Source organism: Chiloscyllium plagiosum, unplaced genomic scaffold (assembly GCF_037043375.1).
Source record: "Chiloscyllium plagiosum isolate Xiang-an unplaced genomic scaffold, Cpla_swu_hap1 HiC_scaffold_44, whole genome shotgun sequence".
Lineage (NCBI taxonomy): Eukaryota > Metazoa > Chordata > Chondrichthyes > Orectolobiformes > Hemiscylliidae > Chiloscyllium > Chiloscyllium plagiosum.
The window spans coordinates 15,931,758-16,003,846 of NW_028270182.1; the positions used below are offsets into that span (position 1 = coordinate 15,931,758).

The 72,089-nt window shown below is 43.4% G+C and overlaps 1 protein-coding gene across 1 annotated transcript; it reads left to right on the forward strand.

Moving 5' to 3' along the window:
* The first annotated feature begins 30,880 nt into the window (after positions 1-30,880).
* Positions 30,881-34,725, forward strand: LOC148137317 (putative G protein-coupled receptor 139). Its single transcript, XM_087982868.1, has 2 exons — positions 30,881-31,007; positions 33,848-34,725. Exons 1-2 carry the CDS (start codon positions 30,881-30,883, stop codon positions 34,723-34,725), a joined length of 1,005 nt encoding a protein of 334 aa, XP_087838994.1.
* Positions 34,726-72,089: the final 37,364 nt, after the last annotated feature.

Here is a 72,089-nt window from a genome sequence, read left to right on the forward strand (position 1 = left end):
CCAGGCAAATTGAAACAGTTCTTCAGAAGGGCATTAGGATCTTTCAGTGTATAAATAGAGTTATAACGTATAAATGAAGCGATGTGACATTTCTACAAATCATTGAGTCATACAGTCATACATCATGAAGCAGAACATTCAGTCCAATTGATTCACACCAACCAGATATCCCACTTTGACCTAATCCTACTTGCCAGCGTTTGGCCCATATCCCTCTATTCATATACCCATGCAGATACCTTTTAAATGTTGTAATTGTATTAATCTCCACCACAACCTCTGGAAACTAGTCCTATACATGCACCACTCTCGACATGACAATGTTACCCCTCAAGTCCTTTTAAATCTTACACTTCTCACCTTAAACCTATACTCTATAGTTTTGGACCCACCCACTGCAGGGAAAAAAAAAGATTGGCTATTCACCCTATGCATGCACCTCATGATTTTATACACTTCCATAAGGTCATGCCTTACCCTCCAATACTGCCGGGAAAATAGCCCCTGACTATTCAGACTCTTCCAATAACTCAAACTCCCCAGTCCTGGCAAAATCCTTGTAAATCTTTTCTGCAACTTCTTGAATTTAACAACATCTTTTCTGTAGAAGAGTGACCAGAATCGTACATAATCGATGAAAAGTGGCCTTATCAATGCCCTGTCCAGCTGTAACCTTCTATCCCAGCTCCTGAACTCAATGTCCTGACCAGTGAAGATCAGCAGGCCAAATACCTTCTTCACCAATTTGTCCACCTGCCACTCCAGTTTCAAAGGAACTGCACCCCTTGGTCTTTTATTTCGACAAGAACCTTGCCATTAACTGTATATGTCCTCCCCTGGTTTGCCTGAGCAAAATGCAACATCTCAGATTTATCTCAATTAAATTCCATCTACAACACTCAGCACATCTGAATAATAAACATATTAAGTAAATGGTGAAGTCGTAGAGCTCTACGATACAGAGAAATGTGGGTGTCCAAATCACAGAAGATTAGGAAAAGCAAGTAATCAGGAAGGCGAATAGAGTACTGTGCTTTATTATGAGGTGAGTTGAATGCAAGAGTAGGAAGATTGTGATTCAGTGACACAGGATGTTGGTAAGACCATGTATGGAGTGGTACGTACAAGGCAGGACTGAAGTAAGTGTGAGGAAACACTTTGGATATAACGATCACATTTCTAATAGTTCCAAAATATTTACTGGAAAAACATAAGCCTTCCATAAAAGTTAAAGTTTGCAATTGGAATAAGGCAAATTTTAATGGTATGAGACAAGAACTTTCAAAGTTTGATTGGAGTTGACTGTTAGCAGGTAAAAAGATGTTTGACATGTGGGAGGTGTGCAAAAGTGTGATGATGAGAGTTCAGGGCCATGTAGTTGCTGTTAGAGTGAAGGGTCAGGCTAGTAAGATTGGGGAACAATCGATAAATAAATATATTGAGGTTCTAGTTTTGAATAAAAGAGAATCTTATTTTCAATATAGACAACTTGGTTCAATTGAACCTCTTAATCATTACAAAGAGCGTAGGGGCATTTTCAGAGAGAAATCAGGAAGGCAAAGAGGGGACATGAGATAACATTAAGATTAAGAACAATCCAAAGAGATTCCACAAATACATTAAGAGCAAAAGGGTATCTAAAGAGAGGGAGAGAGAAAGAGAGAGAGAGAGAGAAGGGCCTGATAGAGGTTAATGAGGTCATTATTGTGTCCAACTCCAGGAGATGGGGGAGACACTCGATTAATATTTCACGTCAGAAAGAAATGGACCCTAAAGAATGCAGAGAAATAAACTTTGACATTTTAAAAACAGTTCACATTACAGAAGAGGAAGTTTGGGAAGTCTTAGAGAAGATAAAGATGGATAAATCTCTGGGATGTGATCAACTGTATCCCAGAATGCTGTGGGAAGTAAGGGAGGAAATTACAAAACCCTGTGCAGAAATACTTGCATCATCTATAACTACAGGTGAGATGCCTGATGACTGGAGGGTGCTTAATGTTGCACCATTGTTTAAAAATGGTTGTAAGGAGAAACCGGAGAACCATAGACCTGTGAGTCTGAATTCAGTTGTGGGTAAATTGTTGGAGGTTGTAGGAGCGACCTCGGTCTCTTAGACAGGAAGACTCTGAAGGTATCAGGAATTCAGCAGGAACAGCAGTTTATTCAAGCGATAATCGATTTCAACAAGGAGAGGATTTCAAGATCATTGCGCAGAGCAATGGAGCTCACTCTGTCAAACACCCACACAATACTATTTTTATACTTTCTTACATCAAAATTATATAAGTCTCCAAATGAACTGCTATTGTGCAGTTGATCATGTAAAACGCATAAATCAATCAACTGGGCAATGATTACATCAAGTCTATAAATTGATTGTTGAGGCAGTTTATTACATCAGGTCTGTAAATTAGCCAAATCAAATTTATAATTTAATTAACTGGGCATTGTGATGACATTAGATCAATGTGTGTTACATATCTACTTGTTGGATTCACTTATGTAGTCAGTTGCTTATCTTGTAACCTTTGGACCCTGAATATTCTGTGATCTGTGAAGGTTCTGCCCTGCTTACTCTTATCAGACAGCAATTAACAATGCCTCCGTGGTCTAGCTGATGTATCTTTATGATGCAGGGTGTCAATTGCCTTTTTTTATATAATTTTTTAATAGAATGACTTCAGTGTGGAAACAGGCCATTTGGCCCAAGTCCACACCGACCCTCCGAAGAGTATCCCACCCAGACCAATTATCCTATTCCAGTACTCTACATTTTCTCGACTAATGCACCTAACCTACACATCCCTGTAACACTGGGCAATTTAGCATGGCCAATTCAACTACCCAGCACATCTTTGGGCTATGAGAGGAAATCGGAGCACCCAGAGGAAATCCACTCAGACACAGGGAGAATTTTTACCAATCTACTCACAAGCACTCTATACTTACAACATAAGCATTCCATTCATCATAAAATTGTGGTCTCTCTACCCTCCTCCATATCACCCAAAGCTATGAATATATTATAATACTAACCCTCCTCCAGAACCATCTACTGGGACTTGAATAGGTTGCAGGACATCAAACACGTTTTCTCCATCAGCACATAACTATTAGGTACAAATTTAACAGGGTCTCTGTCCCCTTTAAGAAAGGTACTGCTAAAATAGCACTTCTGTGAAATTTAATAAATGAATGAGTGAACCAGCAATAGTGAGGGAAATCTCCATACCCAGCTATGGTCATCAATTTACTACCCCCTCTGCTTTTATTAAGTGTATATGTAGTTTCTGATTTGGTTAAATCATATAAGCCTGATATTCTTTCCAGTATTCTGTCCCTAAAAGGACCCATTCCCCTTATTCAACTACTACAGAGCTGATTACAAAAGATAGGATTGATGAACATTTAGAGAGGCAAAAATTGATTAGGGATACTCAGCATGGTTTTGTGTGAGGAAAATAGTGTCTCACAAACCTGACTGAGTCTTTTGAGGAAGTTACCAAAAAGGTTGATGATGGCAGAGCAGTAGATCTTATTTAGTTGGACTTTATTAAAGCCTTTGACAGGGTTCCGCATGATAGACTAATTGGTAAAGTTAGGTCACGGGGATTTGGGGTGAGCTTGCCAGTTGGATGCATAATTGGATCAATGGAAGGAGACAGAGAGTAATAATGGAGGCTTGGTTTTCGGCCTGGGGCCTGCTACCAGCAAGTGTTCCACAGGGATCAGTTCTGGGTCCTCTTTCATTTGCCGTTTATATGGTGATGATGCTACTTACATTGTCCTTGGTTTGTTTTCGGAGGGTTCGTAAACCAAGAGACCCGGGAAGTTTAGGTTCAAAAGGTTTTAGGGCCAATTTGATTCTAGCAAACAGATACTGCCTCAGGAAGAAGGCTTTTTAACATAAAACACTTTTCTAAAGGAAGGGGAATGGCCAGTTCTCCCAGCTGAGCTTCCCACTGGTTTGGCTTGGTTTTAGCAAGCACTCAGTTCTTTGAGGTTGCTGTTCAAAGAAACAGCTACATGAAAGGAGGTGTTCCATGCTGAATCTATCTACCATCTCTCCAACATCTCTCCTGTAAGACTCTGTGTTTGATTTCAGCTTTTGTGCCAAGGGGATTGTTACAAGCATTTGGAACAGCATCATTAAGTTGGGATAATAAGTTGGGTTTTCAGACAGGTCAAGTTATTTAATAATCTGTTCTCTTTTGTTTGTGTTTCATTCGGTAATCTTGTAAATAAATTGTTTTGTTTAAAACTAAGTGGTTTGACCAGTTGCATCCCTCCTGGAAAATACACAATGCATCTGCTTAAAACAGTTAGCAATTTTAGGGTTTGGGCCACTTCCTTGAAATGTATTGAGAGGGTCTCACTTGGTCCATAAAAGACTGGGGTCTCTTTGTGGGATTTGCTGTACAGTTTCAAATTAGGATTAGGATTGTTGGAACTGAAGGCAGCGAGTGGTAGGCGGTAGTGTCTTTTATTCTAGGTGATGAAATTAGTTTGTTGAAACAGTGCTTAGGATGTCAATGGCTCTTTCAGTCACCAAGAGCTTTCTGGTCGTGTAAGAAGTGAATTTGTGGGTTTTACAAAATGTGATTAAGGCCAAACTGCTGGAATTGGCAGACAAGCTAAGTTGGAGATGCCTGTTCTGTGAGGAAAGGAGAAATAATTACAGCGGTAGCTCAGTATTTAAATTTGCTGCCAATGTCATCAGAACCTTCAGGAGTGACTAAAATTCAATTGAAAATGAAGCAGCTTTTTTGAGGGGGACTGGCCTGGTCTAAAACACTATTCCTTTTCTTGAACAAGGGAATAACATTTGCCACCCTCCAATCATCTGGTACTGCTCCAGTGGGTAGTGAGGATGCAAAGATCATTGCCAAAGGCACAGTAATCTCTTCCTTCGCTTTCCATTGTATCTTTGACTATATCCCGTCTGGCCCAGGGGACTTCTCTATCCTCATGTTTTCCAAACTTTCTCGCACATCCTCCTTCATAACATCAACCTGTTTGAGCATATCAGCCTGATTCACACTGGCCTCACAAACAACAAAATCCCACTCACTAATGAATACTGAAGCAAAGTATTCATTCAGAACCTCACCTACCTCCTCGGACTCCAGCCAAAAGATCCCCCCACGATCCCTGATCAGCCCTATCATCACTCTGGCCATCCTATTGTTCCTCACATAAGTGTAGAACGCTTTTGGTTTTCCTTAATCCTGTCCACCAAGGCTTTTGCACGACCCCTTCTAGCTCTCCTAAGTCCATTCTTCAGTTCTTTCCTGGCTACCTTGTTAGCCTCTAGTGCCCGGTCTGATCCTTGGTTCTTCAAACTTAAGTAAGCTTTCTTCTTCGTCTTGACTAGATGCTCCACATCTCTTTATTATCCAAGGTTTGTTCACCCCAACACCCCTTCCTTGCCTCAGTGGAACAAACTATCTAGCACTCGGAGAAAGTGCTCGCTAAACAACCGCCACATTTCTATCATGAGTTTCCCTAAGAACATCTGTTACCCATTTTATGCTCCAAATTTCCTGCCTCATAGCATTGTAATTTCACCCCCCTCAATTAAATGCTTTCCCATACTGCCTACTCCTATCCCTTTTCCTGAGTAGAGTAAAGTTCAGGGAGTTGTGATCACTAACACTGAAATGCTCTCACATCGAGAGATCTGACACCTGCTCTGGCTCGTTGCCAAGCACCAAATCCAACATGGCCTTCCTTCTAGTCGGCTATCTACGTATTGATTCAGGAATCCTTCCTGGACACACCTGACAAAATCTGCTCCATCCAAACTATTTGCATTAAGGAGGTTCTAATCATTATTAGGGATAGGTCAGGGAGAACTAGCCATTTGGATACAGAACTGGCTCAAAGGTAGAAGACAGAGGATGGTGGTGGAGGGTTGTTTTTCTGTCTGGAGGCCTGTGACCAGTGGAGTGCCACAAGGATCGGTTCTGGGCCCTCAACGTTTTGTCATTTACATAAATGATTTGGATGTGAGCATAAGAGGTACAGTTAGTAAGTTTGCAGATGATACCAAAATTGGAGGTGTAGTGGACAGCGAAGAGGGTTACCTCAGATTACAAAAGGATCTGGACCAGATGGGCCAATGAGCTGAGAAGTGGCAGATGGAGTTTAATTCAGATAAATGCGAGGTGCTGCATTTTGGGAAAGCAAATCTTAGCAGGACTTATACACTTAATGGTAAGATTATAGGGAGTGTTGCTGAACAAAGAGACCTTGGAGTGCAGATTCATAGCTCCTTGAAAGTGGAGTCGCAGGTAGATAGGATAGTGAAGAAGGCATTTGGTATGCTTTCCTTTATTGGTTAGAGTATTGATGACAGGAGTTCGGAGGTCATGTTGCGAACTGTACAGGACATTGGTTAGGCCACTGTTGGAATATTGCGTGCAATTCTGGTTTCCTTCCTATCGGAAAGATGTTGTAAAACTTGAAAGGGTTCAGAAAAGATTTACAAGGCTGTTGCCAGGGTTGGAGGATCTGAGATACAGGGAGAGACTGAACAGGCTGGGGCTGTTTAAGGTACTGTGACTGTAGCTTCTGGACTAGAATCTCTGACACTTATTCCTGGAGCTCTCCTACAGCTGGGTTGAAGCAAACTCATTTTCAAGTTTCATCTCAACATATCCTATCTGCGACTATCATTAATTCTTTACACGAAGGTAATCTGCTTTCTCCCCTTCTCAGGAGCAATGCTCTATACTGTATAATCAGATCCACGCAAGGGCTTCACTGAAGTGTCCAATTCAAAACAAAATTGAATAAAAGTTTCTCCCTCTAAGCTTTGGGGTGTTTGCATTAAGCTTGAAAACAAACTCACCTTCTAAAGTTTGAGCAACTTTAATACACAATGGCCTAACTTGCTAAGTCACGAAACATTCCAACGTAAAACCAAACACAATCGTCTGTCCTGGTAACTCTCAAAAACTGTTTGAAAAGGAAGCAACTTGTCTACAGAAACAGTTACAAGTTAATCATTAAGCTTTGACAGACAAACGTTCCATATGTAATTATTTCAAATTCAAATTTTAAAATAAATCGGGCAGGTTATAACACAACTGCCTATGTTTTATGCAAATTTCTGATGCAAACACCTTCAGGCAGTGAATTCTGGACTCCCACCACCCTCTGAGTAAAGACATTTCTCCTCACATTTCCTTTTAGTTACCTACTTCTTCATTTAAATCTATGACAACTGGTTATTGACCCCTCCAGTAACAGAAAAAAGTGCCTTGCTATCCATCATATCTATGCCATTCATAACCTTAGACACGTCTCTACCATCACTACTTCAGGAAAAACAACCCAAGCCTGCCCAATCTTACCCCACAGTTCAGACCCTCCAGCCCATGCAGCATTGTTATTAATCTCCTCTGCATCCTCTCTAGTGTAAACACATCCTTTCGATAATGTGTACTCTGTTCATCAGCTAATAAAGATGAATATCCAACATGCATCTTAACCACCTGTCTTTTTTGCACTGTATCTGCAGATAAGAGCACCAAGTCCCTCTGACCTACAGTACTCTCCTGGGTCCTACCATTCATCGTGTAATCTCTTACCTTACTCGCCCTCCACAAGTGTATTGCCTCACACCTTTCTGGGTTGAATTCCTTTTGCCATTGCTCTATCCAGCTGACCAGTCCATTGGTATCCTCCTTCAGTTTATGGCTACCCTCAGCATTATTTACCAACTTAATATTTACCACCTTACCAGTTTTCATGTCCTCTGTGAATTTCTTCATCAAACATTAGATTAGATTAGATTCCCCACAGTGTGGAAACAGGCCCTTTGGCCCAACAAGTTCACACTGACCCTCCGAAGAGCAACCCACCCAGACCCATTCCCCTACACTTACCCCTTACCTAACACTACGGGCAATTTAGCATGGCCAATTCACCCTAACCTGCACATTTTTGGACTGTGGGAGGAAACCGGAGCACCCGGAGGAAACCCACGCAGACACGGGGAGAATGTGCAAACTCCACACAGACAGTTGCCCGAGGCGGGAATTGTCCGACATAAGTTAATAAAGTCCAACATAAGTTATGACATTCAAACATGTACACGTTTGACATGAAGAATAGAAGGACAGAATATTATTTAAATGAAGAGAGAAATGTGAAGTACTGGGGGATCTGGATGTCCTGAATCACAAATAAAGTTATTACTTAGATACAGCTAATGATTAGGAAGGCAAGTTGCATGTTTTAAGTGCAATGGAATATATGAGTTGAGATGTTTGACTGCAGCTTATTAACATTGTTGAGGCCATATCTGAAATACTGTGCACAATTTCCATCTTTGGATTGAAGGAAGGATGAATATAGATTATAAACAGCTTGGAGAAAGTTAACCCAAGGGATACCTGGGAGAGGGATGGGTGTATTTCTATCAGGAAATGTCAGACAGGTTGGCCTGTATTGATTAGAGTTTAGGAGAATGAGAGGGGGGGCTCATGAAACAAATATATCCAAACGTGACCTTGGCTGGGCAGCTTTCGAAATGCCGTAGGATAGAATGGAACTGACAGTAGCAGTTTTAAAATAAGGTGTCACCCACTTCATAAAGGAGGGATGAGAAAATGCTTTCACTCAGAGGATCATTAATATTTGGAATATTTGATTGCTGTTAATGAAGAGGTTGATAGATTCTTGACCAGCAACTGAGTTAAGGAGTAGGAGACATTCTGGAAACACAGAAAATAGGAGCAGGAGGAGCCCATTCGGCTCCTCTGTCATTTAATATGTTCACGGATGTTAATTAACAATGTGGAGTTGAGACAGCGAGTTGATCAGCCTTAGTATGAATGAATGGCGGAGCAGGCTAGAGGGGCTGAAAGGCCTCATTCATATATTTACATGTTGGTCACCAAGACAAGGCTATCCAATTATTTCGATCCATGAAGTCGCCCAAGCAAGTGAAACGGATTTTTAAGAAGGTATATAGGATATGTGCTATCATCGACTGTGGTGTTGAGTGTAAGAGCAAGGAGGTAATGCTGGAGCTGTACAGAACATGGGTCAGGTCACAGATGGAGTACTGTGTGTAGTTCTGATCGCTGCATTACAATAAGGATCTGATCGCATGAGAAGGGATACAGAGGAGGCTCATCAGGATCTTACGTGGGATGGAGAAATTGGGAATGAAGACTAGATGGATTAGATTCCCGACAGTGTGGAAACAAGGCCCTTCAGGGCAAACAGTCCACACAACCTCCGAAGAGTAACCTACCCAAATCCATTTCCCTCTGACTGATGCACCCAACACTACGTCTGAGGGTGGAATCAAACCTGGGACCCTGGTGCTGTGAGGCAGCAGTGCTAACCACTGTGCCACCATGGATTGTCTTATTTGCAACAGAGAAAACAGAGGGATATGATTGAGGTGTATGATATTCTGAGGGGGATGGTTAGCGTGAACAGAGTCCGTCTGCTCCCTTTGGTTGAGGGTTGAGTTATGAAAAGAAATAGCTTGATGGAGTTATGGATCAGACTAAAAATATTAAGAAGATAGCCTCGACTTTAACTATTTTTATTTTAAGACTAGTGCCAGGAATTGCATTCCAGATGAAATTCATTTGTTCAAACTTTTAGACTTGAAACAAAGCAGCCTTTTTCACAAACTATAATTAAATACAAAAGAAGAAAGAAGGAATTTGGATAATAACTCGATTGAAAAACATACCAGAACAATAGATTTTTGAATGACTAAATGGGAACTGTTTCATTACAGTAACATCCGATCAACACACCCTTGGCAAAGGAAAATTCAGTAAAATAGATTGCCTCACATGCAATTCTCCAGTCGAGGAGAGAAAATATCAACAAAAAAAAAAGAAAATATCAGAGAGAGAGAGAGAGTAGCAGGAAAAGGTGCACTGCAGCTTCCAAACCTAGTTTCAAGAACTCAGCAACTGCTACTGAAAAAACTAAAACTCAAACTCCTAGCTCTGTGGGAGTGTGACCACACTCATTCAGGCTGCTTCTATTGTTCCAACTTTTAAAAAATACCCAAGGCCTCACAAACTGTTTACTTTAATAGATTTAAATGGACAACTCCGTGCATCTGTCTTAAAACCTCACTTCATATAAAAAAAAAACCAGGACAAAATACACCACCTAAACAACACCAATAAGTTGGGATAGTCTGTTGGGTTGTCAGATAGGGTAAGTTAGTCGGTATTCCGTTTGCTGTTCTCTGTGTTATGAAGATGAAGAGGTACTTCATAACATTTGAGTTTGAATCAGTAATCTTGTCAATAAATTCTGTTTTGTTTCAAGCCAAGTAGTCTGACCAGCTGGTTCACTCCTGGAATATCCGTGGTTCACTTGCTTAAAATCAAATAGCAATGTTAGTGTCTGGGCTACCTTCTTGAAATGTTTTGAGTGGGTCTGGCCTGGTCCATAACACCCTACACGTTCACTACAGCAGCCCATTTCAGTACCTTTTCTCCCCATCACTGAACGCCTCCATCTTCCTTCATCAAAGCCACAAAAATGCAATGGCAATTTCATTTTCTCATCTTGTCATGTGTATATTTTTCGAATTGAATGGCTGCAGTAATAATCTCTGTATGAACAGTCTAGAAGATTTGTCCTTGAGTTGCTCTAAAACCTTTACGGTGTTATGATGAATATATACAAATATCTCAGACATCCCTTGGTATATTTATTGAAATGTTTTAACATCAAGCTCAAGGTTTTCTTCTCAATCACAGAATATTTCTATTGATGTTTATTCAATTTTCTGGAAAATATCCAACAGGTATTTCTATCCTCTCATCACCTTACATAGAACGTACAGCATAGAACTGTACAGCACAGTACAGGCACTTCGGCACTTGATGTTGTGCTGGCCTTTTATCCGACTCTAAGATCAGGTTAACCTACATACCCTTCATTGTGTTAATTTCCATGTGCCTATCCAAGAGTTGCTTAAATGTCTCTAATGTATCTGACTCTATTACCACTGCCGGTAGTGCATTCCACGCATCCACCGTTCTCTGAGTAAAGAACCAACATCTGACGTCACCCTAAACCTTCCTCCAATTACCTTAAAATTATGCCCCCTTATGGTAGGAATATATGCCCTGGGAAAATGTCTCTGGCTATCCACTGTATCGATGCCCCTCATTGGCTTGTACACCTCTATCAAGTCACCTCTCATCCTTCTTCACTCCAATGAAAAAAGTCCTAGCTCCCTCAAGCTTTCTTCATAACACTTGCCCTCCAGTTCAGAGAGCATCTTGGTAAGTCCTCTCTGCACCCTCTCTAAAGCTTCCATCCTTTCCTATAATGAGGTGACCAGAACGCAATACAATATTCCAAATGTGGTCTAACCAGGGCTCTATAGATCTTTTGTCTCTTAAACTCAGTCCACCTGCGAAAAGATGCCAAAAACCATACGGCTTCTTAACAACCCTATCAACTTGGGTGGGAACTTTGAGGGATCTATGGACATGGAATCCAAGATCCATCTGTTCCTCCACACTGCTAAGTATCCTGCCTTTAACCCTGTAATCTGCATTCAAATTTGACTTTTCTAGGTTGAACTCCATCTGCCACTACTCAGCCCAGTTCTGCATCCTCTCAATGCCCCGTTGCAACCTACAACAGCCCTCCACACCATCCACAACTCCTACCAACCTTCACGTCATTGGCAAACTTACTAACCCACCCATCCACTTCCTCATCCAAATCATGGGAGGGAGCAGGTCATTAATTTCAGGTAAGGAGTAAGAGGCTGAGAGGAGATTTGTGGCCAATTATTTTTCACTCAGCGTGTGGAAAGAGTTTGGGACTCCCTGCTTGAAATGGTGGTTGTGTCACAAACTCTTTCACTACATAAGATACATTGGGTGGACTCTTAATTTGCAGTTGTAGCATCCATACATTTGGACCAGGAGTCTCCAGGTACAAACCACTGCAGATTTGAATCATCTGAGCAGGATGATGTTTTAAAAAGTTCCATATGAAGTATTTAGATATTCACTTGATGCGCCATTGCCTTCAGGACTAAAAGCTGGTAAATGCAGAGCAGTCGGGTCTTTGGGGATGGTATGCACACAATGGGCTGGATGCCTCCTTCTGTGCTGTGCTGTTAATGTCTGTGAGTCCATTACATCACATGAACGATCTCCTTTCGATTTTGGTTCAATGATTATTCCTTGTCTTCATTTCTCTCTTCAGCTGATTTGCAAAGCAAAATGTCTGTCCTTTTGTGGTTTTAGAATGACATGATAACTCAGTATATAATATCCTTTGCTCTGTAGAAATGTGTCTGAGTGCAGGCGAGTACCTGAGTGTGATTGTTCAATGACACTGATTAACACCAATCCCCAATTGTCCATGATTAAAACAGGACGGACTTCCCAGGATAATATGAATGATGAATCAAAGGGGAGGAAATTTCAGATTCAGATGAGGAGAAATGTCTTGACTCAGAGATTATTGAATCTGTGGAATTCTCTGTCCCAAAAGGCAGTGAAGGTTAGAACACTGAATGTCTCCATGAATGAGTTAGCTAAATTCCTGAGGGTTAAAGGCATCAAACAATTTGGGAACAACGAGGGGGACTCAGTTGGACGAACAGGTTGAATGGTGGAGTAGGCTTGAATGGCAGAATGGTCTCCACCTGCACATACTTTCTAATGTTTTGATGTTCATTCCAAGCTCACAGTTAATTAGTTCAAATTTCCAAGATTGCCTGCATGAAATTTGTCTAACAATAAGTTCAGGCCCAAACTGCTCAACCTTTGATCCTGAGATAAATCTCTTCACTTCAGCACTCAGCCAAGTGAGCCTTCTCTCAACTGCCTCCAATCCAACATTGGGCCTCATTCATGATGGTGAGCACTGCAGTCAATATTCTTGGTGCAGACTTCCTGTGCTCTGTACAGTGGTAGCAATCCATCCCTAATTTCCCATGCCATGGCCTTCACAACAAAGGCCAGCAGCTCATTCGCCAAACTGATTACTTAGAACATAGAACATAGAGCAACACAGGACAGTACAGGCTATTCGGCCCTCAATGTTGCACCAACCTGGAAACCGATCTGAAGCTAATCGAATCTACACTATTCCATTCTCATCCATATATTTATTCAATAATCATTTAAATGTCCTTACAGTTGGCGAGTCTATTACTATTGCAGGCAGGGCATTCCACGCCCCTACTACTCTCTGAAGAACCAACCTCTGACATCTGTCCTATAGCTATCAACCCTCACTTTAAAGCTATGTCCCCTTGTGCCACGCATCACGATATGAAGAAAAAGGCTGTCACTGTCCACCCTATCAAATCCTCTAATCATCATGTATTCCTCTATTAAGTCACCTCTCAACCTACTTCTCTTAAAGTCCCTCAGCTTTTCCTCATAAGACCTTCCCTCCATACCAGGCAACACCTTGGTAAGTCTCCTCTGAACCCTTTCCAAAGCTTCCACTTCCTTCCTATAATGTGGTGACCAGAACTGCATACAATACTCCAAGAGCGGCTGCACCAGAATTTTTAAAAGCTGCAGCATGATCACACAGTTCCAAAACTCAATCCATCTACCAATAAAAGCTAACACACCGTATGTCTTCTTCACAACCCTATCAACCTGGGTGGAAACTTTCAGGGATCTGTAAACATGGACACGGAGATCGCTGCTCATCCACATTACCAAGGATCTTACCAATAGCCCAGTACTTTGTATTCTTGTTACTCCTTCCAAAGTCTAACACCTCGCACTTTTCCCTATTCAACTTTGTTTGCCACCTCTCAGCACAGCTCTGCAGCTTATCTATGTCCCTCTGTAACCTGAAACATCCTTCTGCACTATTCACAACTCCACCGACCTTACAGGCATCAGAAAATTTACTAATCCATCCTTCTAATCATTGATCTTGGTCATTTATAATGGCCCCAAAACAGATCCTTGTGGTACACCACTAGTAAGTGAACTCCAGGATGAACATTTCCCATCAACCACCACCTTTCAATTAGATAATTTCTGAACCAAACTGCTAAATCACCCTCAAACTCGTGCCTCCGTACTGCTGCAATAGCCTACCATGGGGAACCTTATCAAATATTTTACTAAACTCCTTACACATCACATCAACCACTTTACCCTCATCCACCTGTCTGATCACCTTCTCAAAGAACTCAATAAAGTTTATGAGGCACGACCTACCCTTCAAAAAACATGGCATATTCACCGACCTTTTGTGATACACAAATGAGATTGACCAGATCCCTCCGTGCTGCAGTTTTTCGTCCTCTCTCAGTTCAATAATACTGGGGATCTGCTGTATTTATTGTCAAAGTAGACAGCGTCACATTTCCCCTTGTTGTACCCAAAACTGTTGCCCACTAACATTAACATAGATTGTAAAAAACTGGGATCCCAGTTCCGATCTGTAACATCATTATATGTAGTTACAGTTCTGTCCCCTGAACATGAGAGCTATTCAGTTCTGTTCTCTGTTAGGTATCCAGCCCTGTATATATGTGAAGAGATGGTCGTCAAATCCACTTGTGCTTATCTTGTCTACTGGAGATTCTTGGATAATCAATGTGTACCAGTAAATACTTATATGTCAAAATATTAAAATTAACATTAATGTGGGATTTTATTTGTAAGTGTATTTGTTTATAACTCAGGCAGTCCTAAACTGAAATGAAGGATCAAGGGGATCCAGGGTTACAGGGAGAAAGCAGGAGAATGGGAGCGAGGCACCTCCCAGCCATGACTGAATGGTGGAGCAGATTCGAAGGCAGAATGGCATAATTTCTACTTCAATATCTTATGGTCTCATCGTCTAAACTGGGGACCCCTGGAGTAATCTTTTGTGTGTAACTTATGGAACAGCATTTGGAAATCCAAACACATTACATCTATCAGTTTAAAAACAGAAAGTTCTGAAGAAACTCAGCAGATCTGGCAGCATTTGTGGAGAGGGAAGCAGAGTTAACATTTTGAGACCAATGTGAGTTTTCTTAAGAACACTTGCTGCTTTCCATTTCTGCATTTACTGTCTTACATCCTCAAAGAATGCAAATGCATTTATCAAGTGCTCCGTCGTGGGAACATCACAATGAGTGCTCACATCCTTTTCATTCTCTCAGGGATGTGGGTATCGGGCCAGCCAGCATTCGTTGCCTATCCCTAGTTGAACCGTAAGAAGGTGGTGGTGAGCTGCCTTCTTAAAAACCACTGCAGTCCATGTGCTGTGGTAGATTCACAGGGTCTATCAGGAAGGAGTTCCCTAATTTGGACCCAGTGACAGTGAAGGAGTAGTGATTTATTCCAAGTCTGGATGGGGAGTGGCTTGGAGGGGAACTTGTAATGGGACAGTGTTCCCATTGATATGCTGCCCTTGTACTTCTGTATGGAAGTGGTCCTGGGTTTAAAAGATTCAGTCTAAGGTTCCTCGGTGCATTTCTGCTGTACATCTTGTAAATAGGTTACCCTGCTACTACTGGGTGTCGGTACTTGTGAGATTGAATGATTATCGATGTGGTGCCAGTCAAGTGGGCTTCTTTGTCCTGAATGGCGTTGAGCTTCTTGAATGTATTTGGAGAGGAACTCATGCATGCAAGTGGGGAATGTTCCATCACATTCTTTAGATGTACCTTGTAGATGATGGGCAGGCTTTGGGGAGCCAGGAGCTGAGTTTGTTGCTGTTGTATTCCCAGCTCTGACCTGGCCTTGGAGTCACTGTGTTGACGTGGTTCAGTTCAGTTCATTTTCTGTTCAATGGTAACCTTCAGGATGTTGATAGTGGAGGACTCAGTGATGGATACACTATTCAACGCTGAAGGGTTAGATTCTCTCTTGTCAGAGATGGTCATTGCCTGGCATTTGTTACTTTTCAGCTCAAACCTGGGTAATGTCCAGGTCTTGCTGCATTTGGACATGGACCGCCTCAGTGTCTGAGGAATTGTGAATGGTTCTCAATATTGTGCTGTAATTTATGTTAGTGAAATACTTAGAGTCATAGAGTCATAGAGATGTACAGCATGCAAATTGACCCTTCGGTCCAACCTGTCCATGCCAACCAAATATCCCAACCCAATCTAGTCCCACCTGCCAGCACCCGGCCCATATCCCTCCAAACCCTTCCTATTCATATATCCATCCAAATACCTCTTAAATGTTGCAATTGTACCAGCCTCCACCACATCCTCTGGCAGCTCATTCCATACACGTACCACCCTCTGCGTGAAAAAGTTGCCCCTTAGGTCTCTTTTATATCTTTCCCCTCTCACCCTAAACCTATGCCCTCTAGTCTGGACTCCCTGACCCCAGGGAAAAGATTTTGCCTAATTATCCTATCCATGCCCCTCATAATTTTTGTAAACCTCTATAAGGTCACCCCTCAGCCTCCGACGCTCCAGGGAAAACAGCCCCAGCCTGTTCAGCCTCTCCCTGTAGCTCAGATCCTCAAACCCTGGCAACATCCTTGTATGTCTTTTCTGAACCCTTTCAAGTTTCGCAACATCTTTGGCCTAACCAATGTCCTGTATAGCCGCAACATGACCTCTCCACAAAGATCGGTGTTGGGCCCTCTACTTTTTGTCATTTACATAAATTATTTGGATGCGAGCATAAGAGGTACAGTTAGTAAGTTTGCAGATGACACCAAAATTGGAGGTGTAGTGGACAGCGAAGAGGGTTACCTCAGATGGAATCTGGACCAGATGGGCCAATGGGTTGAGAAGTGGCAGATGGAGTTTAATTCAGATAAATGCGAGGTACTTCATTTTGGGAAAGTGATTCTTAGCAGGACTTATACACTTAATGGTCATATCCTAGGGAGTGTTGCTGAACAAAGAGACCTTGGAGTGCAGGTTTAAACCTCCTTGAAAGTGGAGTCGCTAGATCAAGTTTTGCACCTTCTCTAGTAGGTACATCCACATACTGAATCAGAAAATTGCCTTGTACACACTTAAGAAATTCCTCTCCATCTAAACCTTTAACACTATGGCAGTCCCAGTCGGTGTTTGGAAAGTTAAAATCCCCTTCCACAACTACCCTATTATTCTTATAGATAGCTGAGATCTCCTTACAAGTTTGTTTCTCAATTTCCCTCTGACTACTGGGGGGGTCTATAATACAATCCCAATAATGTGATCATCCCGTTTTTATTTCTCAGTTCCACTCAAATAACTTCCCTGGATGTATATCCAGGAATATCCTCCCTCAGCACAGCTGTCATGCTATCCCTTATCAAAAATGCCACTCCCCCTCTTCTCTTGCATCTCTTTCTATCCTTCCTGTAGCATTTGCCCATCCCTGAACCATGTTTCTGTAATTGCTATGATATCCCAGTCCCATGATCCTAAGCATGCCCTGAGTGCATCTGCCTTCCCTGTTAGGCCCCTTGCATTGAAATAAATGCAGTTAAATTTATTAGTCCTACCTTGTCCCTGCCTGCCTTGACTGTTTGACTCACTTCTGTTCTCAGCTGTACCCATCTCAGATCGATCTCTTTCCTCACTATCTCTTTGGATCCCACCCCCACCCCCACCCCTACCTTACTAATTTAAATCCTCCCAAGCAGTTGTAGCAAATTTCCTTGCCAATATATCAGTCACCTTCCAATTTAAGTGCAATCCATCCTTCTTCCCCAAAAGAGATTCCAATGATCCAAAAATGTGAATCCTTCTCCCATACACCAGCTCCTCAGCCATGAATTCATCTGCTCGATCCTCCGATTCCTGCCCTCACTAGCTCGTAGCACTGGGAGTAATCCAGATATTACTACCCTTGAGGACCTCCTTTTTAAATTTCTGCCTAACTCTCTGTAATCTCCCTTCAGAATCTCAAAGTTTTCCCTTCCTATGTCGTTCTGACGCAAGAATATTGTTACATTCCTGTGGAAGAAAATTTGACACACTCTGCCTGGCAGCCATTTTGTCACATACCTGGTCTCTCAAGTGAAAGCACAGATTGCTGACGTACTATTTTGAAGAAGTGCTGTTGTAACTATTTTGTTAAAATAACCTTGCAACTGCCTAAGATTCCGTAATCCTCCCCAGAAGTCAGACTAATTCTGCTTTCATAATGATGTCTGGCTCATTCTGTGGCAATAACAGGGGTTGACCGTTGACGTCACCAGACTCTATGACTTCTGTGACTAACAGTCATCCCCCCACACCTAAAATGTGATATAACCTGTAACCTTTCATATTACTTTGGACTACTCCTGTCTCACTTTGTGAGGGACAACATACTCCCCATGGCCATATAATAAAGACTTTTGGTACTCAAGGTCCAACTCCAGAAAATTTCTTCAACAACTCCAGATACCTTCTAATGAAGTAATGTTGGCAGTTTAATTTCACAGCTAAAAAGTGTGGCACTAGAAAAGCGCAGCAAGTCAGGAAGTATCTGAGGAGCAAGAGAGTCAATGTTTCAGGCATAAACTTTTCATCAGGAATGTCAGACTTGGGGAAGGGAGCTAAGAGATAAATAGGAGGGGGATGAAGTCGTTGGGGCTGAGGTGAAGTAGCTTGGAAGGTGATAGGTAGATACAGGTGTGGGGAGATGTTGACAGGTCGGAGTGGAGTGTGGAGTGGATTGGTAGGAAGCAAGATAGACATGTGCGAAATTTCAAAAGGGTGGTGCCGCGTTGGAGGGTTGGATCTGGGATGAGGTGGGGGAGAGGACATGAGGAAACTGGTGAAGTCGACATTGATGCCATGTGATTGGAGGATCCCAAGGCGGAAGATGAGGCCTTCTTCCTCCAGGCGTCGAGTTCCTTGGATTTGACTATGGAGAGGCCTAGGGCTCGCATGTCCTTGGTGGAGTGGGAGGCAGAATTGAAGTGTTCAGCCACGGGGCATGGAGTTGTTTGATACGTGGGTCCCAGAGATGTTCCCTGAAATGTTCCTCATGTTGGCGTCCTGACTCCCCACATAGAGAGCAATGGACACAGTAGATGAGGTGTTTGGATGTGCAGGAAAATCTCTGCCAGGTGTGAAAGGATCTTCTACCGCCAGATCCTAGCCACCTTACAAGGTTCACGTCTTGGCTGAAAATGTGTTGCTGGAAAAGCGCAGCAGGTCAGGCAGCATCCAAGGAGCAGGAGAATCGACGTTTCGGGCATGAGCCCTTTTTCAGGAAGTAGGGCTCATGCCCGAAACGTCGATTCTCCTGCTCCTTGGATGCTGCCTGACCTGCTGCGCTTTTCCAGCAACACATTTTCAGCTCTGATCTCCAGCATCTGCAGTCCTCACTTTCTCCTAGAAAATTCACGTCTTTAAAGATACAGGGCTGTGAATGTCTGACTTACAAATGGTCATACTTATGAGCACGGTTTTATGCAGGGCTGTAACTTTTAAGATGCCACATACGAACATCTCCTGTGCTTGTGAACGGTTCCTTTATATTGTACTGCATTGTGTTCTGAATTGCACAGAGATTGACTTGTGAACACATTCGCACCCCCTGGTGCCTGTCATGTCTGTGTTTTCAATATTGGAATTGAGTGAGGACCTACATTAGAAGTAGGAGTAGGCCATTCAGCCCCTCCAATCTGCTGGACCATTCAATAAAATCTGCTTGTAACTTCAATGCACATTTCTGCTGACCCACAACAACTGGTAGAACTGAAAGAATATTAAGATTATAATTTCTTTATAGTGTCATTGGTCACGGCTCGACAGCAGTCTCTCACATAACCTGAGCTAATATTAACAAAGTACTAGTCCTCCCCAGTCACAATTATTGCTGGTCTATTTGTCAGTTGCTATTGCAGGATCCCACAGTCACTATGTTGTCACTGTTAATCTTCACCTACCCTCACCATTTTAATTCAGTCTCTGTCTTAATTCATTTGGGTCTCTTTTATTATCTTTAATGAGAAGTCAAAATAGCTGGTGTGGTTCTCCCTAGAATAGGAAGGGTCAGCATAGAAATGAGTGACACTGGAAATGGCGAAGGTCTCTGACAGTGAGGACATGGAGAAACTGTTCCCACGGCCAGGAGTGTGAACAAAGAAATGACACAGATCGTGGCAATTGACAGAGCTTCCACAGGAAGGATGAGTTATGTTAAATGATCAAAGTGTGACAATGCTGAGACTTTAAGAGGCGCATATTGTCCTGCCTTTTTTAGGAAGAAGAATTGAGATAGGGATGTCAATCTGTCTGCTCAAATCCAATAAAAAAAAAATTTGTGAGTCCTTGTTGTTTTTTTAAGTTGGAACAATAGAAGCAGCCTGAATGGGTGGTGTCAAGCTCCCACAGGACCAGGGTTTTTAGTTTTTGCATTCGGCAGAAGCTAGGCATGGAAGCACTTATTCATTTTCCAGCTACAGTTAGAACCTGGGGTTCACTTCCTGCTGCTGGCACTGCATGTGAGATGACCTATTTTACTGAAGCTGTCTTTACCAAGGCTGTGTTTGTGGGATGTTATCATATTGTAACAGTTAATTAGAAGTAGTTAATATCTAGAATATTATTAAACATTTCAAAAGAGTCGCAGTTAAGCTAATTCTATTCTTTTCCATTTATTTTGTCTATTTTTAACTGTAGTGTAAAATAAAGTGTGTTTTGCTTAAACTCGAGTAGTTTGACCAATTGAATTGCATCTGGACTGCAACAGCTTACACATAGCTTCAAAATACGAGAAAGTTAGGGTCTCGGCTATCTTCTTATTATAGCTTGAGGGGGTCTGGTCTGATCCACAACATATGCAGCACCCAAAATGCCTGATGCAAGCAGATAATTGCCACGTTCAGTCAAAGTATTGAATACAAGAGCAGTGAAGTTATTAGAGAACTACATGTAATGTTAGCCAGGCCACAGATGGATTACTCTGTTCAGTTCGTGTCTCCCCATGACAGGAGGGATATAATTGCATGCGAGAGGGTGCAGAGGAAATTCATCAGCATGTTGACTGGCCTGGAGCACTTCAGCTATGAAGAGAGACTGGATAGGTTGGAATGTTTTCATTAGAACAGAAAAGGCTGGAGGAGTGAGGGCTGGAAGGTAGGATGGGGTGCCAAGACTGATCTTCAGTTCCAAGGGGCATAGACAGAACGAACCATTTCCCCTTCGTACAGGGTTTAATGATTAAGAGACACGGTTTTAAGACAAGGAGTAGGAGGTTGAGAGGGAATTTGAGGAGAAATCACAGAATCCCTACAATGCAGAAAGAGGCCATTGGGCACATCAAGTTTGCAGTGACCCACCCTGGACACTGCAGAGCAATTTAGCATGACCAATCCACCCACACTGGGCATCTTCAGGCTATAGGAGGAGAACAGAGCACACGGAGGAAACCCACACAGACACGGGGAGAATGGACAAAGTCCACACAGGCAGTTGTCCGAGGGCTAGAATCAAACACAGATCCCTGGTGCAGTGAGGCAGCAGTGCTAACCCCTGAGCCACCTTGAGAGATGTCTGAACCCAGAGGATTGTACCTATCTGGAACTCACTGCTAAAAGAGTGATCAAAGTAAGTGCTGTTTTGATGAGCAGTTGGAATCCAATGGCATGCAAGGCTATGCCCAAGTGCTGGAAAATGGAATTAGAATATTTTGCTTCAGTGTGCAATACTGAGATGGACCTTGATGTTTCTGAGGACAACGTGAAACACTCAGATATGCTAGAACAGATTAATGTTAGGAAGGAGGATGTGCTGAAAAGTTTGAAAACATAAGGATAGATAAATTGCCAGGCAGACTGGTTATACTCTCGGTTACATCAAGAAGCGAGGGAAGAGATTGCTGCACGTTTGGCAATGATCTTTACATCCTCACTGTCCACTGAGTAGTGGCAGACGATTGGAGGGTGGAAAAAGTTATTCCTTTGTTCAAGAAAGGGAATAGGGATAATCCTGGGAAGTTGAAACTTTATTGCTGGAACAGCAGAGCAGGTCAGGCAGCATCCAGGGAACAGGAGATTCGACGTTTCGGGCACAGGCCCTTCTTCAGGAATGAGCAGAGAGTGTTCAGCAGGAGAAGATAAAAGGTAGGGAGGAGGGACTTGGAGGAGGGGCGTTGGAAATGTGATAGGTGGAAAGAGGTCAAGGTGAGGGTGATAGGTCGGAGTAGGATGGAGGCGGAGAGGTCAAGAAGAAGACTGCAGGTCAGGAAGGCGGTGCCGGGCTGGAGGGATTCGGCTGAGACAAGGTGGGGGGAGGGGGGATGAAGAAACTGGTGAAGTCCAAGTTCATCCCCTGTGGTTGGAGGGTTCCCAGTCGGAAGATAAGACGCTCCTCCTCCGACCGTCGCGTTGTTGTGGTTTGGCGGTGGATGAGTCCAATGACCTGCATATCCTCGGTGGAGTGGGAGGGGGAGTTGAAATGCTGTGCTACAGGGTGGTTGGGTTGGTTCGTCCGGGTGGCCCTCCTCCCTACCTTTTATCTTCTCCTGCTGAACACTCTCTGCTCATTCCTGAAGAAGGGCCTGTGCCCGAAACGTCGAATCTCCTGTTCCCTGGATGCTGCCTGACCTGCTGTGCTGTTCCAGCAATAAAGTTTCAACTTTGATCTCCAGCATCTGCAGACCTCACTTTCTCCTCGAAGATTTTAATCCTGGGAAGTACAGACCAGTCAGTCAGTGGTGTGCAAAGTATTGAAGAGGATTCTGAGAGATAGGATTTATGATTACTTGGAAGACCATAGTTTGATTAGAGATAGTCAGCATGGCTTTGTGAGGGGCAATTCATGCCTCACAGACCTGACTGAATCCTTTGAGGATGTGACAAAACACGTTAATGAAGGCAGTGGATGTGATGTACTCATCCCCTCTCACACGCAATCTGACTCTCTCAGATACACCATCTCATTATCCCTCTCTCTCTATCATACACCATCTCGCTATCTCTCTCTCTCTCATATACAATTAACCTCTCTTTCTATCATACACCATCTCACTTTCTCTCTCTCTCTCTCATTTACAAACTATCTATCTATCTCCCATACATTGTCTCACTATCTCTCTCTCTCTCTATCGTACACCATCACTCTATCTCTCTGTCTCATACACATTATCTCTCTCCCTTTCACTCACACACAGACTATCGCTCGCTCTCACATACAATCTCTCTCTCTTTCTCTCTCACTCTGATAGTTAATCTCTCTCCTTGTCTCTCTGCGGCCGTAACACCATATGCTACACTCGGTTCTGCTGCACTGATGCAGTTTGTATGCACGATCTCCTGTAAAGCACACAAAACAACAGTTTTCACTGTATCTCTGGACATGTGACAACAATAAATCAGATCAAAGGCAATGATTTCAGCTGTGGCCTCACCAAGGTCGTGTCCAATTGCAGCAAGCCATCCCTGCTGTTGTACGTGAATCCTCTCGCTATGAAGGCCAATATACCATTCCCTTTCTTCACCGTCTGCTGAACCTGTCTGCTTCCCTTCAGTGACTGGTGTACAAGGGCCCCCAGCTCTCATACCACTCTCTTTCAGAATCGATCACCTTTAAAATCAGAATCTGCCTTCCTATGTTTGCTCCGAAAGTGGATTATTTCCAAAATTTGTCCAGAAGCTTTTATAGTCAGTCCCCTGTAAGCTTCTTCCTCAACTCTATTCCACCCCTCCCCTTCATCAATCCTTTTCCCCTCCTTTGCCCAAATCTAACTTGCTCCCAATCCTCAGGAACACTAAGGGAATTCAGGGTGGGGAGGTGCTGAGGAATATGTCGAAATGTAAGACTGAGGCAGATGATTTCAGTGAGCGGAAAGCAAGCTTCAAGGTGGCCAAGGATCCCTCCTGTTCCCATTTCGCATTGTCACGGACTGAATTGCACAAAATAAGTTTGAAATGTTACTAAGGAATTGACTGATGTTTGTTCGTTAGCCGTAGTTGCCCTTGGGGCATTTAGACAGACACATAAACAGGCAGGGAATAGTGGGATACACACTATGCACAGGCAAATGGCATTAGTTTAGAATGGGATTGTGTTCGGCACAGACATGTTGGGCCGAATGGCCTGTTCCTGTGCCGTGTTGTTCTGCGCTCCATGTTTGAGTATCTCATTGGGCCGTTCCAGAAGGTAGTTAATAGTTAACTCCATCGTTTTAACTTGGGGTTGAAGTCATGTGAGGGTGAAGTATTGGTCAGATCATTGGCGTCACCTCAGTCCCAAGGAACAAAACAAACTGGGCTCACAACATGAGCATCAATGAAGTCAATGCTGACTCCAGAGGACTGCAACTTGCCTCAGCAAAAGACAGGCCGTCATTTCAACTGAGGCTGACCTGAACTAAACACACAGCCTTCTGATCTGGAGTCTGACCCCTGACCAATCCTCAACGGATCCATGATTTCACCCTAACTGACCTCTGTCTGACCCCAACTAACCTCGGACTGATGTGTGAGTGGACCTTGCTGTCTCTGACTCCTCACTGACATCTGTCTGACCCTTCATTCTGCCTTGACTGATGCACACTGAGGTCTGACTGACAGTAATCCCCTCCAATCTCACCATCCTGACATGGAAATATATTGCCGTTCCTTCACTGTCATTGGGTCAATATCATGGAATGTCCTCCATGATGACATTGGGGAGTCTACCTAAAGCAAACTAAGACATACACACACGAACAATTAGTCACACACATGTACGAACAAAAGGACTAATATCAACACTCAATGTGTCTCTGTGTCTATGTATGTTTCTGCCTCTGTCTGTGTGTGACTGACTGTTTCTGTTTGACTATCTGAGTGTGTGTGTCTCAGTGTGTGACTCAATGTGTGTCTCGATGTCGGTGTGCCTCTCTCTGTCTGTATCTCTGTGCAATGGGCTCTCTATTGTATCGGGTGTAATATCCATTAAATGGGGTTAACCTCCCTCTATCTGTCTCTCTGTATATTCTTCTATTTAATTTGATATAATGCTGTTGGTGTTGTTGATGTATGTGTGTGGGCCCACCTCTGCCTGCAATGGGACACAGTTTATATGGCACGCCGAAAAGTGTGACACTGAAAAAGCAGGATCAGGCAGCACCATTGGGAAGAACACAGAATTTCATTGATTGTGTGATCATTTAGCTCTGTCCATCACTTGTTGTGCACACAGGTAGCCCTGTTTTGTAGCTTCACCGGGTTGTCCCTTCATATCCTGATATTCGGTGCTACTCTTTACACTCTTTAATGAACCAGGGTCGAACCTCTGGGTTGATGGTCATGGTCGAGTGGGAGATATACAGTCAGAGATTTATACAGCACAGAAACAGACCCTTTGGTCCACCTTGGCCATGCTGACCAGACATCTCAACCTGATGTAGTCCCATTTATCGACAGGTGTGCCATTTTCCTGTAAATCCTTTCTATACATATTCCCCTCGAGGTGCCTTTTAAAGGTTGTAATTGTACTCACTTCCATCACTTCCTCTGGCAGCTTTTTTCATAAACGCACCACCTTCTGTGGAAAAAGGTTGCCCCTCAGGTCCTTTTTAAATCTTTCCCCTCTCACCTTAAACCTATGCCTTCTAATTTTGGATCCCCAACCTTCGGAAAAAGATTTTGGCTATTCATTCAATCAACGCCGCTCCTGATTTTATGAATGTCGATAAGATTATCCTTCAGGTTCCGGCAATGCGGGGGAAAAAAAGCTCCAGCCTCTCCCTCTACCTCAACACCCATCCCCTGTGCATCAGATATGTCGGGCAGATTGTCTGTGAGTCATGCACAGTGTATTTCTGTTGCTGCTGTTGGCCTACTGAACCTCATAGACACTGAGCTATGAGTTGTTCGATCGGTTTGAAGTCTCCTCCCTTTAGCACAGAGATAGTGCCCCACAATTTGATGCAGTGCCTATAAAATGTGGGGCAGGCAGATTGGGGACAATGCAGTCAATGATGTTTCTTTTCCCATTTGTTGGTTCCCTCACCGCCTGCTGCAGCCCCAGTCCCGCAGTTGTGTCCTTTTGGACTGTTCCCAGCTCAGTCAGCAGGTGGAGATGCAGAGCCCCTCTTGGTGATGGACAGTGAAGCCTCCCACACAGAGTCCATTCTCTGTACTTTCCATCTTCAACGTTGTGTTCAAATAGAAAAATTCAAAAATGTTTCCGTGCCTATGTTTAACCTAATTCCATGAGGCTTCATATGGTCTGGTATCAATGTAGAGCACTTCTAGGGCACACCCCTCTTGATCATATCCCACGGAGCTGTTACCTCTGCTGCCTCTGTCCTGCCAGTGAGACAGGACCTGCCCTGAGGTGATCATAGTGTTCTGGGACATTGTCTGTAAAATGGGATTGTGTGAACGTGACTATGTTCGATTATTGCTGGATTATGTGAGACGTATACATTAAAGATTTAACATCTCTGTATTTCTTTGAATCTTAAAAAAAATCAAGTCAAACCTTATTTCTCTTTTGCAGTTGAAGATGATTTAATTATTATTCACTTCAACAGTCAGAGCGCACACCTAATTATAGCTCAATTTAATAACTGTAGTAACCCGCTGATTATTGCTCAGTTCAATAACCCCGTGGAAAACAGCTGATTCATATTCAGTGGGGTAAACACACTACCTTTACACTGCCATATCTATAATAAGTAACAGCCTGAATCCCAATGTACTCTTGCTGGACCACACTGACACCCCCAGTACAGTGGGACTGGCTCCTAAATCTGTCCTGATGGCTTCCAAACTGGATCTGGACCGTTATTCAAACATTTCCTCACAACAGACAAATTAGAAATGTCCCTGAACAAGAGGGAAGTGCATGAAGCAGATTGGCCAATGGACTAGCACAAGGCTCAATGCAATTTTCACCGTTCATACAAAAGACCTGCCAATGACCATGTCTCACAAGGTCGGCTGTTCTGACAACAGTGAGTGCGCCACATAAGCTCCGAAATTCTGTGACCTCAACCAGATCCTTTGTAACGTGTTCCAAAGTTAATGGAATACTGCAGCACATGGTGTCTTACATTGAATCGCTCATCAACCATGTCCAGTGCAAAGCAGCTTCACAACACCAGTGTCCAAACAGGACTGTGCATCTTCATTGATGATTGACATGATCCCAGCCAACATTCTTGTGTGTCACTTGAGTCAGAAATTTTATGCAGATGTTTTCAATATTGTACTGACCATTAACAGCAAGGTCTCATCCTTAAAGATGATAAATGCTTTGATCAAAACCTCTTGATTATCCAAGAAACAAATCCACCCATTTATTTCGTTCAACTTTTCGACTGAAATCTAATGAAAGCATAGTGCACAAATGATGAATGTGTTTATTGCGCCCAGGATCAAATGATTATTTCACTGAAGCACTTTAAAAATATCCAACTAGTTTTCCCTTGAATACAACATCCCACACCTAATCATTTTCATGGGAACAATTGTTTCCAAATTGTTTCCAAATGTTTTTCAGTCCAAATATGAGTACATATTAAATTGCTTCTATCTATCTCATGTGAGTAATCTGGTGTATGAATGACAGTATCCGTGTGATGCTATGTACTTGGCTGTGCTTCTGAAAGACTGACTGATTGTTCCAAACAGCATCTTGCTTCAGCTGTTCACAACAACCAAGGGATGGCTTGCACCCAACCACCTGACACTCACATTTATGTGGTGTGAATGCTAATTGCCACTTTTCATTCCAAGCCTGGATATTGTCCAGGTCTCACTGCACTTGGATATGGAGTGCTTCAGTCTCTGAGTATTCGCAAACGCTGCTGAACACTGTGTAATCATTAGCTAACATTCCCATGTCTGACTCTATGATGGAGAGACTCATTGATGAAGCTACTAAAGATGGTCAGTACTGAAGATCCTGCAGAGATATCCCGCAGTGGTGATGAATGACCTTCAACAACCACAGCATTCTCCCTTTCTGCCAGGGACAACTCCAACCAGCGGAGAGTTTCCAATGATTTCCATGCACTCCAGTCTTGTTCAGGCTCCCTGACGTCACACTCGGCCTAATGTTAAGCCCAGTCAGACTCACCCTACCTCAGGAATTCACGTCGTTCTGTCCATGTTTGAACCAAGGCTATAATGAAGTCAGGAGCTGATTGGCCCTGGGTGATCCCAAACTGGGCGTCACAGCGCAGGTTGTTGTGAAGCAGGTGTTGTTTCACAGCACATTTGATGAAACTTCCCTCGAAGTTTAATGATCGAGATCATATTAATGGAGCAGTAATTCGCCGGGTTGGCTTTGTCCTGCTTTTTATGCACAGCACATACCAGGAGAAATGTCCAACTCCCTCAGGGAGGTGCCGGTGTTGTAGCTCAGCAGGAACTGCTTGACTAGGGGCTGCAGCACGTTCTGGAGCACATGCCATTTGTCCCATTGCTGGAACGTTGGCAGGGCCCCAGCTATTCCCCGCTAGATGAGGCCCAGATGGATCAACCCATCAGCATCTCTGTTTGAAGGTTTCTGTGAATGGGTTTAGCCTTATGATTGCGCTGGTATATTGGGCTCCCCATTGTTGATTATTTGAGATATTTTTGGAGCTTCCTTCTGCAATGAGTTGTTTAATTGTTCACCATCATTCACGACTGAATATGGCAGCACTGCAGGGCTTGGATGAAATTTATTGATGGTTGAATTACTTAGTTCTGTCTCTCACACTCTGCTCATGCATGTGGCGAATGTGTTGGTGAAGACCATGGCATGGGTATTATTATGGAGTAGGCGGAGAATGGTGACAGAATTCTGTGGGCGCTCAAATTTGAGGAAGATATTTTCCGTGTTTTCCGGGTCCTTAAGGGAGAAGGGGAGCAGCCCGAAGTCATGGTCCACATTGGCACCAACGACATAGGTAGGAAGAGGGCTGAGGATGTTAGGCAGGCTTTCAGGGAGCTAGGTTGGAAGCTCAGAGTTAGAACAAACAGAGTTGTTGTCTCTGGTTTGTTACCGGTGCCATGTGATAGAGAGTCGAGGAATAGGGAGAGAGAACAGTTAAATGCGTGGCCTCAGGGATGGTGCAGGAGGGAGGGATTCTGGTATCTGGATAACTGAGGTTCTTTCTGGGGAAGGTGGGACCTCTATAAACATGATGGTCTACACCTGAACCTGAGGGGCACCAGTATCCTTGGGGGGAGGTTTGCTGTGCTCTTGGGGGGGGTTTAAACTAACTCTGCAGGGGCATGGGAACCCAGACTGTAGCTTTAGGGTTCAGGACCTGGAGTGTAGGGAGGTTAGGAACATGGCATCAATCTCAAAGGAGGGTACCTGTAAACAGGAAAGTGGCTTAAAGTGTGTATACTTCAATGCAAGAAGTATACGAAATAAGGTAGGTGAACTTGCAACCTGGGATTTCGATGTTGTGGCTATTACGGAGACATGGGGAGAACAGGGACAGGATTGGCTGTTGCAGGTTCCAGGGTTTAAATGTTTTAGTAGGGTCAGAGGTGGGGGTAAAAGAGGGGGAGGTGTGGCATTGCTTGTCAAAGATAGTATTACAGCGGTGGAAAGGACGATGGATGAAGACTAGCCATCTGAGGTAGTTTGGGCTGAGGTTAGGAATAGGAAAGGTGAGCTCACCCTGTTAGGAGTTTTCTACAGGCCTCCTAATAGTCCTAGAGATTTCATCAGGAGAAGAGTGAAAGTAATAGGGTGGTTGTTATGGGGGACTTTAACTTTCCAGATATTGACTGGGAAAACTATAGCTCGAGTTCGTTAGATGGGTCGGTGTTTGTCCAATGTGTGCAGGAGGGTTTCCTGAAACAATATGTAGACAGGCCAACAAGAGGTGAGGCCATACTGGATTTGGTTCTGGGTAACGAACCAGGCCAGGTGTTAGAATTGGAGGTAGGTGAGCACTTTGGGGACAGTGACCACAATTCGGTGACTTTTACTCTAGTGATGGAGAGGGATAAGCGTGCACTGCAGGGCAAGAGTTATAGCTGGGGCCAGGGAAATTATGATGCAGTGAGGCATGACCTAGGATGCGTGGCTTGGAAAAGTCAGCTTCAAGGCATGGGCACAATTGATATGTGGAGCTTGTTCAAGGAGCAACTATTGAGTGTCCTTGATAAGTATGTACCTGTCAGGCAGGGAGGAAAGGGTCGTGTGAGGGAGCTGTGGTTTAATAAGGGATTGGAATCCCTTGTTAAATGGAAGAGGGCGACCTATGTAAAGATGAGGCGTGAAGGTTCAATTGGGGCGATTGAGAGTTATAAGGTAGCTTCCTGTTTGTCCTATATAGTGTTTTGTGCAGTCCTTGCATGGGAATTTGTACACTACATAAGTTTTGCTCATGCTGGGTATCGGGTCCTTCGTTCTGGTGAGTTGTTGTCTGAGTGTGGCTGTTGGTTTGTGTGTTGTTATGAGTCCTAGGGGTCGCAGTAGTCTGGCTGTCAGTTCGGAAATGCTCTTGATGTATGGTAGTGTGGCTAGTCCTTTGGGTTGCGGCATGTCCTCGTCCCGTTGTCTTTCCCTTAGGCACCTGTTGATGAAATTGCGAGGATATCCGTTTTTGGCGAACACCTTGTATAGGTGTTCCTCTTCCTCTTTTTGCAGTTCTGGTGTGCTGCAGTGTGTTGTGGCCCTTTTGAATAGTGTCTTGGTGCAACTTCATTTGTGTGTATTGGGGTGGTTGCTTTCATAGTTCAGGACTTGGTCTGTGTGTGTGACTTTCCTGTGTACCTTAGTGGTGAATTCTCCATTTGGTGTTCTCTGTACCATCACGTCTAGGAATGGGAGTTGATTGTCCTTTTCTTCCTCTCTCGTGAATCGGATTCCTGTGAGTGTGGAGTTGATGATCCGGTGTGTTTTCTCTATTTCCATGTTTTTAATGATTACAAAGGTAATGGTTGCCAGAATTTGTTTACACATACTGTAAAAAAAAAAGCTGTGAAGATATTGCAATCCTAATGTCCCTGTGGAGATTTACAGAGAGTATAGATAACAGGCTTCATGAACTCCAAGTTTAATTCAGTCAGGTTCCTCATCGAGGCAGAGCAGTGCAGTCTGAAAATGCATGGAATTACTCACAATATCAACAAGATATATTACGTGATCCTGGCCCTCATTGATGTTCCAGGTAAGTGGTTTTACACAGAAACTGTGTAAATATGCTGCCCCTGGTTTTACTGTGGGGATTGATACTGCGTACAGACCTTTATTCAGGTACCGGATCACTTTTATCACCATTTTTCAAAACGTTGAGTGGTCTGATTTAACTCTGGAGCTTTGATTTATTGCCTCAGATACAAGTGGGGTTCTGATTACAGTTTGTGTGGTAGGGTTTAGTACAATGATGTGTATTCTAGGCATAGATTCAGCATCTATCTGAATCATTATATTTACGATGTGGAGGTGTCGAGTGTTGGACTGGGGTGAACAAAGTTAAAAATCACACAACACAAGGTTATAGTCCAACAGGTTTATTTGAAAGCACTAGCTTTCGGAGTGCTGCTCTCTCATCAGGTAGCCAAAGGAACAGCGCTCCAAAAGTTAGTGCTTCCAAATAAATCTTTGGACTATATCCTGGTGTCATGTGGTTTTTAACTTTGCATTTACAGCAGAGAATGCTCCCATTTCAATCTGTGAAAGAAAAAATGATATTATCTAATCAGAAACAGAAATTACTAGAGAACCTCTGACAGCAGAGGTAACATTACGTGTCTGGTGACCGTTTTACAAAACTGAATGTGTTCAAACAGCCCTGGTTTTGTTTTCAGTCGCTTCATCGCCCCACCTCATCCTGCACTCCTGCCCCATCATCACTTCCACCCAAATAAGACACCCAGCTCACACAGAGGGCCAGCTGCACCTTGTCCCCTTGGCCGACTGAGGTCACTGCGTGTGGCAGAATGCCTTGCACCTTCACAATTTTCGTAAAAGGCTTCACCTAATCGGACCTTAAACTACGCTCTCCTTTCACCCTCTCTCTCCAAGAGACTAGTCGTGACTCCCTCCCCGTCTGACCTCTCTGTTCTTGGTCTCCAATGCTGTTGAACTGGCCATCTCAACAACATCGGCTCTGTATTGTCACATTTTACTGTGCTGCTCCAACAGAGAGTGGAGCTGATGGGATTTCCTGCTGGAGTTGGCGATTCCACTTTGACACGTAATTAATGGGCTGCCCCATAATCTCTAGGATCCCTGTGGCTTTGCTCATCAAATTGACAGTGACCTGAGCAGCGTCCTCACAAGACACACTCTTTTCCTGATTAAAACATCCACATTACCGCTGGCCCATTGTCTAGCTCTTTCACCTCATTCACCTTACAATAGAATCATTCACAGGTCTACCGAATTGTGAACCTCTCCTTTATAAATATCCCCTCTGACTCGATAAATGTTGAAAACCAGCTCATTCCTGGTGTGAACCAGTTCAGATATAAATTTCATCAACCTGGCAACTTCACTCGGTTTTTCTCCCGACTGGCGTCACCTGACAAGCTGTGTGTTACCATTTATCTGCATATACAAGTTTTTTTTAGAAAAATTAGATTCCTAGCTCTCTGAGTATTTTCTTTCATTGTCAAGGATTTCCAGCTAAATAACCAGAGGTGTCATTTGTGGATGAGGCATCAGGGAATCTCTGATATAATTTCCATGTATTTAGATCAAAAGAAATCAGTCACTCAAGCCCGCTCCACCTTTCAACAGGAGCATAGCTGATGCAACATCCCTCACATCCACTTCCCTGCCCTTTCCCTGTTCTTCTCGATTCCCTGACTGACCAAGGACCTTTAGATCTCTGTTTTAAGTATATGCGTGGACTTTGCCTGTACAGCTCACTGTGGCAAAGAGTTTGAATGACTCAGAACCCTCTGAGAGGAGAGATTCCTCCTCATCTCAGTCTCAAACTTGTGCCCCTTTATTTTAATACTTTGTCTTCTGGTCCTAGACTCTTCCATGAGAGGGAGACACATCCTCTCAGTATTTATCCTGAAGCATCCTATATCTTTCAATGAGACCCCTTCTCATTCTTGGAGAAAGTGAGGACTGCAGGTACTGGAGATCAGAGCTGAAAATGTATTGCTGGAAAATGCAGCATCCAAGGAGCAGGAGAATCGATGTTTCGGGCATGAGCCCTTCCTGAAGAAGGGCTCATGCCCGAAACGTCGATTCTCCTGCTCCTTGGATGCTGCCTGACCTGCTGCGCTTTTCCAGCAACACATTTTCAGCCCCTCTTATTCTTCTAAACTCCAGTGAGAAGGTTCCTAACTTGTTTAACCTTCATCCATAAGATAATCCTTTCATGCCAGAGATCATCCCATTATTCAGACTTTTTCCATTAGAGTGTTCCTCTGCATGTGGCTGCACAGCTCATGGTCCAGAAGTGTGATTGGAATGGGGTAACGTGGTGGAATGAGGATTGGAATATTGGGCAGAAAGTGTCCAAATGTAAGTGTGTCTGACCAGACTTAATTTGGCCAAATCCCAGCATGATCACAGATGCAACCAGATGGGATTCGGTCTGTAACATTGGGGAGCTTAGTTCCTCACACCTCTAAAGTGGGTGAGTTGTGGAAGTCAAAGAAAATCATTCCCCTTTGTCCAGACTGATAAGAAGGGTTCTTACATTTTGACTGATGCTGGGTTTGCCTTCCTTCAGCTTCCTGTTTTCCCACAACGGGCTGATAAATGTTAGAACTGCAAAGCTCGTTAAATTTGAGGTTAGTAATATCACTTAAACTTATTAAGATATCAAACAGCATCCAGGAAGTGAAGTAAGGCTCATCACATTAACATTTTGTTTGTTAAAGCTGAGAATGGGCATGTCTAAAATGAACTAAAATTATAAACGTCATACTTAAACATCTGTTCTAATTAAAAGTTATGTCTTTTTTTTGCAGGTGGGACAGCAGTGGACCAAAATGTACTGAGACAATATGTTTGATTCAAACATTTTCTCTTCTGTCCCCACAGTAAATTTAGTGGCACTCGTGATCCTGTCTCAGGGAAGGTGTGGTCTATCCTCCTGCACCACTTGCTATCTGGTGGCGATGGCAGCATCAGACCTGATGGTTCTTATCGCTGAGGTTATACTGAGGCACATCAATGCTTATTATTTCCCATTATCTTTCTTGGATTTGACTCCTGTGTGCAGTATAATCTACGTCTTGTCAACAGCAGCCACCTCCTGCTCTGTTTGGTTCACGGTCACTTTCAGCTTCGATCGATTTGTTATGATTTGTTGCCAGAAACTGAAAACTAAATATTGCACAAAGGGAAATGCAATTGTAGTTCTATCAATAACCTGCACCCTGATGTGTTTAATACATGTTCCTTTCTATTTTAGATATGAACCGTATGTAATACTTCACAACCTGCCATGGCTCTGTATTTCAAAGCCGAGTTATTATAGTGAGCCCAGCTGGATGGGATTGAAATGGTTCAATACAGTTTTTTGCCCATTGCTGCCATTCGTTCTAATTCTGCTGCTCAACGCTCTGACAGTCAGACACATTCTAATGGCCAGTCGAGTACGTAAGGGACTGAGGGGTCAGAGCATGGGAGAGAAGCGCAGTGACCCAGAGATGGAGAGCAGAAGGAGATCAATAATTTTACTTTTTACCATTTCTGGCAGCTTTGTAATTTTGTGGTCCGTATATGTGATCAATTTCATTTACAATATTATTCCTGGAACTGATCCCAGCGACGGCAATGATCCTTTCCACATATTTGAACAAGTTGGAGTTATGTTGGTGAATTTAAGCTGTTGCACAAATGCATTTATTTATGGGGCAACACAGTCCAAATTTAGGCAGCAGGTCAAGAAAGCAGTGAAATGTTCTTTTACATAAATCAACATCATAATTAACAAATAGAACAGAAGAGAGTGTCCTAATGCAGATCCCAGTGTTTCCAAATGATGGGCGATGTATTGAAATATTAACTCAACATTAGCAAATATCTCCAGTAGCCAGTTTGAGGGATGGAAAAGTGAGGTGCTGCTGAGGAACGCTGTGTTGGACTGGTGCAGGTAGCATTGTAGAAGGTAAAATAATTGTGATTCTGAAATAACTGCTTTTATCTACATGTGCACAGTGCACTTGCTGTGGGCAGCCAGCTCCGAGTCAGTCCATGAGTGAGGAGGCTCTGAATCTTCTGTTTCTATCCGTCAGCCAGCACTCCATGATTGGCCCCAGGTTAACAGCCCCATACAAGGATTTCGTCGTCAATGAGATCCACCTGGTACCAATCCGTATAGATCCATTCACGGAAAGCATTTTCCTTTGACAAAGGTAATTGACTTATAAAATATTAGCCAATGATTGCAATGAGATAATAACACACCCAGAAATTATTTAAGAGGTGGAGATAGCACTGAATAGATCAGAAGGATGAGCAAAAGATGGAAAGCAGTTAGAGGACTGAAGCTACAGATGGAACAACGAGCAGCAGGTAAAGGCAAGTGGTGTCTTGGGGCAAGGGAAGGAAAGTAATAAGGATCTACATAGGTCAAAGAGTAAAGGGGAAAGGGCAAGAGCTGAGATTTGAAATCGGGTTGTGTATAAGGGTTTCATTACACCACACTTTACCCTTCCCCCACCCCACCCCTTCCCCACAAGCAGGTGGAACATCCACCATTTTTTTCTTCTCTGATCATTATTAGCTTCTACATATCAAGCAAGTTAAGAAACGTGTTCTGATAAAAATAAAATATTTCAGATGATGGAATCCCATATGATATGCTTTGTTATTATTCTTAAGGAGACTCTTTCAGAGGTCCATCAAACATTCCTCTCTTTCTAATTGCTGTTGTTTCTGTCCAATCACAGAGTCCCTACGGTGCAGGAAGAGACTGTTTGGAACATTGAGTCTACCCAAACCCTGCGAAGAGCAACCCACCATCACACAGCCCTCCTACCCCATCCCTGTGTACCCACATTTCCCATGGTGAATCCACCTGGCCCTGCACACGAGGGGCAATGGAGCATAACCAATCCATGTCTGCACCCCTGAACCACTCCTCCCCCCGCCCACACACATTGACACACCCCAAGGACTTGCCCCGGAATACAGGAGCAGGAGGAGGCCATTCAACCCTTTCGGCTTGTTCTGACATTCAATAGGATCATGACTGAGCAGTGGCCTTATTCTTTATACCTGTCTTTGGCCCGTATACCTTACACTGTGATTTAACAGAAACCTATCGATCTCAGATTTAGAATTACCAGCTGATCGAGCAGTCACTGCCATTTGTGGAAGAGACTTTCAAACGTCTCCTATCCTTTGTGAATAGAAGTGCATCTTAACATCTCTCCTGCACAGTCTAGCCCTAATTTTATACTATGCCCCTTGTTCTCGAATTTCCAACCAGTTTTCACCTACACTATCTTTTCCTTTTAGTCCACTCCTCACATTACCTGCTACTCTGCTGCTTGCTTTGTTTTCCACATGAAGCAGAGCTCAGAAAAGGTTGGCTTCCAAGGTCTCAGGCAATGGGGCAACAGAGCAACAAAAACACAATAAAGAGAGAACTGGAAAAAGCCCCCAGAATAGTTGTGTAATTGTGGGGAAGGCAACAAGACAGGACAAAAGGAAATGTGCGCAAAGAGCAAACAAACTAGGGTCACAACATGAACATCAATGAACTCAATGCTGACTCCAGAGGACTGCAGGGTGCCTCAGCAAAGGACAGACCGTCATTTCTCCTGAGGCTGACCTGACCTGAACTGAACACACAACCTTCTGATCTGGAGTCTGACCCCTGACCAATCCTCAACGGATCCATGATTTCAGCCTCACTGACCTCTGCCTGACCCCTGAGGTAGCCCTGGCTAACCTCGGACTGAAGTGTGAATGACCCTCACTGTCTCTGACTCCTCACTGACCTCTGTCTGACCCTTCACTCATCCTTGACTGACTCACACTGAGGTCTGACAGACAATAATCCCCTCCAATCCCCTCACCATCCTGACATGGAAATATATTGCTGTTCCTTCACTGTCATTGGGACAAAATCTTGGAATTCCCTACCTGATGACATTGTGGGGTTTACCTGAAGCACTCTAACACATGCACACACATGAACAAATAGTCACACACATGCACCAACACTCGATGCGTCTCTGTATCCATATATGTTGCTGTCTGTGTGTGTGTGTGTGCGTGTGTGAAGGAGAGAAAGACTGCCTATCCCAGTTTATCTTAGTGCGTGTCTCTGTGTTTGTGTGTCTGTCTGTGTCTGTGTCCCTGTGCAATGGGCTCTCTGTTGTATTGGTGGCTGCGTGGTGATGTCACACAATGTGTTCAGAATGACAAGGTGGAAGCGGGAGGAGGCAAACTATAACTGGGGCGGGGTGGTGGGGGTGCACTGAGGCAAGGCACAGCGGTTCCCTCTGGCGGCCAGGAGGAGGAATCAGAAGCCACTGTCTGGAGGAATGAAACTGGGATTTTTCAGAGAAATCTCCCACTGGATCCTGTATTCTCCTTTCATCATCCTGTAATAAGGCAGCAGCCACCTCCTGAAATACCAACATGAATTACTTCAGTGCTATAAGACAGGACATGACTAAAGTTTTAGCAACCTCTGAAGGATGAAAACATTTAACATTATTGTCCACAGTGCCCAGGGATGTGCAGACTGGGTGGGTTGGCCATGGGAAATGCACAGGACTTCTTATGTTCAAACAGCTAGATACTGCTTACACTGGAAACTCAAATAATAGCTGAGTGTTTCCAAAAGCTTCTGTGGAGAGGGGGTGAGCGAGGGTTAAAATATCAGGCCCACAAAAGCTTAAAATATAGTTCCAAAACTAGAGCTTCGAAACGGCCACCGCCCCGTTATAGGAAAGATATTATTAAGCTGGAGAGGGTCCAGAAGAGATTTACCAGGATGTTGCCGAGAAAGGAAGATTTGAGCTGTAAAAAATTCTGGAAAGTCTCGGATCTTTTTCCACTGGAGGTTGAGAGACGAGTTGGTAGAAGTTTATAAAATAATAAGAGGTATAGATAGAGTCAACGGCAGTTGTCCTTTCCCTAGGGGGTATTTCAAGAGAATGGAGCACACTTTTAAGATGAGAGGAGAGAGATTTAAAAAAGACACGAAGAGCAAATATTTTGCACAAATAGTAATTTGCATATGGCATGAACTTGCAGACCTCAGAATCAATGTGGCAGTTTGTTTAGGGATCAGTAACCTGATTTCTCTTTATTGTGGACGGTTTGTGTGATTGCACAAGTTTATTAAGAAAATGAACTGAAAGTTTTTGCAGAAATAAGCTGAAGTTTTATCCACACTCAGAAAGATAAAACAATCTATATGTATCTATCTGTAATTTCATTCACTATTTTTTGGACTGATTTGAACTGTGAACAGGGACTTCAGTTTAGAAATAATAGAATGAAGAGCAGACAGGAACAAACTGTACCTGAAAAATACCACCGCTTTTTCATGGCACAGGGAGGCCAGCAGAGGGTGGCATTGTAACACTTTAAACACAAGAGGGACAGACACAGAATCAGAGAAATTGGTTCATCACTTTTTAATTCTTTCATTCAACCATCCCTCCAGAAAAATAAGTGTGCCATTTTGGACTGACATAGACACACACACACTCACAAACACAGAGACACACATCAACATGACCAAGAGCGTTGGTTCACTTTAAACACAAGAGGGGTGGAGAGAGAGACAGATAAAGGGGTTTTAAGCACATTTCAATGGATACAACCCCCAAACAGACAGCCCATTGCACAGAGGCACAGACAGAGAGAGAGACACACAAACATAGAGACACACTATTACACACTTATGTCATCACACACACACAGATAGTCAGACAGATACAGAGAAACACACTGAGACACGGGGCAAACACAGATCCATATAAATTCAGAGACTCAGGCAGACATACACACACAGACACACAGGCACACAGGCATGCACACACAGGGGCACAGACAGATACACACAGAGGCACAGACAGACACACACAGAGACACAGATACACAGATAGACACACACAGAGACAAAGATACACAAAGACAGATGCACACAGAGAGACAGACACACACAGAGATACATACGCAGAAACACACATGAATAGTCATACACATGAAGAGACACACATGTGACGCACAGAAGCAAACTCATCTTGTCTCTTTCATACTCAATCTAACTATGTCTCACTCTCATACAATCTTTTCATACCTGTTAATGCACAATCTTGCTCTCTCTTGCTAATTCTCTCTCTCATACTCACTTTTGCTGTCTCTCTCTCTCACACTCTCTATCTCTGTCTCATACACAATCTCACTGTCTCGCTCATGCGGACTCTCACTATCCCTTTTCGCACAATCCCACGATCTTTCTTTCACAATACTATTATCTCTCGGACAATACTATTATCGCTCTTGCAATCCCAGTACATCTCTCGCACAATCCCATGAAATCTCTCACGTAATCCCACTAAATTGTTCTCTCTGATGTACATTCTAGATTTCCTTCTTGTGTCTAATGTGACCAGGGGATATGGTGGAATGAGCGAATTGAGCTCAATGATCAGCGTTGATCATATTGAATGACAGAGCATGCTCCAGGTGCCGAATGGCCTGCTACTGCTCCTATTTTTTACGTTTCTATTGATGTCTCCAGAGTCACTGACAAGACCCACATTGGGTGGGAGAGAAAGCTGTGGGGACGACCAAAGAGGCTGTGACCTGATGTGGCCAGCTTCACTGAGTGGGCAAGTCATTGGCACATGGACTATTATTGGTGAAATGTCCATGTGCATCACAGATTTCCAAACTCACTCAGTGATGGATTAAAATCCCCTTTCCCTGCCCAGTCCACACTTCCTGACCCAGGGACGTTTTGTCCCAGAGGCAGGGCAGGTTTCTGACTGGATATTATTACATTGCAACTTGAAGGTATTGAATGTAACAGAGTTTGCAACATCCCATCATATCATCTACTTTGCTGTCTGTATTGTGCGAAGTATATTTCAAACACTGCTAGACTGAAATGAACGTGGTGACGTGATTCAGAGAACAGAAGAACTAGGAGCAGGAGCGAGTCATCTGGCCACTCGAGCCTGCTCCACCATTCAATAAGGTCATGACTGATCTTTTCAGGGCCTCAGCTCCACTTATCCGCCCTCTCACCGTATCCCTTAATTCCTTTACTCTTCACAAATCTGTCTTTGCCTTAAAAACATTCAATGAGGACGCCACAACTACTTCCCGGGCAGGGAATTCCAGAGATTCCCAACTCTCTGGGTGAAGAAGTTCCTCCTCAACTCAGTCCAAAAACTGCTCCCCCTCATTTTGAGGCCACTCCCCCTTGTTCTAGTTTCACCCGCCATGGAAACTACCTCCCTGCTTCTATCCTATCTATTCCCATCATCATTTTATATGTTTCTTTAAGATCCACCCTCATTCTTCTAAATTCTATTGAGTATAGTCCTGTCTATTAGTCTTTCCTCATAAACCAACTCTCTCAACTCCAAAATCATCTGTGATCCTCCTCTGCACCCCCTCCAGTGCCAGTACATCCTTTCTCAAGTAAGGAGACCAAAACTGCACATAGTACTTCAGGTGTGGCCTCCCCACCACCCTGTACAGCTGCAGCATAACCTCCCGGTTTTTAAACTCCATCCCTCTAGCAATGAAGGACAATATTTCATTCGCCTTCCTCATTACCTGCTGCACCTGCAATCCAACTTTTTGTGATTCATGCACAAGTATACCCAGGTCCCTGTGCACAGCAGCATGCTGCAATTATTCACCATTTAAATAATCATCCATTTTCCTGATCGTCCTACCAAAATGGATCGCCTCACACTTCCCCACATTGTACTCCATCTGCCAGACACTTGCTTACTCACTGAACTTATCTATATCCCTCTGCAGACATTCAGTGTTCTCTGTACACTTTGTCCCACTCATCTTAGAGTCACCTGTGAACTTTAACACACTACAGTTGGTCCCCAACTCTAAACCATCGATGTAAATTGGAAACAATTCCAGTCCCAGCACTGATCCCTGAGGCACACCACTAGCCACTGTTTGCCAAACAGAAAAACACCCACTTATCCCCACTCCTTGCTTCCTCAGAGTTAATCAATCTTCTATCCATGCTAATACATGAACCAGATCAGTGTGCTTCTTTATCTTATGGAGCAGTCTTTTGTGTGGCACCTTGTCAAATGCCTTCTGGAAATCCAGAAACTCCACATCTATCAGTTCCCCTTTACACCATGAGACCACAGGACATAGGAGCAGCAATTAGATGCATCAGTCTGCTCTGCCATTCAGGCTGATAGGTTTTACATCCCTATTCTCTCGTTTTCTCACTATAACGTTTTATCCCTTTGGCAATCAAGAACTTATCTATCTCAGTTTTAAATAGCCTCAATGACCTGGCCTCCACAGCCTTGAATTCCATAGATTCCCCACTCTCTGGCTGAAGACATTTCTCCGTATCTCCGTTCTAAAAGGTCTTTCCTTTACCTAAGTCTATGCCCTCGGGTCCTCATCTCTCCTGCCAATGGAAACATCTTTCCAATGCCCACTCTGTCCAGGCTGTTCAGTATTCTGAAAGTTTCCAACAGATCCCCCCTCATCATTCTAAACTCCATCAATTTTAGTCCCAGAGTCCTCAAGTGTTCCTCATTTGTTAAGCCTGTCATTCCTGGGATCATTCTGATGAACCTCCTCTGGACCCGCTCCAGAGCCAGTGCATCCTTCCTGAGGTACAGGACCCAAAATTGCTCACAATACACGAAATATGATCTGACCAGAGCTTTACCGAGCCACAGAAGTACATCCCCGTTTTTATATTTGAGCCCTCTCGAGGTGAATGACATTGTATTTGCCTTCTTAACTACGGACTCAACCTGTAAGTTCACAATAACAGAAACCTGGACTAGGACTCCTGAGTCCCTTTGAACTTGCAAATTCTGAATTTTCTCCCCATTGAGAAAATAGTCCATGTCTGAATTCTTCCTACCAAAGTGCATGACCTCGCATTTTCCCACGTTGTACTCCATCTGCCACTTCTTTGCCCACTCTCCTAACCTGTCCAAATCCTTCTGCAGCCTCCACGCCTCCTCAATGCTATCTATCTTTGTATTGTCTGCAAGCTTCACCAGAATGCCCTCAGTTCCTCCATCCAGAACATTAATGTTCAAAGTGAAATATTGTGGTCCCAACATTGACCCTTGTGGAACATCACTAGTCACCAGCTTCAATCCTGAGAAGGCCCCTTTTATCCCCACTCTCTGCCTTCTGCCAGGCAGCCAAGCTTCTATCAATGCTAGTACCTTGCCTCTGACACCATGGGCTCTTATCTTACTCAGTAGCCTCCTGTGCGGCACCTTACCAAAGGCCTTCTTGAAGACCAGGTAGATAATATCCATTGACTCTCCTTGGTCTAACATGCTTGTTACCTCCTCAACGAATTCTAACAGATTTGTCAAACGTGATCTTCCCCTAATGAAACCATGTTGACTTTGCCCTATTTTGTCATGCACTTCCAAGTATTCAGAAAGCTCATCCTTCACAATGGACCCTAAAATCTTACCAACTACTAGATCAGGCTAATTGGCCGATAATATCCTCTCTTTTACCCTGCTTGCTTCTTAAACGGGGTGGGGGGGGGTGTTACATTAGTGAATTTTCCAGTTCTCTGCGACCCTCCCTAACTCAGGTAATAACTGATAGATCACTGCAAAAGCCTCCACTATCTCTTCAGCTATCTCCTTCAAGGTGGAGCCCATCTGGTCCAGGGGATTTATCTACCTTCAGTCTTTTCAGTTTTTCTAGCACCTTCTCCTTGGTGATTTCCACTTAACTCATCTCTGCTCCCCCCACCCGATGTTCTTGTATTTTTGGGATATTACTTGTGTTTTCCATCAGAAAGACTGGCACAAAGTATTTATTCAGTTCCTCAGCTATTTCTTTGTTCCTCATTGCTATTTCTCCTGCATCAATTTCCAGCAGCTCAATGTCCACTTTTGCCTCTTCTTCACCATTTTTTTATCTAAAGAAGCTCTTACAGTGTTCCGTTATATTACTGGTTAGCTTACCCTCATTTTTAATCTTCTCCCTCCTTATTTCTTTTTTTTTGTTGCCCTCTGTTGGTCTTTGTAAGCTCCCCAATCCTCTGGTTTCCCACTACCATTCCCGACATTACGTGCTTTCTCTTTTGCTCTTATACTATCCCTGACTTCCCTAGTCAGCCATAGTTGCCTCATCCTCCCTGTACCGTGCTCCTTTTCCCTCGGGATTAATCTCTGTTGTTTCTCCTGAATTACTCCCTGAATACCATGTCTTTGCTGTTCCACTGTCTTTTCTGCTTGGCTCCTCTCCCAGTCAATTCTCCCCAGCTCCTCCCTCATGCCTCTGTCGTTGCCTTTATTCAGCTGTAATACCGTTACCTCTGATTCTATCTTCTCCCTCTCACATTGCAGAGTAAATTCAATCAGATTATGGTCACTGCCTCCTCAGGGTTCCTTCACATTAAGCTCCCATATCAAGTCTGCCTCATTATGCAACACTTAGTCCAGTATTGCCTGTTCCCTTTTGGGCTCCACCTCAAGCTGCTCCAAAAAGCCATCTCAAAGACATTCCAGAAATTCCTTTTCTTGCAATCCCCTAACAACCTGATTTTCCCAGTCCACCTGCTTATTGAAACCCCCCACGATCACTGTAACCTTACTGTAACCTTTATTGCACTCCTTCTCTATCTCCTGGTGCATCTCGTGCTCCAGCTTCTGACGACAGTTTGGAGGCCTGTAGATAATTCCCATTACAGTTTTCATGCCTTTGCAGATCCACAATTCTACCCACACAGATTCTACACCACTTGACTCTATTTCGTTTGTTGCTATTGGTTTAATTTTAATTTTTGATTAACAAGGCAACCCAGCCCCTCAGCCCACCTGCCTGTCTTTTTGGTAGGATGTTCATCTTGGATATTTAGCTCCCAATCCTGATCCCCTTGAAGCCACGTCTCCGTAATGCCCACCATGTCATCCCTTCCAATTTCAGTCCGCATCACAAACTCATTTACCTTATTCCTTATACTATGTGTTTTCAGATATAACACCTTCAATCCTGTGTAAACCGTTCCTCTTCCCATTGTCATCGATTTATCCAGCATGTTTGCGGTCTGATTCCTAACCCTTTCCAAACACTTTGTCCTATTTTATGTGGGTGGAGACTTTAATAACCTCTCTTGAGTACTCCTTTTTTTCTTTTTCTTCATATTTTTTCAATGCAGTTCAATCTACCCCAAACAGATGTTAAACTGGAGCTTTCCTTCCCAGTGGCCGTTATACTTCTTGGAGTTTTCCCCTTCCTTTCCCTCCCCCTTCCTGGTTTAAATTCTTGTTGACCAGCCAATTGACCCTTTTTGCTGGAACCCTGTTCTCAGCTGGGGTCAGCTGGAGACCGTCCCATCGGTACCAATCCCTCCTGTTCCAACACCGACGCCAGTGCCCCATGGAAAGGAACCCCTCTTTCTCCCACCGCTCGTTTAGCCATGTGTTTCCTTCCCTTATTCTGGGGTCCCTGTGCCAATTTGCACATGGCTTGGCCAGTAATCCGAAGATGGTAACCCTATTCTTTAATTTGGTTCCTAACTCCTGATAATCCCTGAACAGCTCCTCTTTCCTGGTCTTGCCGATGTAGTTTGTCCTGACGTGGACCACAACAACTGGATGCTCCCCCCACCATCTCCTGTCTCCTTTCAGGCCGGTCAGAGATGTCCCGCCCACGGGCACCAGGCAGGCAACATACCACATGGGACTCTCGCTCCTGCTGACAAAGAATACTGTCGATCCCCCTAATTGGAAAATGCCCCACAACTACCACTTGTCTTTTCACTCCCTCACTCTTGAATGGCCTCCTGTACCACAGTCCGGTGGTCAGCTGGCTTCATCCTCCCTGTAGCCCTGTTCCTCACCCACGCAGGGAGCAAGGACCTCCTACCTGTCCAACTACCTCAAGAGCTGAGGCTCCTCTCCCTGGATCCCTCTACCTGTCTCACTTGAAGTCGCACCCTGCGCTCCCTGGACACTGACCGATCCTGGTGATGTTTAATCTACCAGGTTTGACCACCTCCTGAAACCGAGCATCCAGGTAATTCTCTCTCCCATCCCGGATGTGCCTCTGGGTTTGAAGGTCACATTCCAGCTCAGCAATTCTGAGCCGGAGTTCTTCCAGTAACCAACACTTGCTGCAGATGTGGTCACCCGTTGTCTCCCCAAGCTTTTCATGCCCTCAAAGAATTCTAGTAAATGAGTTAATCATGACCTGCCTTTCACGAACCCATACTGCAGCTGCCCAATGGGACAACTTTTATCCAGATGTCTCGCTATTTCTTCTTTGATGTTAGATTAAAGCATTTTCCTTGGATATTTAGCTCCCAGTCCTGATCCCCCTTGCAGCCATGTCTCTGTGATCTCCACCACGTCATACCTGCCAATTTTGATCTGCAAGCTCATTTATCTTCTTCCTTATACTGCACACATTCAGATATAACACCTTCAGTCCTGTATTAACCATCCCTCTTCTCATTGTCATTCATTTATCCAGTGTCTCCCGCTGTTTTAATGTTCTCAAAGAATTCGAGTAAATGAGTTAAACATGACCTGCCTTTCATGAACCCATACTGCGGCTGCCCAATCAGACAATATCTATCCAGATGTCTTGATATTTCTTCCTCGATGATAGATTAAAGCATTTTCCCCACTACAGAAGATACATTAGGATGCTTTCTGTGGTGAACCTATAAAAAGTGTTGGGAGTTGATGTATATGTGCTGAGTTTCCTTAACCTCCTGAGGAAGTCGAGTTGTTGTTGTGCTTTCTTGAGCATTGCGGTACCATGGGTGGACCAGGCCAGATGGTTGGCGATCATCACTCCCAGGAACATGACGCTGTTGACCATCTCCCCCTCAGCCCAACTGATCCAGACAGGGGCGTGCTTTCCACTCTGCTTCCTGAACTCAATGACCAGCCTCTTTGTTTTGCTGAGAACTGATGGGGAGATTGGTGTCTGTACACCAGGCCGGTAAGCACTCAATCTCTTTCCTGTCTTGTATGTTGTCATTGTTTCAGATCCAGCCTACACTGGTGGTGTTGTCAGCAAACTTGTAAATGGCAGTGGATTGGAATTTGGCCACACAGTGAGAGTATAAGGAGGATGGTAAGGGGCCTATGTGCACAGCTTTGTGGGCCACTGGGATTGAGGATTACGGTGGAGGAGGAGGTGTTGTTGCTTATTCTTACTGATTGCGGTCTATGTGTCAGGAAGTTGGGGATCCAGTTACAGGGATGGGTGCATGTGGGGGGGCCTGTGTGGGAGGGACTGGGTTTCTGGGTTGGGTCCAAGACCTCGATCTCAGAGTTTAGAGATGGGTTTGTTTGGAATTATGGTGTTGAAGGTGAACCTGCAGTTGGAGCTTTACGTGGGTATCCTTGTTATCCAGATGTTCCAGGGCTGAGTGTAGGATCATTAGCTGCAAATGTAGAGTGTTGCGACAGTGTAAACATCAGGAATTCAATCAGTTTTCACAGATTAAAAGAAGCAGCAATAACTCTGTCAGGAATAAACTGTGAAGGGATGAGGACAAGCTGTTATACAGGAATTGAAAACAATTCTCCATATCTGGGAAAAGCAGGAGTTGAAGTTACATGAACAAATCTGTTTCACACCCGCTTGATAACTGTTTGCCACGTGCCACAAGGAGTAATGATTCCCAGCAGAGGAATTTAAGGAGTTGCTCACAGGGAAGCTGTGTCTTCAAACAGACGAGTCAATGCCAAATGGAACAGGGAGTAAGGAAGCTCCTGTTCGGGGACAAGCTGCAGACGTACTGGTTGCGGAGGTATTGTGGATGAAAGGATCGAAAGGATCATCAATAATGTCACATCACAGACTTGAAGGGCAGGTAATTGGATAACAATTCAACTCCAGGATCCCTCCAGGGTAGAACTCTGGAAAACTGCACAAGGATCAGTCCTGCACATCCAGAGACAGACACTGTAGTTAGAATCATAGCTAAACTCCACCGTAATAGGGAAGTTGGGTTTTGAGGTTTAATGTGCTGACTTCAGCAGTCTTATTTTGGTTGCTACACACGATAAGATTTATGTAGCTGTTTCAGTATTTGATTGTTTGTGAGATTTCTTAATACATAGCCTAATTGAAGGTGGCTTGTGATAATTTACACACAAAAGTACACAGGACTATAAAGAGAAGAGAACAAAGTGAATTGTTCATTCTCAGAGCCAGCACAGATACAACATCTGAATTGCCTCTGTGTGTGCTGTACCAATTCAGTAATTCTGTAAGAAACACCCACAGTAAGGACAGACAGTGTGAACCCTTGCTGTATTGCTGTGAAGTTTTCATAATCACAGCTTATTCCCACACTATCCCTGAACTGAAAGCTGGTGTTGCATTGTGTAAAGACACTCAGCGCTCTTCAGCAAGGATCAAGCATACATAAAGCCTGGGATCTCAGATCGGAATCTTAATCCTGAGAAATTATATATATATATATATATATATATATTTAGTGTTCCAAACATTGTCAAGGAAACATCATCGAATTACTTTGATCAATTTTGTGAAGGAATACATTATTCCATTCTTCATTTCTTCTCTGAATTTCCTCTGGGTAACTGCATAAATAAAGGTGTTTGTGCAGCAACACAGGAGCTGGAGCATGAAGCCAATCTCACTTACAAATGTTGGCAGAGAAACTGGATATCGCAAGTAATCAAATCATTTCAGTATGGAATAAGCAATGAATACCACATGATGAAATTGCCAGATATAAAAAAATGACATTATCATGGATTGCTTCTGACTCCCCAACTCTGGGTCACTGGCACTGTGCCCAGTTGTCTGAACCCAGAGTTTCCTGCGAGCTCTGTTGGCTTCTGACTGTCAATGTATTTAACAGTAGAATCAAAATTAATGGAATGAAAGGCATTATTATGTAATGCATTAATTCAACAACAGTCCAGACAATTGACACACTTACATTTGGATGTACTGTACAAAATCATGGACTATTAGAAAGCCAATATAGATTATAATAGATGAAATACCAGAAAATGTTTTTCAAATAACTCAGTAAAGTCACTGTTCCTAAAGCCACACCCACTGTTTTCTTGGTGCAATGTTCACTTCTCAGCTTTTGGCAACATATGGCCACAAACCAATCAAAGGTGAACGTGACAATAACCGTGAAGCAGACAGAGCAGTCAGTGGCAGCATAAAGCAGAACGGCATGGATGTTGCATAACGCGACTGAAAACAGAAAAAGAAACTTCTCCTGATATGTAATAGGAATTTGTCATAGTAACAGATCGAAGATAATGACCAGTAGACCTGCCATTGCCATAGTAATGAGTGACACATTTGGAAAGGCCACACTTCCCCCGAAACAGGATCATAATTTTATTCACATTGACTAGAAAGAAGAGAATAAATAAGATCATTTGTTGACTAGATAAATGCGGAAATGATTGTTCAATCTATTGCCAGTACAACAATGAAATTAATTCTTCAATTGGAAACCGATGTTTTTGCAACAAACTGCAGGGTAGCAGCAACTTTGCAGTTTAATATTCCATCCAGACAGTTTTTCAAAATGTTTACATGTGAGAAATCAGAAATACTATCTAATCAGAGTGCCTGATAACTATGTGGCCACAAAGCTGTAAGAAAGAAAGAAAGAAAGAAAGAGAGAAAGAAAGAAAGAAAGAAAGAAAGAAAGAAAGAAAGAAAGAAAGAAAGAAAGAAAGAAAGAAAGAAAGAAAGAAAGAAAGAAAGAAAGAAAGAAAGAAAGAAAGAAAGAAAGAAAGAAAGAAAGAAAGAATGAATGTGGGTTAGATAAAAGAATAGATAGATGGACAGATATATTAATAGAATCTTGATTTTTTTTTAACTAATGAATGGTGGTATTACAGTCCTGTAGAACTAAGACATTTTTCTGGAATTCTAGACATCGCTGCAACGTAAGGAGAACTATTTAAAGAAAGGCACAAATTTTAAGATGCTGCATATAATTAAATTCCACTTCTTGAATAAACACCCCTAGGGTGTAACTTACCCGGGACACCAAACACAGCTAAGTCCGGGTAGTAAATCTTCTGTATATGATTAATCTTCAACTTGATCAAAAAGCCAAGAGACATGATTTCCCATTTGAAAGTAATGGATGTTTTGAAGATTGTTGTTAAGGTTTGGTCTGTTCTCTATTTAGAGATTGAGGAAACATCCCTTCTTTATATCAGGGAGAATTTGTCAGATCAGAAAATGAGCTCCCATGTTGATGGAGCCGAATTACAGCCAGAAAATGGAGTGACGAAATCAACAACAGGGGAATTTGTACATGAACAGTGAAGATCCTGACCAGTTAAAGCTGTCCCTTCTCCCCAGCCCCAAAATCTGCACATTAATAGAATGGCCCTTATCCCAGAATTCAACATGAGTAACTTCAGAAACAGATCATAGTGGGAGATAAGAACAAACATTGTGAAGTAATCAAAATGAGGTAATTTAGTTACGAGTAGATCGACTCAGATAGAGTTGGTATAGTTCAAAGAGGACAAACCTCATTGAATTCCCCACGAGCAATGACCTGGAGGTTTCTCTTGACCTGAAACTGAACTGAACTCGCCACATTAATGCGTTGGCTTTTGTGGTTTGACGTGGGATGTGGGAATCCCTGGGCGGTGCAGCATTTATTGCCCATTCCTAGTTACCTTGGAGAAGATGGGAGTGAGCTGCCTTCTTGACCCGATGCAGTCCATGTGCTGTAGGTAGATGCACCCTGCCAAGGAGCAGGTCAGAGACTGGGAATACTGCAGGAAGTAAGTCAATGCCTGACTCCCCAAAACCAGTCTACCATCAACAAGCCACAAGTCAGGAGTGTAATGACATCCTCCTCACTCGCCTGGACGAGTACAGATCCAAAAACATTATCATAGCATCATTCAGCACAGAAACAGATCCTTCAGTCCAACCAGTCCATGCTGACCAGACATCCCAATCTGACCTAGTCGCATTGCCCTCTGGGTAATTAGGGAGGGCCAATGAATGCTGGTCTGGCCAGAGACACCCACATTCCCATCAGTGAATCAAAAAATTCACACAATTTCTGATAATGCGCATGGGATTTGACAGGAAGTGGGCGTGCCTGGTGTTCTTTGAAGTGGGCCATGAGACTGAACATTTTAGGAATCATTGACCGAGATTCTATGTTGTTGCCTCACTTGCAGTTTTGAAAATGGATTCTCACGTTTTGATAAAAGTGTGTGATAAATAAAGATAACCATTGGCAAACGGTTCTGGAATCAATTGTAGGGAAAGGCTATAATTGATTGGTGTGGATGGGTTAACCAAACTATTACAGAAGTGTAACAGTCCTCTTTATAAGTAAAGCCCATCTGACAAATTTTGTTGTTGTAGCTGAGAGGATTTGGAAAAATAAAATAGGGGCCAGAGTAGGCTTTTCTGCCCATCGAGCCTGCTCAACCATTCAATAAATCATGATCAATCCTTTATCTCAATGACATGTTCCTGCTGTCTCCCTAAACCCCATGACATCATTAGGACCTAGAAATTGATCTGTTCCTGTCTTACGTATATTCATTGATTTAGCTCCACAGCTTTATATGGTGCAGAATTCCACAGGGTCAGCAGTCTCTGAGTGAAGACATTTTTCCCATTTCAGTTCAACATCATCTTCCATCGATATTGATGAAATGGAAAAGATTTACTGTGGGTTTTCTGGCATTACGAACAGGGGTCCTTCACCTTCCCGCCATTGAAGATGAGGAAGGATGGGACAGCACATTCAGGATCACAAGAAGTAGGATGAGAAGTGGGCCTTTTGGATCATTGAGTCTGATCCACCATTCGATAAGATCATTGTTGATTCGATCAGCCTCAATCGCACTTTGCCACATTTTCTCTATAACTCTTGATTTTCTTTCTGATTTAAAATCTGTCTCCCTCAGCCTTGGATATACTTACAGACCCATCCTCAACCCTCTGTGGGAAAGAATCACACACACTCACTCTCCTCTGAGAACAATAAATTCCTCCTAATCTCTGTCTTTAATGTACAATCCCTAACTCTGAGATGATGCCCTCAGTTCATGGGTCCTTCCACAAGGGTAAATAACCTCTCCATCTCCAACCTGGCAAGACCTCGAAGAATCTTGGATGCTTCCATGACGTTGCCTCTGATTTGTCTAAAATCCAATGACCACAGGCCCAAACCCATCCACCTCTCCTCTATGGACAATTGCTCCATTCCTAGTATCAGCCGAGTGAACTTTTCTGGACAACCCCCAATGCCAGGATATCTTTCTTGAAATAATCGGCTCAAACCTTTACACAATATTCCAGGGGCATCCTTACCAGTGCCTTGTAAAGTTTTAACAAGACCTCCTTCTTTCTATATTCCATCATTGAAAAAAAGCCAATGTACCCATTGTCCTTCCCTATTACCCATTGAACTTGACTGCTCCCGCTTCTGTAAAACATGCCAGCTGACTCCCAAATCCTTCTGTGCTGTAGCTTTCTGCAGGCTCTCTCTGTTTCAATAATATTCAGCCCCTCTATTCCTTCTGTCAAAGAGCCTCACGTAACCCTGAACAAAGTCTCCTTTAGCTTTGCCTCAAACATCGACAATGACAGGAGTAGGCCACTCGGCCCATCGAGCTGGCTCTGCCTTTCAATATGATCCTGCCTGATCCTCTCTCTGCCCGTACATCTAAATGCCATTAAATCACAACATTTATCCATATGTTCCTCAAATATACTCAGTCACCCTGCCACTACCGTCTCCTGTGAGAGAGAATTCCACAGGTTGACCACCCTCTGAGTGAAGAAATGTTTCTGCAGCTCAGTCCAAATTGGTCTACCCCATCTCCTGAGACGGTGACCTCTTGTTCTAGACTCCCCAACCGGGGGGATCATCTTCCCTCCACATCGTCTGTCCAGCCCTGTTTGAATTTTATACATTTAATCAGATTCCCTCTCAGCCTTCTTAACCCAAGAGAATACAGGCCCAGTTGGACCAGTCTCCCCTCACAGGAGAATCCTGCCCTCCCCAGTATCAGCCTTTGCTGCACTCCCTCTATGACAAGGATAACATCTCTCGGTGGGGGTGGGGGGGGGGGGTTGAGCAAAACCACCCACGTGGGGTCTTACCAAAATCCTGTATAGCTGCAGTAAGACATCCCTCTGTCTTATGCTCACTGTCACTTGAATTGGTTCGAACATCACTAGGACTATATATCATGGGATGGGGAAAGAGATTAATGTAGAGGGGTTAGAGGGCAGGAAGGAAAGGTGTTTAGAAGAGTCAAATACACAGGGGAAGGTCAGTTATTGTTTCCGCAGATCTGGGGATGGATGGTCCAGAGGTATTATTGATGGAGTATTAATCCTGAATCCTGGGAGTAGGGACTGCAACGAGGTCAGTCAGGTGGACCTCGTAGGATATGAGTTCCCTGATTGGGGCTGTTTACCAGGGCCAATCAGGGACTTCTGGTTGACCGATATAAACAGAAACAGCATTGCCCTTTGATGTGAAGGGCGCTTATCACTGGCCACTCGGGTGTTTTCCTATCTTCCTGGTGGTGGAAATTGAATAAAGATTCGTGCACCTTGTGTCTCTCACTGTGTCTCACACTTGCACACACACAAAAGAAAAAAAAGAAAAAGAAAGAAAAAAAGAAGAAAAAAAGAAAAAACAAACAAGAGTGTTCCCCTCCAACTCTATAAAAAGAAAATGAAAAAAAAAAAACAGAAACAGTAAAGATTCGTGACCTTGTGTCTCCCACTGTGTCTCACACCTGCACACACACACCATGGGTGCTGGGGAAAAATAAGCACTACTGCAGTTAGGCGGTAGTGTGGGGGTTAAATTAAAAAAATAAATAAAAAAAACAGGAGATTCGCCTTCACTTTTAAAAAAATAAATAGAAACAGAACAGTACAGCACAGACACTTCAGCCCAAGATGTTCCACTGAACATGACACCAAATTAAACTAATCCCTTCTGCCTGCCCTTGGTCCATATCCCTCCATTCCTTACATATTCATGTGTTTATCTAAAAGTCCATTAAATACCCCTATTGTATATGCCTCCACAACCACCCCTGGTAGTGTGTGTTTCAGGCACCCAACACTCTCTGTGTAAAAAAACTTGCCCTTCACATCTCCTTTGAATTTTCCCCCTTCTCACCTTAAATGCATGCTTCCTTGTGATTTTGACCATCAATTCTATCTCATAACTTTATTGGCTTCTCTCAAGTCTCCCCTCAGCCTCAGCTGCTCCAGAGAAAACAGCCTGAGTTTTTTCCAGCCTCTCCTGATACCTCATCCCCTCTAATCCAGGCAGCATCCTGGTAAGCCTCTCCCCAAAGCTTCCACATCCTTCCTGTAATGTGGTGACCAGAATTGAATGCACTACTCTGTGGCCGAACTGAACTCATGTAAAGCTGTAACATGACATCCTGACCCTTGTACTCAACTCCCCGACCAATAAAGGTAAGCATGCCATATACCTTCTTTTCCGCCCCATCTACCCCTGTGGGCACTTTCAGGGAGCTATGGACTTGAACCCCAAGATCCCTCTGTATATCAATGTTGTTCAGTTTCCTGCCATTAACTGTATATCTTTCCTTTCCATTTGATCTCCCAAAGTGTAATGCCTCACACATGCCCAGATTAAAGTCCATCTGCCATTTCTCTGCATATATCTGCAACTGATCTATGTCCCGATGTATCCTTTAACAACCTTCTACAATATCCACAAGTTGACCAATCTTTTACATAAAGTCAATAAACAACAGAGATCCCAGTATGGTTCACTGTGGAACACCACTAGTCATTGACCTCCATCTGAAAAACACCCTTCTACCACTACCCTTGGCCTTTTATGAGCAAGCAAATTCTAACTCCACAAGACCAAGTCACCGTGGATCCCAATCTTTTGGATGAGCCTAACATGAAAGACCTTGTGGAAAGTATTACTAAAATTCGTGTAAGTAACATCCACTGCTCTACCCTCATCAATCACGCTTGTCACCTCCTCGAAAAGTTCAATCACATTAGTAAGACGTGACTTGCCCTGCACAAAGCTATGCTGACTGTCGCTAATTAGCCATTCCTTTCCAAATAGACATAAATCCTATCCCTAAGAATTCTCTCTAATAATGTTCCAACCACTGACGTGAGACCCACCGGTCTAGAGTTTCCTGGATTGTCACTATTTCCCTTCTGGAACAGAAAAACATTAGCTCCTAGCCAGTTCTCTGGGACCTCTCCAGTGACTAATAAGGATACAAAGACTTCGCTCAAGGCCTCAACGAGCTCCTCTCTTATCTCTCTCAATAACCTGGAGTAGATACCATCAGGCACTGCACGCATATGCATCTTAATGCTCTTCAAGAGACCCAACTTCACTTCTTTCTAGATTTCAAATGCCCTCGCACAACTGCATGATCCACACTTATCTCAATATCCTCCACATCCTTCTCCTATGTGCATACTGACAGAAAGTACTCATTTAGGGTCCATTCCCCATCCTGCACCTCCAAACACAAGTTCCCTCCTTTACCCTTGAGTGGTCCTACCTTCTCCCTAGTTACCCATTTTTTTAAATGTAAGTATAGAATTCCTTGGGATTCTCTTTAACCCTACTTGCCAAGGTCATTGCATGGCCTCTTCTTGCTTTCCTAATTCCCTGCGTGCGTTTTTTCCTGCTTTCTTTATATTCCTCATGGCTCCGTTTGGTTTTATCATCCTAATCCTCACATGTGCTTCTGGTTTCCCTTTGACTAAATTCACAACCTCCCATGTTATCCGAGAGTCCCTTTCCCTGCCATCCTGACCTTCCTCCTCACTGGAACGTGTTGGTTGTGAACTCTGAACAGCAGGTCTTTAAAGAACTCCTACATGTCAAATGTGGAATGGTCTGATCACAGCTCCTCCCAATTGACACTCCCTAACACCTGCCAAATACTGGTGTAATTTGCCCTCCCCCACTTTAGTAACATGGCCCAAGGTCCTGACTTATCCTTGTTCATAGCCATCTGAAATGTAAGGAGTTCACTGTTTCCAGAATGCTCTCACACTGAAAGGTTAGTCACATGGACAGGCTCATTAGGCAATACAAGGCCCAATATGGCCTCTCCTCTAGTTGGACCATCCACATACTGTCGGGGGGGTTCTGTACAATCTGAGAGCTGGCTCTGAGGAAGCCGGACCAGGATCAGGTTACTGTGCACCTGGAAATAAATGGTGACTTGGTGATGGGATACCAGCCTCGGGGGATTTATTTCACCATGGACCTGGGTTTCGAATTCTGCCTCAGCAAATGGTGGCATGGGAATTCAATAAAAATCTAACAATCGTTATAAAACCGCGTATGGTTCACTAATGTTCAGGAAGGAACCTGCCTTCCTTACCTGGTCTGGCCTACATGTGGCCCACGCCCCAAAGCAATGTGGACCCTCCTGGCAATTAGGGATAGGCAGGAAATTACAGCCTCGTCCCAGAAATGATGTTTTTAAAAATGAAGTCTGAGGGCACCCGTGAGCCCGAGGTGCAGGAGGGTTTGGAGTGTTCTCCTAAGGAACAGTGCTGCCCTGCCGAGCAGGCTCTGATCATTGTAACACCAAATAAATCCAAAGGGAAACACAGGGGAAGTGACACAAGGTTACACACTGACAGACATGAGAAGGAGCATCGACATTTACACACACCGACCCCCACCCCCCCAACGCCCCAATCCTCCAACCCTGGAGTCATATCTGGTGTCAGGTTATTTCAGTTCTCCTTTTGTTGTCCCAATGTGGCTCTCCATAAGCAGCAGATGTCACAATGTTGCCCCGTGACTGGGATCACAGGATCTGGGCCACTCATTCATTTGTGAGGTGTCCCCCCCTGAGTTGTAAAAATGTTCATCATTCCCAGTCTTCCTGCTGCCTCAACACTTTACATCAGGTGCTTTCCCAATTGTAAAGACTCAAAACAACCCCTTCAGATACGAGCAGAGACCTGGGGAATTTAAAACACTGAGGTAGTAACAAGTATCAATTGGTTCATTTTGGTCAGAGGATCACAAAGGGTCAATATAATAAAGAGCAGGCAATTCTAAAGGGGTTACAGGAGAAGCAGGGCCAGAGCAGCTTGTGCATTTTTTCATTAAAGGAGGAAGAGGGAGTGCTGCAAATGTACATCAGGCTGATATCGGGGAGGGCAGGGCTGCTGTATGAGGAGAGATTGGTACAATTGGGCCTGGGTTCAACAGCATTTAGGAGAATGAGAGGCAGAGTGTCATCCATGAAGTTATTGGAAACCCAAGACTTTATTACCAGGGGCATGTGAGAAACAAGGAGGTTATGTTCAATGTTTAATTAACAAAGAGTGTCCTAGTACAGGGAGGAATGGCTGGTTTTTGATTTTACCCTTTAGGAACGATGCAAAGACATTAGAGAGCGCGAGAAATGCTTACATGAATATTGATAAACCATGGTGAACTTCAGTTAAATGGATAGAATTGCAAGATGGGCATTAATCTTCAAGCAGAGTGAAGAATGTTCATTGAAGATTTACTGCCTGTAAAAGGAGTCCTGGCTGAGATAATATTGAAAAAACACTGCTCCCATCGATGGCAGGATCACAAACACGTCAACGCCGAATGGAAATCATTGATGATAAAAGCAATGGAGACATGAGAAAAATGATCCTGCAGCTAATCGCTTGCACTGCCTCAGGTAACGGTGGAGGGAAATTCAATGGAGGCATTTGGGAGTGAATTGGGTCATTAACTCACACGATGGAGTGGCACGAAGTGAATTGTTCTTTCTCAGAGCCAGCACAGACACAACATTTGAATGGCCTCCTTCTGTGCTGTAACAATTCAGTGATCTTTGTTATGGACCAGACCAAACCCTCTATAAACATATCACGGAGATAGCCTGTACCCTAGCTTTTCTCTTAAAGGTAAATGTAAGGTGCTGCATTCCAGATGTGATTCACTTGGTCAAATACCCAGGCTTTAAGTAAAACACAGTATATTCTCATACCGCAGTTAAAATACAAACAAAAACAGAAGAATTTTCATAAAAAACCAACATATTATTGAACCTGTCATCATCAAACGTTCCAGTGTAGCAGCATCACATAAAACCCACCCTTGCACAAACGAATTAATCAAAAGAGATTTCCCTCACTTACTGTCTCGTCCAGACCAGGAGAAGGAACACCAACAGAATGAATCCAGCAGCACAGAGAGAACTTGATTTTTTTTTCCCTAGCAGCATAGAGAGAATTGTATGTAGCAACTTTAAATCCAAAACAATCCAACTTCAACCTGTGAGAGTAAAAAATGAAATCCCTGTGCCTGTGTGAGCCTGGCTCCACCTATTCATGCTTTGTTTGTCTACATTAAGTCCTGTGTCTGTCAAAACATTCACTTTCCCATTTGAATCCCAGTTTCCAGCATTTGGCACATAGCCTGGTGTACTTTGACATTGCAAGGGCATATCTAAACACTTCCTCAATATTATCTGGGTTTCTGTGTTCAGACAATGTACAGGCAGTGAATTTCAGACTCCCACCACCCACTGGATGAAATGTGTTTACTCACATTTCCTGTAAACCTCCTACTCATTAACTTAAATCATTGATCCCTCTGTCAAGCAGAAAACCTTTTGTTCTGACTACTCTATCTGTGTCATTCATAATTTGACAGATATCAATGGTATTCCCTCTCAATCTCCACTGCTCTAAGCAAAACAACCCCAGTCTGTCCAATCTGCCTTTTAACTGAAACTCTCCAGCCCAGGTAATATCCCAGTAACTCCCCTCTCCACCTTTTCTCATATCATCACATCCTTCTAAAATGTGGATTCCAGAACTGCACATCTTACATGAGCTAAGATCGAAGAAGTGTTTAAGGCAGTTCCACCATCACCTCCCTGCAATTAAACTCTAAGTGTGGAGTAATAACGGCAAGTATCCCATATGCTTTTGAAAGCACTTTATCCTCCTGCCCTGACACCTCAAGAAAGTGAGGATGGTGCACGTCAATGTCACTCTGATCGTCTGTGCTTCCCAGGGTCTGATACTGCGCTTGTGATTTGACAGAAGATGGGTGTGTCGCGTTATTATTTGTTTCATTGAAGTGGACCATGAGACTGAAAAGATTGGGAACTATTCATCTAGATTCTCTGCAGTTCCCGTCCATCTGTTCATCCTGTATTCCCTCGCCTTGTTTGTCCTGTCCAAGTACATCACAAATCATTGGATAAAACAGGGACAGTCAGGATTACAACACTGATTAGAGCGGGACACCCAACTTCACATTGTCTAGAAATATCATTGGACAGAAAATCTAACAGAATGTGAAATTAAATGCTGTATTAATGTTGAATGTTGGTATGATGTTTGATCAAATTACTTTGAACAACTTTGTGAAGGGATACATAATTCCATTCTTCATCTCTTCTGAATTTCCTCTGGGTAACTGCATAAATAAAGGTGTTTGTGCAGCAGCTCAGGAGATGGAGCATGAAGCCAATCTCACTTACAAATGTTGGCAGAGGAACTGGGTATCCCAAGTAATCAAAGCGTTTCAGTATGGAATAAGCAATGAACACTACCCATAACGTGATGAAATTACCAGATATAATAAATAACATAATCATGGATTTCCTCCGACTCCCCATCTCTGGGTCACTGACATTGTCCCCAGTCGTCTGAGCCCGGAGTCTCCTGCGAGCTCTGTTGGCTAATATAATGTTTCTGACTGTCAATGTGTTTAACAGTAGAATCAAAATAAATGGAATGAATGGCGTTATGATGTAATGCATTAATTCAACAATGGCCCAGACAATTGAATGAGGTACATTTTGAGGAATGTTACAAAACCATGGACTATTCAAAAGCCAATATCGATTGTAAAACATGAAATATCAGAAAATGTTGTTCAAGCAACACAGCACAGTCATTGTTCCTAAAACCACACCCGCTGTTTTCTTGATGCAATGTTTATTTCTCAGCTTTTGGCAACATATGGCCACAAAATGATCAAAGGTGAATGTGATCATGAACCAGACAGAGCAGTCTGTGGCTGCATAAAGCAGAACAGCGTGGATGTTGCACATGTGGAGAGTATGTACAAATTGAAACTCTGCCCGATATGTGATAGGAATTTGTTGTAGTATCAGATCGAAGATAATGACCAGTAGATCCGCCGTTGCCATAGCCACCAGGTAATGAGTGACACATTTGGAAAGGCCACACTTCCCTCGAACCAGGATCGCTATTGCAATCAGATTAACTTGAAAGAAGAGAATAAATAGGATCATTTATTGATCAGGTATAATGCTGAAATGTTTTCTTGCTTTATTTCCAGTGAAGTATTGATACTAATTCATAATGGGTATCCAATGTTTTTGCATCAGTCTGCAACCTTTTCACAAATTGCAGGTAAAGCTGTGTTTTAAACAGACAGCTAACCCCGAATATAACAAGGTACAAAAGAGTTACTTCTGATGAGAAAGAAAACAACAGACTTAAGGTCTCAGAAAGTGTAGTCAATACTGGGGATGAAAGAATCTATTGAATCATCAACAATGTCGTATCACAAGGTTGAAAGAAAGAAAATTGTATTAGAATCCAACACCAGAACAACTCAACAGCAGAATTTCATTGAACAACACTGCACAGGATTGAACACTGGAAACCTACCATAGAATCCCTAAGTTTTGATACAGGCTATTTGGCCCATCCAGTCCACACCAACCCTCCGAACAGCATCCGAGCAAGACCCACCCTACTTCGCGATCACTCCAAACCCACCATTCCCATGGCCAATCCACTTAAACTGCACATCTTTGGACAGAGACAAACCAGACTTGGTTGAAATCCTGGGCAGTTTGTACCATTAATCAGGTAGGAGCTAAGTTGGGTTGTGTGGCTTAGACATGCTTACTTCGGGAGCTTAGTAAAGTTTACATTATTGTTTCAGTACTTGATTGTCTCTGTTCTTAAAAAGTGGCCAATTTTGGTGAGTTAACTCACAACACATAGATCAGTGAAACATGGTTAAAACAAAAACAAAGCACCTTTCAAAAGGAATAAATGAAAACATTGGAGTGCAGAAATGCTGGAAGAGAAATGAGCCATTCAAACTCTTAGATAGTTTGATCCATTGAATTGGGTCATGGATAAATTGAAAAAATTGCCATCAATTATTCTTTAATCCCATTCTCATCTTGCCTGAGAGGATAAACTTTGAATGATGATTTGGTGAGAAAAAGAGAATGAATGAAAGATGGGAAAAAGTTCGAAAGAAACAATAGTAAGAATGAAAAACAGAAAGAAAGAGTAAAGGAGGAAAGATGGCAAGAAAGAAAAAAAAAGAGAGAAATGAAGGAGAAAAATAATGAAAGAGAGAAAGAAGGAAAGAAATAAAAGATAGATGCATGTATGGAATCGATAGATAGATAGACAGACAGATGGACAGATAGATAGACAGATGGATGGATGGACAGATGGACAGACAGGCAGATAGATAAATCAACAGATTGCTTTTTTTGCCTCACAAATGCATGATGACAATGAATTCTAATAGAAGAATTGAATTCCTCGATGTCGAATCACTGCTGAAACTGAAGGAAGGATATTCTAAAATGAGACACAAAAATTAAGCTAACACATATGGTTATATTCTACTTTATGAAGGGACACCAACAGCAGCTAAGACCGGGTAGTAAATCCTCCATATATCAGTGATCACCCACAGAATTTTCAGCTTGACTATAAAACTAAGAGACATGATTTCCCTTTGGAAAGTAATAGTTATTTTGATGATTCTTGTCAAGGATTAGCCAGTTCTCTCTTTGAGAGATTGAGAAAACTTCCATTATTTATCGGAGGGAGAATTCATCAGAGCAGAAAATCAGTTCCAAGTTAATGGAGCCTAATTACAACCACAAACAAAAGTAATGAAATCAATAGCTATTGTAAGGGGAATTTGTACATAAGCAGGGCATATCGTGACCAGTCAACCCTATCCGTGTTCATCAACCCCAAGTATTGGTCCAAATCCAACAATTCCAACAAACGTACCTTCTGAAACAAATCAGCAGTGGGAAATAAGAACAAACATTGGAGTGAAATTATGATGGGGGAATATCATTGGCAGAATTTAGAGTGATGCAGTGTTGCTATGATTCAATGTGCATGTTCAATGAGGCTCCAGTCACTGATTTCCCCACTAGCCACTTCCTGGAGCCCCTGACTCAAAACTGAACAAAACTAGTCACATAAATCAAATGTTTTTTTTTAGCATCTCATGGGATGTGGGTCTGTCTGGGTGTGGCAGCATTTATTTCCTATCCTAGTTATCCTCGGGAAGGTGGTGGTGAGCTGCCTTCTTGAATCGCTGCAGTCCATGTGCTTAGATTCCCTACAGTGTGGAAACAGGCCTTACAGTGCAACAAGTCCACACCGACCCTCTGAAGAATAATCCATTCCACAACCCCCCACTCCTCACTCGACTTATGCACCGAACCAGTAAGGACAATTTGGCATGGCCGATTCACCTGACCTGCACATTTTTGGAATGGGGGAGGAAACCGGAGTACCCAAAGCAAACACACACAGACACGTGGAGAATGTGACACTCCACACAGACAGTCGCCCAGGGCTGGAGTCAAACCTGGGACCCAGGTGCTGTGAGGCAGGATTGCTAACCACTGAGCCACAGCGCACCACTGCTCCTGACCTGCTCTGGGTAAACAGACTGCCAAGAGCAGGTCAGAAGCTTGGAATACTTCAGCAAGTAACTCACCTGCTGACTCCTCAAAGCCTGTCTAAATCTGCAAAGTATAAGTCAGGAGGTGAGGGAATGCTCTCCACTTGCCTGAATGGGTGCAGCTCCAACAACACTCAGGGAAGTTTGATATCATCCAGGAAAAACCAGCTCGTTTGATTAGCACCAATACCCACCCAATCCCTCCACTACCGGCAGTGTGTTCCATCTATGGGATGCATCGTTTAATGTGTAACATATTTATAGTTTAAAAATAAGGGGGCGGCCATTTAAACATAAATGAGGAAACATTTTTCTCTCTCGTAGGCTTGTGAATTTTTTGGGACATCCCTTCCACAAAAGGAAGTTGATGCAGAGTCAAAAATGAACAACGGAGAGAAGAGATGAAGGTACTGAAACATAAACAAATATAGAAATGTCTGTAAGTTAGTGAAGCAGAACAGTGGTACAAGATGGAACACATACACCTTAGAGCAAGAGGCAGGAGAAGCCAGAGATGCTTAAAAACTTTCTACTATATGTATTCATGTGTGAAAGCATACATACTGATTGAAATAATGGGGCTTTAAGGCACTAATTTGCACTTTCACATTTAGTTAATTAACACTCATAATGAAAATGAACTGTCACTATGGGTCATCATTTAAAGTTCTTTGGAGGAAGGTATAGGGGAGATGTCTGAGGTAGTTTTTTTACACAGAGAGTGGTGGGTGTGTGGAATGCACTGCCAGCGGTGGGAGTAAAGTCAGAGACATTAGGCACATTTAAGCGACCATGGTTCTATGCATTTCAAAATCATTATGGAGAGGGACAAAACTGATCCACAGGTTCAAGTTTTAAATTGGAGCAAGGCGAACACTGATGGAAATGGACAGCAGCTTGCAAGGGTTGGTTGGAATAGTTTGTTTGCAGCTAAATGAACCCTGGCAAGTGGGAGGCTTTTAAAAGTGAGGGAGCTAGAATCCAAGGTCCATCAGTTCCTGTGAGGGTGAAGGGCGGGTTTGGCAGGAATAGGGAACCTTGGGTGACAAGAGATATTGTGTCTTTGACCAAAAAAAAACAAGGACGCATGGCTCAGATGGAAGCAGCTGAGATCAAGGGAATCCCTGGAGGTATACAGGGAATACAGGAGTTTACTGAAGAAGAAAATCAGGAGGGCGAAAAGGGGGCATGAGATAAGCTTGGCTGAGAAGATTAGGGTGAATCCAAAGAGATTCTTTAAGTATATTAAAGGAAAAAGACTAACTGAGAGAAAATATGGCCCCTCAGGGACCAAAGTGGACATGAATGTGTCGAACTGCAAGAGATGGGCAAGATCCTCAATTAATATTTCGCCTCTGTGTTTACCGTAGAGAAAGACATGAAGACTTGGAAACTTGGGGAAATTAGTGGTCATATCTCAGGGACAGTATATATCACAGCAGAGGAGGCATTGGATATATTAGAATGTATGAAAGTGGATAAATCTCATGGTCCTGACCAGATATGTCCAAAAACACTGTTATAGAAAAGAGAAGAGATTGCGAGGGCCCTGTCTGATATTTTTGCATCACTGTTAGCCACAGGTAAGATCCCAGTAGACTGGAGGGGAGCGAATGTTGTGCCCTTATTCATGAAGGGCTGCAAAGAAAAACCTAGGAGCTATAGACCAGTAAGCCTAACATCTGTGGTGGATAAGTTACTTGAGAAGATTCTGAGAGATGATATATATACATTTGGAAAGTGTTTAATTAGAAGCAGTCAGCATGGCTTTGTGCATGGGATGTCATGTCTCACAAATTTGTTGGAGTTCTATGATGAATTGACAAGGAAGGTTGATGAAGACAGGGTGATATATGTAGTTTATATGGATTTCAGTAAGGCCTTTGATAAGGTTCCACATGGTAGGCTGCTCTGGAAGGTTAGATTGCATGGAATCCAGGGGGAGCTGGACACACAATTGGCTTAATGGTCAGAAGCAGAGGGTAATAGTGGAAGAGTGCTTGTCTGACTGGCGGCCTGTAACTAGTGGAGTGTCTCAGGGATCGGTGCTGTGCCCATTACTGTTTGTTATCTGTATCAATGATTTAGATGAGAATGTACAAAGTATGTTTAGTACGTTTGCAGGTGATACCAAAATGAGTGCTGCTGTGAACTGTAAGAAAGGTTATCAGAAATTGCAGAAGGACCATGATCAGCTGGGGAAATGGGCCAAGAAATGGCAAATTGAGTTTAATATAGATAAGTGTGACACCTTGCATTTTGGAAAGTCAAATCAAAGTAAGAATTTCATGGTGAATAATAGGGTCTTAAGGAGTGTAGTGGGACAGTTCAGGTGCATGGTTCTCTGAAAGTGGAGTTCCAGGTAGACAAGGCAGTGAAGAAGTCTTCTGGCACACTGGCCTTCATCGGTCAGGACACTGAGTAGAAAAGTTGGGGAGTTATGTTGCAGTTATACAGGAAATTGGTGAGGCCACACTTGGGGTATTGTGTTCAGATTTGGTCACCTTGCTATAGAAAGGCTGTTATTAAACTGGAAGAGTGCAGAAGAAATTTACAAGGATGTTGGCAGGACTCAAGGGAAAGGTTGGACAAGCTAGGAGTTTTTTCTTTAGAGTGTTGGAGACTGAGCAAGGGATTTATTGAAGTGTTTAAGACAATGGGAGGCATGGATAGGGTGAAATGTGGTCAGTTTTATTTCCAAGATTTGGGAATGAAGGACGATATGACATCAGTTTAAGGTTAGAGGGGAAAGAATAAAGGGGACCTGAGGGGCAAATCTTTTTACACAGAGGGTGGTACGTATATGGAATGAGCTGTCAGCAGAAGTGGTTGAGATGGGTGCATTAACAACTTTTAAAAGGCATTTGGACAGATATGGAAACAGGAAAGGACACTCTGACTCTATGACTCTATGAGTCTGTGCAGAAACCAGAAAATAACAGACAAATAAAAACAAGACCTGATGATGCACTGGCGATAATTTCTTTTCCTTGTTTAAAATTATTTTGTATTGGTACTAAATGAAAACGATAACAGATATTTCAGTTCTTCTCTGAATTTGTGTTGTGTTATTGCATAGATGGTAATGTTGGTACAGCAACCAAGAAGCTGAAGCATGAACCCCACCTCCCGAACATGCACAGGGAGGTACACAGTCTCATAGCCGAGGTACGCCATTCTCCAATAAATACTATGGATCATATAGACTATCCATAACAATATGAAGTTCCCTGATATAGCATACAGGATAATTATGGACTTCCTGTGACTCTCCATCTCAGGATCACTGGGACACTCCCTACAGCCATGACTGCGGAGTCTGCTGCGGGCTCTGTTAGTCACTGAAATGTACCTGACCGTTAAAGCATTGAACAGCAAGATCACAATAAATGGAATGCATGGTGTTAGTATATAGTGGAAGAATTCAACAGCACCCCACACTTTTGTTTGTGCAACACTTTGTGTCACAGCACAAAACCAGGATAGATTTGTGAACCAGTATCTACTTATGTACAAAAAGTACCAAAATGTATTTTTCAATGAGAAGAGCAGAGCAGTTGTTGCTAGAACCAAAGTCGCTGTTTTCTCCACGCAATGTTTAGTTTTCAGCTTCTGGGAACAAATGACGATGTAGCGATCGAATGTGAAACTGTGAACCAGACTGAACAGTCGGTAACAGTGTAGAGCAAAACAGCGTGGATGTTACATACTGGGAACCACCTCATGAAACTGAATTCTAAACGATAAACTGAAGGGATATGCCTCCATACTAGATCGAAGATAATGATCAGTAGATCCGCTGCTGCCATGGCTACAAGGTAACGCGTGACCCATCTGGAGAGGCCTCACTTCCTCTGAGATAGGATTACAATCGTCAGCATGTTAACTGGAATGAAGCAAACAGAACAGATTAGAATAAGATGAAAAATCAATATTGATGGAATTTTAGGAATCGATACAGAGCAACCGTTTCACCTCGTGGGCAATCCAAAAGAAAATGTCACAGCTTTTGGAGAATGGGTATCAGATTTGAAACAGAAATGAGAAGAAATTTCTTCTCTCAAAGGGTTGTGAATCTGTCAAGTGTCATTCACTTTCATGCTGACCCTTCCTATTTTTAAAGGAGGAGAAAGTGAGGACTTCAGATGCTGGAGATCAGAGCTAAAAATGTGTTGCTGGAAAAGCGCAGCAGGTCAGGCAGCATCCAAGGAGCAGGAGAGTCGACATTTCGGACATGAGCCCTTCTTCAGGAATGAGGAGAGTGTGCCAAGCAGGCTAAGATAAAAGGAGAACAAAGTTGAAACTTTATTGCTGGAACAGCACAGCAGGTCAGGCAGCATCCAGGGAACAGGAGATTCGACGTTTCGGGCACAGGCCCTTCTTCAGGAATGAGCAGAGAGTGTTCAGCAGGAGAAGATAAAAGGTAGGGAGGAGGGACTTGGAGGAGGGGAGTTGGAAATGTGATAGGTGGAAAGAGGTCAAGGTGAGGGTGATAGGTCGGAGTAGGATGGAGGCGGAGAGGTCAAGAAGAAGACTGCAGGTCAGGAAGGCGGTGCCGGGCTGGAAGGATCCGGCTGAGACAAGGTGGGGGGAGGGGGGATGAAGAAACTGGTGAAGTCCAAGTTCATCCCCTGCGGTTGGAGGGTTCCCAGTCGGAAGATAAGACGCTCCTCCTCCGACCGTCGGGTTGTTGTGGTTTGGCGGTGGATGAGTCCAATGACCTGCATATCCTCGGTGGAGTGGGAGGGGGAGTTGAAATGCTGTGCCACAGGTTGGTTGGGTTGGTTCGTCCGGGTGGCCCAGAGGTGCTCTCTGAATCGCTCAGCAAGTAGGCGGCCTGTCTCCCCAATATAGAGGAGGCCACACCGGCTGCAGCGGATGCAGTAGATAGGGGAGGGGAGGGAAATATATCCTTGGTGCTGGGGTCTGTTTGGAGGTGGCGGAAGTGACGGCGGATGATGCGCTGTACATGGAGATTGGTGGGGTGGTAGGTGAGGACCAGTGGGGTTCTGTCCTGGTGGCGGTTGGAGGGGCGGGGCTCAAGGGCGGAGGAGCGGGAAGCTCCTCCGCCCTTGAGACTCCACCGCATCTCCTCCACTTCCCGCTCCTCCGCCCTTGAGACTCCACCGCATCTCCTCCACTTCCCGCTCCTCCGCCCTTGAGCCCCGCCCCTCCAACCGCCACCAGGACAGAACCCCACTGGTCCTCACCTACCACCCCACCAATCTCCATGTACAGCGCATCATCCGCCGTCACTTCCGCCACCTCCAAACAGACCCCAGCACCAAGGATATATTTCCCTCCCCTCCCCTATCTACTGCATCCGCTGCAGCCGGTGTGGCCTCCTCTATATTGGGGAGACAGGCCGCCTACTTGCGGAGCGATTCAGAGAGCACCTCTGGGCCACCCGGACGAACCAACCCAACCAACCTGTGGCACAGCATTTCAACTCCCCCTCCCACTCCACCGAGGATATGCAGGTCATTGGACTCATCCACCGCCAAACCACAACAACCCGACGGTCGGAGGAGGAGCGTCTTATCTTCTGACTGGGAACCCTCCAACCGCAGGGGATGAACTTGGACTTCACCAGTTTCTTCATCCCCCCTCCCCCCACCTTGTCTCAGCCGGATCCTTCCAGCCCGGCACCGCCTTCCTGACCTGCAGTCTTCTTCTTGACCTCTCCGCCTCCATCCTACTCCGACCTATCACCCTCACCTTGACCTCTTTCCACCTATCACATTTCCAACTCCCCTCCTCCAAGTCCCTCCTCCCTACCTTTTATCTTCTCCTGCTGAACACTCTCTGCTCATTCCTGAAGAAGGGCCTGTGCCCGAAACGTCGAATCTCCTGTTCCCTGGATGCTGCCTGACCTGCTGTGCTGTTCCAGCAATAAAGTTTCAACTTTGATCTCCAGCATCTGCAGACCTCACTTTCTCCTAAAAGGAGAACAACACCAGCCTTTTGACTTAACCTCAATAAAGAGGATAAAAGGGACCCAGATGAATTAAGGCAGATACTGAATTGAAAGGGTGAGGTTAGGTGAAGATTGGCAGTGACAATATAATGATTGTGGGATCCTGCAATAGCAAATGATAAATGGGCCAGTATTAATTGTGACAGGGCAGGATTAGTACTTTGTTAATATTAGCTCAGGTTATGTTGGAGACTGCTGAAGATCTGTGACTAATAACATTGTAAAGAAATGATAAACCTCATGTTCTTTCAGCTCTACCAGTTGTTGAGAGTCAGCAGGAATGTGGATTTGAAATTACAAGCAGATTTTATTGAATGGGCTCACAGGCTGGAGGGGCTGAATGGCCTACTCCTGCTTCTAATGTAGGTCATCATTTAATTCCAATATTGAAAACACAGACATTGCAGGCAGCAGGGGATGCGAATGAGTTCACAAGTCAATCTCTGTGCAATTCAGAACACAACACTGGAAAATACAAAGGAACCATTTGCAACTACAGGAGACATTTGCATGTCGCATCTTTAAAGTTACAGCCCCGTATAACATCATGTTCGGAAGTATTTTGTATGTCAGACGTTCAGAAACCAGTGCCTCCTATAATTGTTACATGTTGAAAACAAAATACTTTCATATTTTTGTACACAGTATGAAAATATACCATCAATATTACTTCATCAGAATGTATCTGGAGTGTAACAATATTTTCATGTCAGAAATATTTTACTAATGTTAATGATTGCACGATGTTCAGAACCATTCATGACTCCTCAGATATTGAAGCAGTCTGTGTCCAAATATAGCAAGACCGCGACAATAACCAAGTTTGAGCTGAAAAGTGGCATGGAGCAGTTGCACCACACAAATGCCAGCCAATGATCATCGCTGATGAGAGACAATTTAACCCTTTAGCATTGAAAGGTGTTTCTACCACTGAGTCCTCCACTATCAACACACTGGAGGTTACCATTGACCAGAAAATGAACTGAACTGAGCTATGTCAACACAATGACTACCAGGCTACGGTCAAAGACTGGGAATACTGCAGCAACTAACTCAGCGCCAGGCTCCCCAAAGCCTGTCCATCATCTTCAACGTACACCTCAGAAGTATTCCCCACTTGTATGATGAGTTCCTTTCCAAGAACATTCATGAATCTCAACATCATTCTGGACAAAACAGCCAATGTGACTGGCACCACATCCATGAACATTCCATCCCAAGACCACCAACACCCAGTAGTAGCAGAGTGTCTCATTTACAAAATGGGCAGCAGAAACGTACCAAGGAACCTGAGATGGAATATTTTAAACCCAGGACTACATCCATTCAGAAGGACAAGGGCAGTAGATACATGGGAACACTGTCCCATTGCAAGTTCCCTTCTGAGCCACTCCCCATCCAGACTTGGAATAAATCACTGCTCCTTCAGTGTCACTGGGTCCAAATCAGGGAACTCCTTCCCAAAAGACCCTGTGGGTCTTCCTACAGCACGTGGACTGCAGTGGTTTAAGAAGGCAGCTCCCCACCATCTTCTCACAGGGCAACTAGGGATAGGCAACAAATGCTGGCCAGCAGAGATACGCATATCCTGTGAGAGGATGAAAAGGATGTGAGCACACATTGCAATATTCCCAGGATGGAGTGCTTGAATTTATTTGCATTCTTTGAGGATGTCTGAGAGGAAATGCATAAAGGGAAAGCAATAGACATTCTGAGAAGAGTCATATTGGTCTCAAAATATTAACTCTGTTTCTCTCTGCACAGATACTGCCAGACCTGCTGAATTTCTTCAGCACTTTCTGTTTTTCCACTGATAGATGGAATGTGTTTGGATTTCCAAATAAGGTTACACACAAAAGATTACTACAAGGATTCTCAGTTTTTGAAAGTCTGAGTTATGTACAGCTATAATTATGAAGAAGATCCTGTGCTAAAATGAAGTTTTGAGAGTTTGACATTCACTTGTACTTCCGAATGGTTATTTTACACTGAACTGTACCATGTTCCGATTGCACACAAATCATTGTACAGACATACTCAGGAATGGAATGTGTTCATTACCCAGCAACCTCCAGTAGACAAGATAATAGCAGCTGATTTTGGAGATCATCTGTTAGCATGGATATAGAGCTGGTTACCCAACAGAGGATAGATTGGAATAACTCTCATATTCAGGGCACAAAACTAACTATAATGATCAGAACTGGGATCTCAGCTATTTGCAATCTATGTCAATGATTTTAACGATGGGACAGACAGTATTGTAGTCAAAATTGTGGATGACGTGAATGTTCTGGGCAGGCCCCTTCATCAGGACTGGCCTGATGACTAGGGGTTTGCAGTGGGAGGGAGATCCACTGAGATCTTTGAGGAGGGAGAAGGAAAACTGATTCAAGCTGGGCATCCTTGACAGAGGATTCACAGTATGGTTTCCAGAAACTTGGAGATAGTGACAACTGCAGATGCTGGAGAGTCTAAGGGTCCTGCCTGAAACATTGACTCTCCTGCTCTTCTGATGCTGCTTGACCTGCTGTGCTTTTTCCAGCTCCACATTTTATCGACTCTGACTTTCCAGCATCTGCAGTCCTCACTATCTCCCAGTTAATATGTGTGCCAAGTAGTGAGTTCAGCAAATGGATTGCTTGCTTTTATTGTAAAGGGGATAGCTTCTGAAAGGAGAGATGGTTTGCTCCCACTGCAAGGAGCACAGGGAGTCTGCACCAGAATATTGACTGCAGTGCTCACCGTCATTACAACGTAATCCTGCATTTCAACTGGTTATCGAAATACTTCTTAAAGTCTTCAGCATTCCTGCCATCACCCTTTCAGGCAGTCCGTTCCAGATACTCACCACCCACGAGTGAAATTTCTGTCTCGAAATATTCTTTAAACATCCCAGCCCTTTCCTTCAGTTGATGCACTTGTTACTGTCCCCTGCACTTACTGGAAAAGTTTCAAAATAAGGAGACTCCATTTTAGTTAAAGTCAAGGAATATGTTTTCATGTGTTTGGATGTTTCTCTCTCCAGTAAATATCGAAAACTGAGTCGGTCAATGTGTTGTAGATTGGGGTAAAGGAATTTTAATGAATAAGGGAATCAAGTGCTAAGATGCCAAACAGGAAAGTGGAATTAGTTTGCATCAAACAAAGGATGACCCTACTGATTGGTGGAATAGGTGCTAACATCCAAATAATTAACACTGCTAGAGTATCTTCTTATTTTCTTATGAAAGAATAAAGTAACAAATATGGCCATAGTAATACAAATAATGCATTTTAATCATTAATTATACTGTCTGCACATGTGGTGTAGCTCAGAGAAATAGTGATGCAAACACAAAGTAAGAAACAGTAAGTAAAAATGAGATAAATTACTAGACCTGCCTTTTTATCAAAAAGTAACAATCATTCGTAATCTGGAATGGGTCCCCATCAGCTTTCCAGACTGAGTTATTGTCCCTCAGGTCATTATTCTAATATATGATAAGTGCTAAAAAAAAAAGGTCAGTGCAAAATATATCCGACAAAAACAAGTTCTTTTTTCATTCAATAATCATGGTATTATGGACTGTCAGAAATTCAAAACTTGAAAAAGGATGTACGACTACAGCAAATAAAATGCGAAAATGACAGGATTAAATTTGAATAAACAACTATCATCATGTCGAGGAAAGATGGAAAATTTTCAATTATAGAACAAAGTAATATACCTGATGGCAATCACAAATGGTATTGGAGGAAAATGAAGCTCAGTCAAATATAACTGAAGGATTTGAAGTTATTATAGGCAATCTTGGAACTTTGCACGAATTAACTTTGGATTTGCAACTGACTAGAAAAATAGGGAAAAAAGTGGTAACAGTAGACCATTCAGCCCTTCAAATCTAATCCATCCTTAAATCTGATCACATCATTTCATCCAACTCAGTACCCTGTTCCGTCATTCTTCCCAAATCCTTTGATCTCTTTAACACTAAGAAACTTCGCTGACTCCTTCTTGAAAACAATCAATATTCTCACCTCAACTGCCTTCTGGGCCAGAGATTTCTCCAGAATCAATACCTTAAGTCAAGACGTTTCTCCTCATCTCAGTCCGAAACTGCCTGCCCTGCACCTTAGACTGTGGCCCCTGGTTCTGGATCCCTAGACCATTGGGAACATCGTTCCTGCCTTTACCTTGTCCAATTCCATCATATTTTGTAGATCTCTCTGAGTATCCCTATCATTCTTCTAAACCCCAGTAAACCATTCCAGCGTCTCCCCACACACTAGATCAGAAATGAAAATAACAGCTTTTCAAATAAAGAGATCTTCCACAATTTACAACATGATGCTTTGGATTTCCCAGACAACCAAGAGTTTTGACTTAT

Excerpts from the sequence above, each read along its gene's own strand:
- LOC148137317 (XM_087982868.1), top strand. The coding sequence starts at position 30,881 with ATGAACTCCAAGTTTAATTCAGTCAGGTTCCTCATCGAGGCAGAGCAG. Across the intron at positions 31,008-33,847 it reads GGCCCTCATTGATGTTCCAG|TAAATTTAGTGGCACTCGTG; the intron begins GTAAGTGGTTTT and ends CTGTCCCCACAG.